The sequence below is a fragment of the Diadema antillarum genome, unplaced genomic scaffold (assembly GCF_040938485.1).
Source record: "Diadema antillarum isolate AM-2024a unplaced genomic scaffold, OU_Dant_1.0 scf00000191, whole genome shotgun sequence".
Lineage (NCBI taxonomy): Eukaryota > Metazoa > Echinodermata > Echinoidea > Diadematoida > Diadematidae > Diadema > Diadema antillarum.
Genome location: NW_027271080.1, coordinates 1,032,727 through 1,104,815, shown reverse-complemented (window position 1 = coordinate 1,104,815; position 72,089 = coordinate 1,032,727). Strand labels below are relative to the sequence as shown.

The window sequence follows — 72,089 nt, the reverse complement described above, 5'->3', positions numbered from 1 at the left end:
TGCTGGACTTCTGCCATTCCTTTAGATGAATTTTTGAGATGTCATCCCCCACGCGCCTGGCACGCAGGTCACACAGAATACCCGCAAGAAGATCATAAGTAGCACGCATCCAGCAAGTAAGACACATGCACAACTCGCCAAAATCCTTGTCCGCCCTAAGAAATTGTCCGGTATGCTTGAAAATCCTCACACGCAACAAGCCCGCGTAGCTGGTCCGGAAAGGTGTGACAAGGCCTTAAATTGATTACGGGTAAAAAGGATTTGCGTGCAGGTCATCTGCGGGGACTTCCGGGTGAGATACGTGCTAGGTACTGTTACGTGCAGGTCATCTGCGGGGACCTCCGGGTAGTAGAAATTGTTCTTTGCAAGTCGCACGCAAGGCTTGCCCGGAAAGACGTGACACGGCCTGTAAGTCCGTGTCACACCTTTCCGGGCAAGCTTTTTTACGCGGGCTTGTTGCGAATAGGGATTTTTCAGCACGCAGGAAAATTTTCTGCGGGCGGACAAGAATGTTTACGAGTTTCGCACTTGTGTCTTATTTGCTAGACGCGTGCTACTTACCTTCTACTTGCGTGTATTCCGCTTGACCTGCGTGAGAACTTTGAAACCGATCCGTTTTCTATTACGAGCGACTTACGGGTACTTGGAACTACCTGCGTTGGAGTTGTCTGCAAGGTGCTGCCGGTAAGGGTCTCCTACTGGTGTTCTGTGTGTACCCCCGCAACTCACTCAAAACATATTTTGAACATGCTCAAGGCCTTGTCATACCATATCTGGGGAAGTTTGACTTGCGGGGAAGCAAATTTGCTACCCGGAGCTCTCCGCAGTTGGTCCGCACCTGACAGTACCTAGCGCGTATCTCGCCTGTATTTGCCCGGAGGTGCGCACGCAGGTCCGATTTACCCGCAGCTAGATTTACAGCATGACCAAAACTTTTTCCGGGTAAGTCGTGGGAATTGCCCGCAGAGGTACACGCAGAACGCCAATAGGAGGCCCTTAGCGGCAGCACCTCGCAGGCAACTCCCACGCATGTATTTCGCAGCCCCCGTATGCGGCCAAATTAATGACATTCTGTGGTACTTCTGCCATTCCTTCAGAGGAATTCCTTCACTGAGTTGTCAGCCCCACGCACCTGGCACGCAGGTCACACAGCATACCCACACGAAAAGCAATCGCAATAGCTTACTCGAGCCTTCAGCTCGGGTGAGCTAAATAAGTGTCTTGCCTGTCTTTACTGCAGGACCATATCACCTGAACTCCTTGACCGTATTATAAATCTCAAGCCCATCCATGGGTTTTTAGTTCAGTTACCAAAATGTGCAGATTGTCCAAAATGTGCAGGCAAATCCACTTTTAACTGCACTTTTTGGTAACAGTTGATCCCGTCAGGTATAGGTGCACTATCGGCACATTTTGGTTAATTACCAAAATGTGCAGTTACCAAAATGTGCCGTGACATAGTGACGGCACATTTTGGTAATTTGCACATTTTGGTAATTTACCAAAATGTGCCGATTTACCAAAATGTGCCGTGACACATCCATGGGTTTTTAGTTCAGTTACCAAAATGTGCAGATTGTCCAAAATGTGCAGGCAAATCCACTTTTAACTGCACATTTTGGTAACAGTTGATCCCGTCAGGTATACGGGAATTACCAAAATGTGCAGTTACCAAAATGTGCCGTGACATAGTGACGGCACATTTTGGTAACTTGCACATTTTGGTTAATTACCAAAATGTGCAGTTACCAAAATGTGCCGTGACATAGTGACGGCACATTTTGGTAACTTGCACATTTTGGTAATTTACCAAAATGTGCCGATTTACCAAAATGTGCCGTGACACATCCATGGGTTTTTAGTTCAGTTACCAAAATGTGCAGATTGTCCAAAATGTGCAGGCAAATCCACTTTTAACTGCACATTTTGGTAACAGTTGATCCCGTCAGGTATAGGTGCACTATCGGCACATTTTGGTTAATTACCAAAATGTGCAGTTAAAAAAATGTGCCGTGACATAGTGACGGCACATTTTGGTAATTTGCACATTTTGGTAATTTACCAAAATGTGCCGATTTACCAAAATGTGCCGTGACACATCCATGGGTTTTTAGTTCAGTTACCAAAATGTGCAGATTGTCCAAAATGTGCAGGCAAATCCACTTTTAACTGCACATTTTGGTAACAGTTGATCCCGTCAGGTATAGGTGCACTATCGGCACATTTTGGAAAATTACCAAAATGTGCAGTTACCAAAATGTGCCGTGACATAGTGACGGCACATTTTGGTAATTTGCACATTTTGGTAATTTACCAAAATGTGCCGATTTACCAAAATGTGCCGTAACAGGTGAGTCATTTAGTACTGTGCGAAGAAGGATTGCCCCAACGTTGAGCTATTTTTTCCTTGCAACCTTGAAAATGATGAGGCCACGGGGCTTACTCTCATCGCAGATGAAAAGTCAGATATCTGAGATGTGTTGAGTTCACGATTCATACCATGAATCATTTGGAACTTTTATAGCAGCTGTCTGGATAGCATGTTCGAAATGTATATTAAATCGGTTGTTTTCGGTGGGATAGACAGCAAGGAATGTTTGCTTTCAAGAATAAATTGTCCTTGTATGGTCTTGTCTGCTTTCCATCATTATGTCAAGAATGTCAGTTTGCTTAGCACAAGTCATTTGTTCCAAAACACATCAACATATGATGGTTAAACCTATCGTTAACCTTATGGAATTTGTTTCGGGTGTCATTCTGCCCCTATTGATGGAAGCAGAGAAAAAATAATCACTCATGCACGTGACATAATAATTCTATAATGAGGAACGACGTTCGTTAGTTTACAAAATGATAAACGATAGAAAATTTTTCGAGACAGTGTACATTGATAGAAAAAGACCAATCACAAAATAGGAAATAAAAAGAAAAATGTTATGGTTATGAATTTGAAAACAGGCCTGATTTTCATTGTAAATCCCATAATGATAACATGTCGTAGGCCGAGTTTCAACCCCATATCATGTAGGACCAAAGTTGTTATATTTGATTTGAGCTGAAAATAAGCACAGTTTAAATGAAGGCACTTACGAATAAGAGACTGGTTAACAAACAGACTGCTTAACAGAACACTGTGGCCATCAGGGGGATACCCGCATCGCCAGTCACCGAATTCGCTGAAGTCAGAGCCGGTCCACGATGTCTGATTCGATGACCAGCAACATGTACAGTCCAGCCACATGAGTTTATGGGTAAGGCACCGGTCTTTCACCGCATTCACGATGTCGACGACATAAGACTCGTTGACAGGGAACGGCAGAGTTTTCCCAACTCCACCACACATCCCATGCGATAGTCTTTCCTTAAAGCAGCTAATGTCAATGTGGTCTTCAGTTAAATATGGAACAAAAACAAATGAAATTGCTAAAATTGAGAATTACGAAAAACAGTGGATATTTTCAAAAATTCAAGCCCCCTCTCTTGGAGCAAGTATAGACATCACCTGCGGTTAACCTCGTTTGCAATTGTGCATGTGCGTACTTCAGTGCCAATCTATCTTCAAATACGCACACGGTGTGCATGTCTGATAGAAATCATATGAAGAGTTCCTTTCCAAAAAGTGCAAAATCCACTTTAGTTGGTAAAACACACACACAAAAAAAACAAACAAACAAACCTGGATTCTCATTCACATGCCTAAGCTAATGTGCTAGTGTAACCCAATTATTTCATATGTTTCCTTGCCGGCACACACTGATGAATGTCATATTATTTTTACTTGTATTTTGATTTGTCTATTATACTTAATTTTGTTTTCATTTTTCCTCTCCTCTTTTCCTTTTGCGCTTAGAAACTTTGTATCAAGTGCATTTTTGCATGTAGAGATGTAGCCGCAGTGCGGTGTATAGCTCTAGCTGGCTCCGAGTGGAGGTATTACGGTGAATGGGGAAGTTGTAAAAAGTTTACTGAGTACATTGAATGATATATGTCACTGCTCAAGATACCTGAAATTGGTTATAATAATGATATGGACTGGTTGCTTTCGAGGGATACGACATTTATTGCCCTCACCAGATTGTATGGGTGCGCGTCACGAGACCGACACCTACGAGTCATACAGCACACGAGTTATACAGCACACGAGTCATACAGCCCATGAGTTATACAGCTCACGAGTCCTATAGCCCATGAATTCGACACTAAGCATGCTAAGCTAACAAGGCCCACGAGACCGACACATTAAGCCCCGTGTTGTATCTGTCGAACTCGTGGGCTGTTTTTACCTAGTGTCGAACTAATGGGCTGTATGACTCGTGAGCTGTATGACTCATGGACCTGTTTTCAATGTCGTAATCGTGGGCTGTATATGACTAGTGGGTGTCGGTCTTGTGGGATGACCCCGATTGCAATGCCCTCGTCTTCGACTCGGGCAATACAATTGTAGTTCAAGCAATAAATGTCGTATCCCCCTCTATGCCAGTCCATAATTATCATATTATATTATGATTCAATTTACTAAGACCCCTCCCCCTCCCCCTCCCCTTGCAGAATCTACACAGAATAATCCTGGCACATCAGTTCTCTCTCTAAAAAAAATCATAGTTTTGAGAGTGTCCATTACTCTAACCTGAGAAGTGAGATGTTCGTACTGAGGTACTTGAACTAGAGCTGCTGGAACTGGAGCTGCTGGAACTAGAACCGCTTGTACCGGCGGAACCTTTCCCATAAGTAGATGTCGTCATCTCGGAGCGATTAGTTGGCGTGCTCCCTTGTGGAGTGATTTTAGACAAGAGGGAGATGCAGGAGAGTTGAGCCACTTTTAGAAAATATTTCCTATTTGATCCTTGCCTATGACAAGTCTTTGTTACCAAATTGAAGTACAAATACAAAGCTTCCTTTTACCTACGAAAATTTGTTCTGGATCATTGCCTAATTCAAAAACTTTTCTGTGAAATAGTGTCAAGTTGCTCATCCCCTACAGTGTGAGAAGAGCTGAGCCATTCTTCAGGAGAGTTTAAGCCAGCTTTGGAAGAGATGTGCCGCTTTTTGGAGAGTTCAAGCCTGATGTGAACAGATACAGATGAGTGTCAAAACTGGACGTACAAGTGTTTGGTATCCAGAAATAAATCTCAGCTAACAAAATTGGTTTTTATCTTACATTCATATAATCAATATATGAACATCTGGAAATTTAAGAAGTTCAAACACTCATTATATGACATGAACTTTATCAACGTATTGCTTTTCTTATGGCAAGTCTTCTGCATCTCCCCTAGTCTTGTAGAGAACAAAAGATCAAAAAATGGAGAACCGATGTTTGTGTTGCAGAGGTCTGAGTTTTTAAAGAGAAGATGTGCTCCTCTCGTCAAGGGCCTCAGATATCTCTTGCTCTTGGAGGAATTATTCAAAATGCTACTGGAAACTAGGCATAGATGTTAGTTCATTTTTAACACATTCATAAATAGTTTCCTCTCAAATTTCAATCCGTAGGGTGGTCAATATAAGTGTATCTATTTTGTAAACTCCTTAAAATAAATTTTTGGTAACGATTGGGACACGTCGCCTTTATACGCATAATTGCACTTAAGTGTTAAAACGTTCTAGCGGATCCATGGCAGCTACCTCATTTTAAATGTTAATCAATTACACGCCAAAAGAATATGAACATTTGTTTAGCATTCCCTCAAGCGATCTACCATATTTCCTTGAAAAAAAAGTAGCTGTTACAATATCTCCGATTTGAAGTACACTCGCAAATAGAGCAATTGATCAGTTTAAGAAGAGAGAGAAAGGATTAGTTGCTTCTTACGAGAGTCACAAGAAATCCCGGTGAAACCTTCAGCACAGTGGCAGTGGAAGTTCGTCTTAGTTTCCTCACATATGCCATTCTTGCACGGGCCTCTCAAGCAGTCTGTTTGATAATATAACACATAAGTACAGATTAATGCACGAACAAAGATACCAAAAAAAAAATGCTTGCAACCTCGAGCTCATTATAACGAATTGAACAATGTTCTAATTCGATATACCTGCAAAGCAGTCTTGAAGTTCATCTTGTCACGTAAATGCTAATTCTAATGGAATCGGTAGGTTAAATGGCGCCGCGGACTGAACGAACGTCACGTAAGGTCCGGCGTTTTCACGTCTAAAATTTCACCTTTTGGAGCCAAGATCTGAGAGAATTTGATTATATTTTGATTGCTGGATTACTCAGGACTCCATGTGGATTATTACTGTACTTCCATGAAGGTGAATTGCCAACTTATAAATGAAGACGAGAGGACAGAAAAAGAGCACCACAGAAACTCAGAGGGAAAGCAGACCCTTGCCGGAGTCCAGCGGGGGGAGCCTGGCCGAGAAGCCCCAGGAATTTGCGATAGACTCTGACAGGGATATGGCTGCCCCGTCAAGCGAGCAAAAGGGGATCACGGGACCAGAAGTGGCGCCACAACATGCTATCCAAGAAGCTATTGTGAACGCTCTTTGTTCCGAAGACACCAAGAACAAGCTTGTGAATGACATTGTGGATGCCATGGTTGAGCAGGTCACCCAGTCTGTGTATGAAGCTATCAAGCTTGACCTTGACGAACACAAAAAGCAAATGCGTGCACTCAAGGACAAAATAAACAATCTCCAACTGCAAGTGAAGACCATGGAACAAAAATGTGAGGAACAAGAGCAATACTCGAGGAGGAACTGCTTACGTTTTCACGGCATTCCCGAGACGACGAACGAGAACACCGATGATCTTGTACGGAAAGTGGTAGCTGACAAATTGAGCATTCAACTGACGCCATCCAACATTGACCGAAGTCACCGCATCTCTCCACGATCCGGATCAGCTGACCGGAAGAAACCGAGACCCATCATCATCAAATTCACCAGCTACAATGTGCGCCAGGAAATCTACGACAGTCGATCAAAACTGAAAGGTACAAACATCTACGTTCACGAGGACCTGACCAAATCACGACAAGAACTTCTCAACAAGACACGACGATCAGCCCAAGTTCTCAAAGTCTGGACAAACGACGGCCGCATCACGGCTTTCCTGAAATCAAAGAAGAAGGTACACATTAACAGTGAAAGAGACATTGAAAAATTTGACTAAGAACTAAATAGCAGTAGTTTGATATGTTATACTGTTTCAATAATTATGAACTATAAATACCCATGCATATATTGTGCAAAATCTGTTAAGAGGAATCAAAAATCTATACTATGTACTAACTGTGATAAATGGGCGCATGTTAAATGTGGTGAAGTTTCTGATGATATCTTTTATTCAAACGTTAACTGGATTTGCTGGAAATGTATAATATCTGAACTACCATTTCACTCCGAAGAATGAGTAAATAATGATGAGTTTGATGACAATGTGTGCATAAGTTCACAAACTGAAATAGCCGAGGATAGATCAGCAACTGTTCACTTCCCTAAACAAAAGGGGTTAAAAATAGCCCATCTTAATGTACGTAGTATTCGTAACAAGTTTGACGAATTACGCATTTTCCTGAAAAACAATCCATATGATATATTCACGATGTCGGAGACATGGTTAAAAGTAGATTATCCCTCTGCTTCCCTTGTTGTTGACGGATACCATCTGGAAAGATATGACCGTGTAGAAAGAACAGGAGGCGGAGTTGGTGTTTTCATAAGTACCGCCATCACATATAAAAGAAGGACAGATTTGGAAAAAGATTCATTAGAACTAATGTGGTTGGAAATCAAAATACCAAACAGTAAGTCATATTTTGTGGGAATAGTATATCGCCCACCGAGCACGGATGTAACATTTTTTGAAAATCTTGAGGAAAATCTTGAAAATGTATGTAATTTCAGTGATAAGATCGTAGTGATTGGAGATATGAATTGTAATATGTTAACTGAAAATAATTTTTCACGTAAAATTGTGCAAATATGCAATACTCTCCATATGTCACAGATTGTATCCAAGCCAACGAGGATAACTCGATATAGTGAAACATTGATAGATTTGATTTTGGTATCTGAAACATTAGGTGATCTTTTTTCAGATGTATACTCCATGGCCATATCTGACCATTCTTTGATTTATGTGATATTGAAAGAGTGTACGCCTAAGTCAGTTCCGAAAATTTCATATATGAGGTCATTCCGTCTATATAAAGAGGAAGATTTCTTTACTGATATAGAAAGTGAACAATGGCACCTTTTGGAGTCTGAAACGGATATTGAAAGTTTATGGGGAAAGTTTAAAGAAATGTTTTTGTCTATTTGTGACAAACATGCACCTTATATAAGTGTAAGACAAAAATTAAACCCGGCTCCTTGGATAAATGATGAGTATTTATTGATTGCGCGTCAACGTGATTATGTTAAATCAAAATTTAATAAGATTAGATCAGAAATATTATGGAATGAATATAAACAGTTACGTAATAAAGTTAATAATTTGAATAAGAAATTAAAGAGAGAATATTATAGTAATGTTTTTCAAAAATTTGGAAGGAATGATTTTAAAGCCAAATGGAAAAAGGTGAAAGAGTTATTACCCCGTAAGAAAGAAAGTAATATACTGAAATTAGAAATTGATGGTGAAATGATAGAAGATAGATATGAAGTAAGCAATGTTTTTAACTCATATTTTAATTGTATTTGTGATAAACTGCGGGAAAAAGATAAGGTTGTGATGAATGATAGAATTGTGGTTCCGCTGGAAGTAACGAAACAGGTGTTTGAATTTAAAGAAATTGCTGAAAATTTTGTACAGAGGGAACTTGAATCACTGGAGCAAAATAAAAGCTATGGTATTGATGGAATGCACCCCAGACTACTCAAAGCAGCCGCTAAAGTGATTGCTAAACCTTTAGCTTTTATGTTTAACTACTCTTTGCAAATCGGAAAATTACCAGCTGATTTTAAAATAGCTAAGATTATCCCTGTACATAAAAACGGTACAAAAACAGATCCTGTTAATTATCGGCCCATTTCGGTCTTGTCTACTGTAAGCAAGGTATTTGAAAAAGGAATCCACAGCCAGCTTTATAATCATTTGAAAGAACACAATTTGCTAGCACAAAGTCAGTCAGGTTTTCGACCACTGCACTCTACGCACACAAGTCTTCTTGATGTTACCGAGTATTTACTGGCGAATATGAGTTCAGGTTACATGACAGGTGCCATATTTCTAGACCTTCGCAAGGCATTCGATGTTATTCCACATGATAAACTTTTGGAGAAACTTAAACGATTTGGCATAACCGGAAAAGAGTATTTGTGGTTTCACTCATATATAACAGAAAGAAAACAGTGTGTTTCAATAGACGGCAAAATTAGTGATTTCCTGACAATGAAGTCAGGTGTACCACAGGGATCTACCTTAGGACCTTTGTTGTTCACAATGTTCATCAATGATCTTTGTCATGTCCAATTTTCTTCATCCACCAAACTATCACTGTATGCTGATGACACGGTTATGTTCAACAGGGGAAAGTCATTACAAGAAATAGAATCTTCGTTACAAAGCCAATTTAATCGCATTGTTAACTGGATGTATGTTAATGATATGTTTATTAATGTTGGTAAAACAAAGGTTATGTTGTTTGGGGCGAGAAATAAAGTAAGAAATAAACAACTTAATATTATTTGTGAAAATGAGAGTCTGGAAAGAGTGGTAACGATGAAGTATTTAGGTGTAATTTTAGACCCTTATTTAAGTTGGTCTAGTCATGTGGATAACATTGTAAAAAAAGTATCTAAAACATATGCATGTCTCCTTAAAATTAAGCCCTATGTTAATCAGAAATTATTAATTGATTTGTATTTTTCTTTAGTTGTTCCTTATCTGGATTATTGCTGTACGGTCTGGGGCAACAAGACTAAAACATGTACGCAAAGATTGCAGAGATGCCAGAATAAGTTTGCTCGGCTGGCCTTAAATGCCGACAAATTTTCCTCTGCTTCTCCTCTGTTGAAAACGCTTCGGTGGCAATCAATCGAACAAAGACTTAAATACCAACAATGTATAATGGTTTACAAGATTTTAAATGACAGAGTGCCGGCTTATCTAAAACCACTCATTGCCATTAGACCAGTGTACTACCTCACAAGATACGCAGTCAACAGCCCCCTCTTTGTGCCTACACCACGGACAGAATACATGCGAACATCCTTTTCTTACCAGGGAAGTGCAATATTCAACACCTTACCAGTATTCTTACAAACTTGCCCCTTTTTTGAAAGATTTAGAAAATTATGTCGTCAATTGAGTTACACGTTTTAAATAAATATTGATTATGGTATAATGGTTATTTATTGAATGTTTTAACAATTTTGTATTTTTTTTTAAACTGTTTGTATTGGTTTTTTTTTAATGATTTTTCTTCTTTGGTTCCATTAACCCCTATTATGGTATTTTAAACTCAGTTCTATATTTTTGGTGTGTCATTACAGTAATTTCTATTACACAGGTTTTTCTTTGTTTGTTTTTTTTTTTAATAATACATTTTGTTTATGCCGAATTCAGAATACATTTTTAGTCAGTCTCCATGGTTTAAAGTATCTCTTAAAGCTTGTATTGTTTTGTGTATATGTGTTACTCTTGTATATGTTTTTTTTTTATGAAGTCTATTGTAATCCGATGTTTTTATCATGTATATGTACACAGGGCTCCCCTGGAAAGCAGTTGTGAAACTGAGGGGACTACCCTGTTTAAATATAACGGAATAAATAAATAAATAAATAAATAAATAAATATGAATTATACACCACGTATTATTTAAATGTCTTTTATTGAATTAATTTTTATTTTTAATGATGAAAACTTCATTTCATATTCCACCTACTAACAATATCTACACATATCAAAGTACAAAATAAGTACATAAATTGTGATGTCAAAATGTAAATACAAAAAGTGCGTTGAAATGTTCAAAATGGAAAAGAAGCTAAAAAGCTGAGCCTGAAATATCCTTTCTCGCCAAAAATATTCTATAGAGTACAGACAAACTTTTCCATGAACGTGCACTTAAACGTATCCAGATGAAAAGTAATTAATCCTAGCTCAAAACTTCGGAGGGGCATACATACGCTCACGGTTGGGTCATTTAAAGCAGAAATTTATAGAGAATCTAGAAATATGACAAGTTTGATATCTACGGAAAGCTAAGAAGCTAGTTAACAAAACTGGATATCTCTTAGACGATGTAACTCTACCCCCAAACTGTTTTTGAAATTGAAAAAAACACTCAATTTCCATGACCACGTAGATCCGTTCGCTACAAGAAACATCGGATTCGAGCGACGTCACCTAATGTGTATGAGCTGATTTGCCGTACGGCTATATGAGACCCGCTCTGGCAAAACCCTAAACTTCTCGGCAAATGTGATTTCGCGCTACAGCCCGAAAAGGTCAAAAAATGACCTACCTCAGGGACCAAATTGACATTTTGGTATCACGTTGTAGGGGAAATTTTCTAGTTTCTGATTGATATCAACAACATTTCGAAATACAACCTACAAAATGTGGAATTTTGAAGAGAAAAGTGGGATGTCAATCTCAAATGGTGGCCAAAATCTTACGTCTAAAGACCAAATCGCCTTCGCTTACGGCGAAAATGACTGTACTTTTGGCGATCGTGTCTTAGATATTCTGCGTTGAACCCTGACACATTTGGTACCTACAGAAAGCTCTACCTCTGCTTATTCCAAATATGGTCATGGCATGATGTCATGCTACTCACTTGCATTCATAAATTCGTCTGAAACATGCGTAAGTTTATGCAAATCGTCTCCCAGACGCGTAAACAGCCTTGTTGCCTACCAAGACACGTGATCGAAATACGTGTTCACGATTGGTCAACTGCGCCGAGGATCCCCTTGTTTACAAGCAACCTACGTGTTATGCTATGGGGATCGCTGCAGCAGCGGTGCATGCTTGCATGCAACACGTGTATCGTGACTGCTGCTTAGCACGGAAATGTTGCAGTTTCCCTTACAGTGTATAAGGAAAATAGTAAAATTTTAAAGTATTGTCCTTGACCTTTGACCCCTGACCTTTGACCCACAAACCCCAAATTCCCTAGATAACCACTGCCAGTCAGTACATGCATATATGTGACCCGCTACAACAAAATGATCCTAAAGTCGGGCGAAGTCGATTACTTAAAAATTGCATGACACAAATCCCTCATCTTTCTGCTTTAAATTGATATATAACACGCCTTATATAAATAATCGGCTGCAGAGATATCGATGTTTAAAACAGAGCATGTCAAGACGTCTGGGAAATCACTGTTTCGAGAAAAGTGCCCTAAAAGTTCTCCTTGCGACGCAATCACAATCAAGAGACACTCAAGTCAGTATTCACCTCCGGACAATAGAAGGTAAGCCCTAGCAACCCCCGAAATGCTCATTCAAACACAGCGTCGGCGGTCTTTTCATCGACCAATCAGTGACCAGGATGTCAGGAGAAGCGGCTAGGCATAGCGCAACCCGCCCGCACGCACCAGTCGACTGGGCAGTGTGCGAGCTTCACGCTTCGGTTAGCGGCAAGCAGCAAACTGACCAATGAGATCACTCTGGTCGTTGTTAGGGGCGGAGCCTATGTGTGGCGCTCAATCCAAATGTTCGAACCAGTTTCTGCTTTGTTGAAACGCCAAAAAAACATGGCCCAGAAAAACGCTATTTTTTGGTCTTTCCTTTCATCATTTTGCTTCAAAATTTCGACAGATGATAGAAGACATGTCAGACTCTAATAATATGTCAAATTCGGAAAATCATAAGTTTTGACCAATTTTGATGCTCTAACTTCAAACTTGATTTTCACGGCTTCGACCGTGCGCGACTTTAGGACCATTTTGTTGTAGCGGGTCACATATACTTTGTTCCATAAAGATACCTTGAACAATTTCCAAGATAGAGAGAAAAAAGTGAAATTTTAACATTTTACTTGACCTTTTGACCTTTGACCTTTTGACCTCATGACCCCAAACTTTTACCAGAGAATCTTAATTGAGTAATACATGTATACACTAAGTTTCAAGAAAATATCTTTAGGCACTGCATAGATATGGGGGAAATAGTGAAATTTTAAGCATTTGACCTTGACCTTTCGACCTTTGACCTTCAGCATGTGCACCCAAAAGTTGATAGGCACAACTTTACCCCCTAATACACATACATGCCAAGTTTCATTAGGATACCTCAAAAGGTTTTGATAGTTACCCTGTCCACAAAATTCATTACGGACGGACGGAAGGACGGACGGATGGAAGGACGGACGGACGGACGGACGGACAACCCGTAAACATAATGCCTCCGGCACCACTTCGTGGCGGAGGCACAAAAACAAGAGACCCGCGGGTCTAGCGCTCACCTGAGTATCGCAAGTTCACCTTCACGCAGTCACTAATCTAAATTACACGCAGCTCTACCATAACAGGCATTCTCAAGTAGAAGATGAAAATGTACAATTAGGGTCCAAATTCCTTAATTTGGGGGGATGCCCCCCCCCCCCCCCCCCCCCCCCCCGACGCACGACGCACGACGGACGACGCACGACGGACGAAGAACGATCGCAATAGCTCACTTGAGCCTTCGGCTCAGGTGAGCTAAAAAAAGACCTCTCTTCACTGTCCCCACAAGGTGGGACCTATTGTGAACACGAGGATTGATTCAAGAAATTTTCTTCTTAAAGTTTCCCAATTTTTACTAGAATCTGGGAACACATGCTGAACTTCGATCTTTGAACTCTTACAATGTACCTTTCACACAACCCCCTGGCTACCTCACGATCTTCTTAAACCTGTTGACATGTCTTACTATTCACTTGTATATGACTTGGTTAAATGAATACCTGGAGAATCTGGACCAGTCTGCTGACTGGGTGGAGTCCTGGGGCCCCAAAGTTGGGATCCTGTGGGGGAGTTTTCTGCAGGGACTTGGGCTTCTTCTTCTTGTTCTGGCCGGCCCACTGGGGGTGCATGCGGTGGCGCACTGGCACCTTGGTCGGCACCGCGGGGAGCGCCTTCAGCTTGGGTATCATGAGCTCGGCGGCCCGGCGCTTGGCCGCCTTCTTGGACGACCCCTCGGCCTCGGTGAGAAAGTCGCCGACGCAGCACTGGATTTTGAAGATCTTGAGGTGGGGCTGACCACTCTCCTCCAGCACCTGGAGGGCGGGGGAGGGTGAGGAAATGGGTGAGGAGGTGGGAGGAAAGGAAATGGGTTTGAGAGGGTAGGGGGATGATAAGAAATGGGTTGGGATGGGGAAAAGGGGAGGAAAAGAAATGGGTTTAGGAGGTATGGAGCATGTATAGACACAAAAGGTCAATTGGAGCAGATCATAATGTGACAATGCTTTACAAATCCCACTAACTTTCACAAAAGGCTGATTTAAAGTATGCCTGAGAACACACATGTTGGGGGAACTCTGTTGAATTTTGAATTTCTTGGGTTTGTCCAGACAGCAACAATATCAGAAATATTCAAAATATTTGGTGCATTCAGTAATTATTCCGTAGCTCAGATGCACTGTGTATCTCCATTTATGAAGCTACATCGCAAAGTCAATTTAACTTTTAGATGTAATCTTGTAGGGCATGTGCATCGGATATTTCTAATTTTGCTATACCTTGAAGACGACATTCAGGTCGTGGATATTGGCCGCTTCGTAGACCAGACTGATGTCTGACTTCACGTTGTTCTCGTCCCCGCTGGACGCGTCCCCATTGCCATCGATGGGGACGTTGGTCGTGGTGGCCTGGTCGATCTTGACCAACGAGGGCTCATTCTCGAGGGAGCCCAGCGCCTTGAAGGCGGCATTTTGGCGGGCCGCTTTCTGGGTCTTTCCTTCACCGACAAACTCACGGTCGCCAACAGTGACTTTGACAAAGTGGGTGAATGGCCGCGGGTATCTGTAACAGTAAATTGCATTATTTAATACAGCGTGCATGATACAATAAGAAACTATTCATGTTCTTTCTTTGAGTAGTTCAGTAATTCGGAATAAACTAGAGAAGCATTCTGAGAGCGCAGACCTCCGCTAAGCATGCAAATCATTTTCACCACTGATCTTGTTCTTCCACAGAGATATCAGTGATTTCCACCCATATGTACTTATAGCATTGTGTGCTGAAAGTTGCCTGATTTCCCATTATAGAAGCCTTTGTTACGTCATAAACCCTCAGCTGCACGGCGCACCTCACCCCAGCAGAAACTAGAGCAGGCACTTGAGTGTGCGCAGGCAAACCTCAAATACGCGCAGCCTGAACTCCCAAGTTCATTGACCCTACCTGCCAAAATATCAAAAATCCTTCATAAATTCCCCAAAAATTCTTGGATCACTACCAAAAGTTAATCGTTTGTTACTTGTGTCATTCTCAACCTTTCCTGCAAGTTTCATCCCAATCCGTTAACTACATTTTGAGTTATTTTGCACACAGACAAACTAACCTTAACTAACTAACAAACAAACAAACCAATGGTAACGAAAACATAACCTCGTCCCTTGGCGGAGGTAATAAACAGTAAGACAATTTGACAGTTGTTGCATCACCCTAAGATTCAGATTCAGTGGTTAAGCAGTAGCACTGCAATCATGAGGGGAACATTACATTTGCTGAACGTCATTCATAGGGATCTATTCAAGTGGGAGTGAACACTCGGACAAACAAATATTTTAAACAAAGGGAATTCACTGGAATGGAAGTCGCAGCTCGATGTCTGAAAACAAATGTCTTATGTGTTGCTTGAAATGTCTTCCTAACCATAAAGGAAGCTAACAATCACACAAAATGACAGGAATGTCTTCAGTTACTCCACTACCTATGGTATAACATTCATAAGGAGAAAAACAAATGTCAATAGGCCATCAAGACATGAAATGTCTGAAGACAAAAAAATTGACTCCAGTTAAAAAGTGGCCAACACTGGGCACAGCAGACTCCTATATCAGTCATATGGCCCCGAGATGGTGTTTTGTTACTAAAAGCTACTATCACTGATGAGCAGGTCATCACAGATCTTTATACAACACCTATTTAGAATGTAGCTATCTGATTGGTCGATTGCCCATCACGTGACATCTAGTGAAAAGTTCCACCGCACGTTCTGGCTGTCAGCCGTGCAATTTTGTTTGAGCAAAAATGGATAGCACATGGCTGACGTCACCCATTTCCATCGACTCCCATGTTAAACTCAAGATTGACTGGAAGTTTTTGTTCCATTGCATGGCTCTGATGTCACAATAAACAAACATTTGCCACGCGCACTCAACAATTACAAGCGCGCATAAAAGTGCGTACTTTTGTCACTCATTTTTGTAAACAACTTTGTTTCGCATACGTACACGGTGACTGCGACTGTGCGGCTACTCATTTGTCATTCACGGAAAATGGTTGCCATTTCTGTGCTAAATTCAAGAATCTGTGGGGACCAAATCTGTTGATGTTCGAGGTGTTGTATAAAACAAATAGTGTATGGTCTTTACTCGTGCAATGGAATAAGATTTCGCACTCGGTGAAAGATGAGGCACACTATTCAACTCGGCTTCACCTTGTTGAATAAAGCGCCTCTATCTTTCACCTCGTGCGAAATTTTGTACCATCACACTCGTGACCATTCACTATTTGTATACTAATGTCCATCTTCCACTGTAGCTCTTTGCTTGTTACACTACTTTCAGAAGACTGCCTCGCGTACCTGGGGAAGTAGGGCCGGTGGTGGTGGTTGGCGTAGGGGTGGCCACCTTGTTGGTGCTGGTGGTGGGGAGGGACTTGGTGGTGCTGCTGCTGCGATTGTTGTGGTTGCTGTGGCTGCTGCGGCAGTCCACTGGGGCTGGGTGGCTGGACAGGTGGGGCCCCGCCCTGCTGCTGCTGTTGTGGTGGTGGCTGTTGCGGAGGTTGTTGCGGGGCTTGTTGAGGAGTTGACTGTGGTGGCTGTGTCTGAACCTGCCCCTGTTCCTTCATTCCACCCTGCCCCTGGGCAGATAAGCCCCTAGGCTGTGTGGCATTAGCTGACCCCTGACCTATGTTTTAAACCAGTGACATAGATATCATTACAATTTTTTGCTTTCACACAAGAGGATCATTTTTTTGTTCATGACTGCCTATCATACTCAATCTAACGGGGAAAGTAACTCATAGCATTCAGATATTTTTCATATTTTCCCCTCTTCTAATGATACATATTCTTCAGGTTCGTTTCACTGTTTTCTTGTAAAATGATTCTCTGATTCTCTTACTGATCAATGAAGTTCAGAGTATCAAACTCGTATTTCAGCAGTTTAAGTGTAACCATAAATGAAAAATCAAATAAGAGAATGACATTTTGAATAGTTGGTTGGATGGATGGATGGATGGGTGACTGAATGAACATCCAAATAAATGACTGACAGATGAATGAACTTTTATTCTACCAGTTTGATTCTTAACATGACTAAACCAATGAATGAAAACGACGGAATGAATGGATAAATGGATGATAATGAATGAATGAATGAATGAATGAACGAATGAATGAATAAATGAATGAACGAATGAATGATTTAGTGATCTAATCTCTTACCATGCTGCTGTTGTGGCTGCTGCATGGGTGGTGGGGCCATGGCAGGTGGGCCCGGGGGATGGAACGATGGCCCTGGCTCCGGAAGGGGGTGGGGCCCTTGATTCTGCTGGGACGGAGGGAGTAACCCCGGCGCCATGCGGGGCATGCCTTGGTTTGGGTGTGGCATCCTGTGGTGCTGGTTGCGGGGCCCCCGGTAGCCACCATAGTAGGGATGAGGGGGCAAGGGGTTGAGGGGGATGTAGTGCACGTGTTTGCCCGTCTTCATGGCCAGGCTGTTGAGCTTAACGGTGGGAGTCATAGCGTCGGCATTGGGGCTCATGTTCCTTCTCTTGAATTTGGGGGGATTGTTCTGCTTGCAGATAAATAAAAGATGAGAGACAATGCAAGCATTTCTTTTTCCTTCAACTCTAATACTACTGTATACGCCATATATTTCGCGAGTCTATTAATTTTCGCAAATCGGGAACTCTCGACGATTTCGCGAGTTGTTAAATTCGCGATCGAGGAGTCCTGTACTGAACGGACAAATGTACGTGCGTACGTCACATTCACATCGGGATCAGAGTTAATATTTTCGCATGTCTTTAATTTCGCGAATAGCACCCGACTTGCGAAATTCACGAAAATAAAAACCTCGCGAAATATTCGGCGTATACAGTATCTCTCTCTATTTACTACCTATGATCTACTGCTGCAGCAGCAGGAAAAGCCTTTATGAGACAATGTGAGAAGTATTCTGGTCAAATATATCCCTAGATTGCATTTCATTTCCAAATCTAAAATATCAATATCAAAATAAGTCAAAGAAATTACAGTTCACCCATCAATGAACAAAACACATGGAACACATTCTACCTGTATTAAAAACGTGCTGTTTTTTTTGAACGGGAGATTCAAGTACGTTTACATGGTATTCAACAAGCAGGAAATTGTCAGCAGAGCTTGTCTACTGCATAAAACTTGTTATACTCAAGAGGGTGGAGTTTTTCTTTCAGATGTACTGCGGACTAGAATCTAGATTAACCCGTTGAAGACGAGTCCCGAGTATACTCGGGCAGGTGTCCATGGAAAATGTGTCTTGTAGCGAAATCAAACCGCCCTCAACGGGTTAAGCTACACTACAGTGGCAAATGCAAGAAAAGTCAACTGTGCCTGCATGTGTCATAACACTACCAGCACTAACCGTGGTACTTACGTGTTGAAAAGGCACACAGTTTTGCTGTAGATTGCTACTGAAAAAGTAGTAAGAAAGTCGTAGTTTTGCCGTGGTTCTTTGTGTTCGTGCCTTAGTGTTGAATGCGTCGTTGTTAAGAAGTGAAAGAGGCGTAGATAAATTGTTAAGTGGTTGTAGATCAGGGGTGGATTAGTGAGGATTTAGTCGTACGAAAGTCGTAGTTTTGCCACATCACAAAAGACGACTTCCGCATCTCCGCTCTCGCGACCGAGAACGCCGTCTTTTGTTATGCAGCGTGAAAATCGGACAATAGACCACTAGCTATTCACGGCGATAATCCGTCTTTTGATACCACTTCTATTTTCCTCAAGGGCAGTTCCCTCAAAACTACGACTTTTCTACGAACAGCCAACTACTATTTCATGACTTAATTATCGGCTTAAATGATTCTCTGGACTACTAGTATTGTTCTAGCCATCAATGCATCGGCAGGTAAAATCCATTCGCGCACACAATGTGGCTTCGTTATTGCGGCTAGCTAGTACAGGGGAATAGCTCTCAGCTTTTTACTGATCGTGGCCGCGCCTCAAACGAGTACGAAATGGGGCCAAGTTCGAGCAAATCTGACGGAGAAGAATAGATTTCTTTTTGCGGTCGTATACCTACAGTTCGAGCTCATCTGGTCAGCTAAACGAGCTGGTACAACTGTTAATTGTATTAGTATACCGCAACCGTGTACAGTCGATCGAAGTACAGACTGCATACATTCATAGCGCTGAAGCACCTGATAAATTACATGTACCGTAATCGATGGTCCGTCGTATACACACGGTGCGCACGTGTGACAGTCCATTTTTCCTCTTCGTGTGTCAAGGCAACAACGCTCGTTGTGCATCCATAAAACGGGGGTACTAGTAGTCACGTGAGAATTCAGCGTTGGTCGAATCTCACCCAGGGAAACATCAGACGGGCAAAACTTCGAGATCTTATAAAGATCGCGATGTTAAACTTCTCGATCTTTTGCCAGTCTGACCGTGCCTATTTTGTATACACTGCATTCCAGTTATAAATAATCGAAGTCCTAGGGATCGGCAATTTCATAGAAAAAGTATAACTACATTTCGTCTTATCGAACGAATACAGTTCTGAGTATGTTATGAAGAAAAAAAAAGACGGCAACGATACGTATGATGCGTAATTCAATGCTTAGTAATTTTTGGTCATATCAAATACGCTGCACTGGATGAAAAGGCAATTTGAAACAGATTTCAAACAGAGTATAGTTTGTACTTTCATGCTTAGTTTGAAAAAAAAATATAAAAAGGTGAAGTGATGGTTAGGAATGTCTTTATAGGCCTGATTCGTTATTCCAAAGTTCGTCGATTACGAACGTTTACGAACGTTCATTATTCCCGACTTATTTCGGAGGACCGTTCCGAAGATTCGATATTCCCAGGATTCGTAATTCAAAAGCTTGGTTAATCCGAAAATGAAATGAGGTTCTGCAAGGCGTAACTTTGCGAAACGAAGACAATGATTTAGATTTGTAATTCCCAAATTGTGTCTGTGTACTCCTTTCTTTTTTTTTTTTCACGTTTGGATTCACGAATCTTAATTCATATTCCTATCGGCGAATCTTTGGAATAACGAAGATTCTTATAATTTTCGGATTAAAAAACCTGATTTCATTTTCGCAGTGATGAACCGTATACGAACGACGAACCTTTGGACAAACGCCATAAGATAATGTTCGTGATAACGATCCCTAATATTCACTTTCGATTAATACAATGCAAGTTATCCACGGGGAAAAGTGAACGAATATAAATAACCAGCGTTCGCTCATGCAGTCTCCGTGAATTTCTTCTTGTAATGTAGGAAAGCGAGGAGTGGCATCTCATTGCAACGGAGCATGTTTCTTTTGTTCTTTGCCAATGACGCTCGGAAATGACTTTGTTTCAACAAGAATTTTGCTGTAACCGTGTTCTTACAAAAGTGTTCGTAATAATTTCACACAATTGTTTTTAATGTCGACAAATTTGGCAACTTTAATTATGACTTACTTAGTTATCGCAAAATATCGTTATATAACCCTCTCCGTTGCAACAGGAGTGAACGTCACACGCTTAAACATGAGCTCTTCAGAGAATTGTAATTCATGCACACCATAAAATTTTTTACACACACTACATTAATTATAGATTCAATCGAAATGTAAAAGCAGCCACCGATTGTCCCGCGGTTATTTCCACGTTTTCTTATACAATCCACGATTAGCAGAATGATTCCCCTGAGACATCTTTGACACTTACTTTCTCCCTTTTTTTCTCTTTTTTTTCTCGAGATCTTATATGCGACTTCTATACCTGATGCGGTTATCCCCTTATCAGTGACTAATGTCAACTACGCGAGTAAACTGTTTAATATACATCATTTTTTCTTCAGCTTTTTTTTAAAAACAGCTCCATGACTATAATGGACGAGTTTGGAATATGTCGACTATTTTAAGAGACACGCGTGCAAGATATGATTTCTACCAGTCGTATAGCGCGAGGGGCAAACAGTCTACGATTTTAATCATCAGTTCAAAAATGTGTATCTTGTCGGGCACAATCTATAAGGGTCCAGTGGAAAATGAATGAATGCGTTTTTAATTCATGTTTGCCTGCATACATTGTCATTTCATCTCTATATCCCCTTCAAGTTTAGATCCAACTGGATTTCGAGAACATTTTGCTGTCTCCTGTGTCATGAAGTCAGTTTTCAGAATATTATTCATCAAAGTATAATGTCAAATATTTTCATAAACAATTAATGTCGTCGATGAATCGATCATAGTCGGAAAAGCTTACATAAATTACTATCATAAAGGAGGGGTTCGTTATAATGGATTTTTTTTTCAAATTTTATAGGAAAACACTATCATCTCTGTGAGAAAATTTTAGAGCTGTGTGTCCTCTTTGGTCTGTGCAGCTGGGGGTGTAGACGGAGTGGCAACTCTTCGTAATTCGGACAAACACAATGCATATTCAATGCATTTTTATACCATATAAGATGTCCAACATTCATAGGCTACGTTCATGAAGTCATGCCCGACACCACTCTGTCAGACGAAAAACGCGCTTCGAATTTCATTGAATTACAAGCTATATTTTACCGGAAAATCTTAAATGAAATGCTCGATTTGGAATTCATAAACATGTATTTCTAGTTTCTTCGAAATGCCATTAAAACTAGATATTTTTAGACATTTATATTTATCCATGATGCAAACTTTTTGCTTACATGTAATTTTTGATTGTTTATCATATCTGTAATGTTGTGATTTTTCAAAGAAAGTGCTCCGCCGAAGCATGTTCTAGCGTGTTTTTTTAAACTCTTTGGCGTCAAAATCGACAGTTATACGGCATTTTGATTCTCTACTCCAATTCAAGACCTGCTTACCGCATGATGCACTCTCTCTTGTCAAAGCACATGGCTACACGAATTAGTGTTGAACGCGTAACGTTCTACGGTGTCGAGCATGACTTCAAAGGAGAGTTGTTTCTTCTTCTCGGGCCACCTTCCCTTGTCGGTGTAAGCCACACGGCTCTACCATGAAAGGAAACTGTTCTCCTTTTGTTCTCAGGGAAGATGTAGAGATGAACAAAGATTATACCTGTCGGCATGTGCATCGAAGCGTATGCACGGTGGTATATCATTCGTCGACATATTCTGCTGTTGTGAACTCATTAAACGGAGAATTGGTTAATGAGTTAATACTCACCTCATGCAGAGATGAGTGATAAAGCTCAGGGGCGGATCCAGGAATTCCGCAAAGAGGGACGCCTTTACAAAATTAGAATGTGTCGGGGGACGAACGCGCCAACTCCATTTTTCTTTTTTTAAACCAAAATAAGGGGGAGGGGGCACCCGGTGTGCCTCCGCCTGGATCCGCCACTGAAGCTGCACACATTTCCTTACGGGGATTATCGAATACACTTATCCAAGCTGGGCTAGTCTCAAGAGTCTCTCACTGAGCTGCGAACGTTTGCGAACATTGTGAATTTAAACTTTCGTCTGCAGGATTCGAAAACAGTTGCAATCAAATTCTAAGATATATGGCTTGCATTGTCGTGCATGTCGCCAAGAAATATTGTAGACCTATATGACCAAACGTCTTTGCAGCAAGACGAAAAGAAAACACTGTCTAAGACGATGAAAATCGTTTGCGTATATACAATTTCGAATTGCAACTGTTTACGAACCTTGACTAAACCTTAAATTAGTTATACGTTTGTAAACAGTCACCGCCAAGTGAGATACAGTGTACATTGTATACTAGAAGGCCTATATAGGCCTACTCCGTACGATGAAACATCTTTTTGCCATCCCTTGCTTCAAAAAGATGAGCTGTAGGCCTACATAATACAAGCCTACGGGAATGCGCGAACAGAAATCGGCCAAACTGACCTATTGTTGAAAAATGAATGAAAATCAAATCACTCGACTTTTGTTTTACAGTGTTTTTTTACAGTAATGATAATAATACTAATGATTAAAAAAAAATAATAGTGGCCTCTTACAATGCACTGAAGTCCATCAAGAATGATGCTCATGGCGCTGTTACATAACCAGCATGAACAGTATACCGTATAATACAACCATAAAATAATCAAATACGATAACTTATCAGAACAAATTAAATACAACAAAAAACAAAATGCTTATACATAACTAAATTGATCTAAAATATTGAGAAAACTGTATGAACAAACAACGGAGTATATATTGGTGAGACCGGGCATTTTCCTCTAGTGCTCCTCGCCTATGTGTGATATGGAACTCCCTCCCATCTTTTCTACGTGAAATTGACTAACTGGATCACCTCAAAGCCTCTGATTTTTTTTTTTTTTTTTTTTTAACCAGGCATTCAATTGCTAAGGAGTCTGCGCGTTTGAATGTTTCTATAAAAGATATATGGCGCCATACAAATGCTGTTGATCATCATCATCGTCATCATCATCATCATCATTGATTTCTTTCTTTATTGCGTTTAATCTTTTTCCTGTCCACTTCAAAGTAAAATCGTTGATACGAGTGTTCTGTGTTCATATTTGTAATTTTTTTCCATTTTGCTGCAGTAATTTCAAGAAAGTTGTACTCATTTCTATATGCCCTATTTGTAGGTCGATAATGCTAATCGTATTTTTGAAGGTTCGACAACTACCACCCCCCCTTTTTTTTTTTGTAAAGGCCCTTATACTGGTACAGACGAGGACGAAGCGCGCAAGAATAACACCGAGGTTCGATGTGAAGTACTCACAATTAATACATTCATTAGGCAAGCAGAGAAAAAAAAAAGATACAGGTGTACTGGACATTTCTTACGAACACGAGGGGGGGGGGGGGGCGTTCAAACAGAAGAACACGCGCGCATAATTATCATTCCTTGACAAAACAGCCTGGGAAACAGCAGAGGAATGAACAGTCTTCCCAGCTAGTCTCGAGTCAAAGGCCTCGGGCATTGCAATACGAAATTATTATATTCTCTTTTCTTTTACGTTTGTAACATAAACCAGCGAATACCGGTAGTCAATAATTCATCACACATAATCATATCAATCTACCCCTGCAAAAAGACTAGCATGCAACTACATTCCACATGACCAACGAACGTGGCCGTATGCTTCTAAGGCAAATGTAGCTTAGCGACGCTGCTGTTGTGCTAAATACACAAGGCATGGCGCGCAAGCAAACCAAATCGGATTCTCTGTGGAAACATGCTGAATGTTTCGGGTGGTAGGCAGCGGCTCTGCGGCAGATAGGTGAATTCTGCCAACTACTTTACACGGCATGATCGTGGCAATGCAACTCTCTTGTAATCTTATGCTCAGAAAAACAACAACAAAACAAAAACAAAATGTATATTACTTCTGAAAACTGAAAGAAATTCGAACTTGCAACCTTGCAGTATTAATCACAACACTATTCAAGTAGACCATCGCTATTTACGATTTCGGCAGAGGACTTGATTTCCTTCCTTGTCGAACGCATACGAAAAATGAAGTAGCGTCCGTCGCAATATTGGCAACGAAGCCAACACGTGGCGCGGTGAAAAGTGGAAGCACGTGTTTGCGAACATTTCACGCATATACGCAACAGCGCGATAACGGCTAGGCCCTATTTCCCCAGACAGATTTCAGTACGTAGGATAAAACGTCTCTGAAACAAACCAAAAAATAAATAAATAAAATGCTTTCTGTGAACAAAAATTAAAAGCTGAGTTTCTTTCCCCACGTGTAGTGTCACGATAGAGGAATGGTACAGCCATGTTTCACCTTATTATGATATGCTTATAATTTCAAGAGTTTGAAAACATGCAGATAAAGGAGAAGATGAGTAACCATCAAAGTTTAAATCTCCTTAGCATGAGTCACTAGCTTGGGCAATTGAACTAAACAAAAGAATTCAAACTTAAGAATGGCAAGAAAGAGCGGATGTATGCTACAGACATCGTAATTGCTTGCTGTCTTTATTATAATAGGGCCTATTAGGCCTACAGGCCTGGCTCGTGTTTGGCTCATCATCACCAAAGAAATCGGCACGAATTAAGGACAAAAGAATTTTTTCTCCTCTATGTGCGTATGAGCACCGGCAAGATTAGGGTTCAGGTCAGGACCGTTCGATGGGATGAAAGGTTTGACCGCTGAAAGAAAGATGACCTTTATACGGAGAGACAACACGTACGACAATGGGCCGCTTTCCAGTCTGTCCGACGCAACAACACTCAATTCGAACCACGGTGGCCATTGTCAGAAAAGTGCCACAAACAATGAGTGAATGAAGTCGTTGTTAGAAAGTTCAAAAATAGTTGATGATGGTATACTTAACAATATTATACCTATAGCTAGGAGGAAGGGCATCAGGAACAGATATCCAACCATTTGAAGTTCATGCAAGACGCAACGTATATGGCATAATGCCTGATGGCTGCGATAGCTTGTAAATCGTAAAGTAAAATCGTAAAGGTAAAAACGGACATCGGTGGCATGCGAACCTTTTTTTTTGTCACTTTTGAATCAAAAACATATGTAAGAGTGGTGGAAAGAGACATAAAAACGTTGTTTTTATTTCATAAAACTGTTTTCAATCTAGTAAAACGATTCAATAGTTTCAGTCACACGTTTTTGCAGAAAACTCAAACATCACATCTTTTTGTCAGTGTATATGTTCATATTTTGAATAGGCCGAACGGAGGGGGAAAAATGTAGGGCATCTTTTGTCTTTTGATATCCATTTTAGACGATTATGGTCAAAGTCTAGTAATGATGGCATTTTCTAATCTCATTCTAAACACGCATGCAGTGACAATTTCGTTATCCAACTTTCGTCACAAAAATCATTGATTTTTATCTTACGGGTGGCCCGAAAGAAAATTCTTGTGGCACGAAAAAAGAAAATAAATAAATAAAAAAACCGAAATCGGTCCCACTTAACACAGACAAATGCATATTAAGTATTACTGAAGTGATACAGGTACCCATGTCTAAAATAAATGAATAGAAAATTCAATCATCTTACCGATATTCTGAGTTGTAAGATTTAGCAAGTATAGGCTTATTGATCATTATAAAAATTGTGCCTATATTTAGGTGGTCAAAACTTACGTTTGAAATGAGAAAGTGGGAGCATTTGCAGACGTTTTTAAACATCAGACATTTGATTTAGCATTGTAAAGAGCCGAAAGTTACTGTTATTCATTTCTGATTGTAAAAGCAACCATCCAACATTTGTATTTTAACACCTAACGGAGCCGAATGTTACCGTTACTCATTTTCAAATGTATTAACCGACATTCATTTTAGCATCTTACGGAGCGGAATGCTATCCTTATTCATTTCCGAACGTGAAAGAAAACATCCGCTATTCATTTTAGCATTTAACTGAGCCGATTGATACCATCAATAATTTTCAAATGTAAAAACAACAATCTGTTATTTATGTTAGCATCGTACGGAGCAAAATATTACCGTTATTCATTTCCAAATTTAAAAGCAAATATCCGACATTTATTTTATTATCTCAAGGAGCCGAATGTTATTGCTGTCCACTTCCGAAAGTGAAATGAATAATCTGACAATTATTATCGTACAGAACCGAATGTTACTGTTTTTCATTTTGAACGTAAGGGCAGACATCAGACATTAACTTGGCCATAAAACGCAGCTGAATGTTACTGAATGTTACATTTCGAAATGTATATTATAAGAGCAAATATCTGACATTTTAGCATCATGAATATGGAGCAGAATGTTACTGCTGTTCACTTCCAAACGTAAAATCAATCATCTGACGTTTATTTTGGCATCTTCCGGAGCCGAATATTATTGCTATTTACTTGCGAAAGGATATTAAAAGAAAATATCCGATATTTATCTAATCATCGTACGGAGTTGAATATTATGGTTATTCATTTTGTTACGACCAAAATCACTCTGAGAATGATCGCACAAAAGAAACAATCAACTGATGTTCAGGCGGTTTATTAACAGTGATATTGTGGGTACAGACTGGTAATCGGCATCACATCAGCACAATAATGATCATGATAAACAAATATAAGTCAGTAATGGAATTACTTACATAGGCATTACACGCAATATCCCTGGAAATGTCCAAATATGATGTTCGATGCACAAATGAATGATCCGTGATACACCGATGAATGATTCCTTCGACGTAACTCCAGAGGCGCAGGTTACGATAGTCCACGGTATAGATCCGGGGTAAAATCCACGATATTATGTCCACAGCGAAACGTGCAGAGTCCAAACGTTTTGACAACCACGTCCAGTTGATGCGTTGAATAATGATTCACTTAATAATGTTCAGCTAAGAATCCAGCCCGTCACAGCTTTGCCGTAGCAATGTCCGTTGACATTAAAATATGGAGTCCGATGAAGGCACATTAATTCTCTGCAGGCAAAATGTCTCCCAGGCCAAGTATCTCCACAAACATAACAGGTCAGCAGGTAACACAGAACTGACTATAACAAGTCGCTTCAGAGCCAGAAGTGACGTAACTCTCAGAGCAGAGGTGTTGGGTACTCTGCCTACTGCAGAATTTCTCTAGCTTATATACTATCTATTCACTCCTTCTAGCACATTCTATAACTCTCTCCAACCTACTAGTCAGTCTAAGTTCCAGGAAACCTGGATGACTCACTGCCTAACTATGTACAAAACATCACTGCCAAGAATAACTACCAATCACATTGGGCTACAGGGACAGTGCCTCACTCAGCCAAATATGTTAGCACTTCCCAGAACTTTCTGGAATGGGTGAAATCATTCTAGATTGAGTGAGCTATAATGTATTTCCTGTTACATGCATGTACTGTATAGCTACATTGTATACCACCTAGAAAATTCTCCACTGATCTGGTCAGCTTGTATGTACTATATCTATACCATGTAGAATGTTCTCCATTAATCTGGTCCACCTGTGTACATACACATTAAAACAGCCAGGCATACAGTACATCATACATGTATGTGTACATAACTACTAGTGTGTACATTTGTGACACCATCCCCCATGGGAAAAAGAAAGCCTTGCTATAGCAAGGGTTTCTTTTACCTTCACAATTTCTCATTGTTATTTGCAACGAATGTGAGGTAAAGTCCAAGTCAAGCAACAATAATCACATACTATCACATGCCTTTTGGATAGCTATATTAATTCCATGTTCTCTTTTCATGGATACTATTTACAATGATATTGCTTGGATTCTCGGAGCTTATACAATCATATCAAACTGTTTTGCACACATTAATGAATATGCTTAAGACATACACTGGAAATGATATGCGGTGAAAACTTTTCACCTTTGATACTCTCTTCAAGTTACACTCTTGACAGAGCGTCGGCAATTACATTGTTTTTGCCTGCCACATGTTTGATTTTGAGTGCATATGGCTGCGTCATCATGCTCCATCTGAACAACCTGTTGTTCTTCATTTTGAACCGGTCTAAAAAGACCAAGGGGTTGTGGTCAGTATAGACCGTGATCTCCCCTTTGCTATTTGTCAAGTACACTTCGTATTGCTGGAGGGCAAGGATGAGACTGAGAGCCTCCTTCTCAATTGTGGAGTACTTCTTCTGGTATGTGTTCAATTTTTTGGAGAAGTAGCTAACTGGTCGTTCAGTGCCTTCTTCATCTTCTTGGAGCAAAACCGCTCCCACTCCTACATCGCTAGCATCTATTGCCACCTTGAATGGCTTTGCGAAGTCAGGAGCTGCCAAAACAGGCTCATTAGCAAGGACTGCCTTTAGTTTCTCGAAGGCTCTTTGACACTCATCAGTCCAGGTGTACTTTGCCTTGCCCTTCAGCAGGTTTGTTAGGGGGGTGACTACAGTGCTGAAATTCGGTACAAATTTCCTGTAGAAACCAGCCATGCCCAGAAATCTGAGCAGCTCCTTCTTGGATTCGGGGATGGGAAAGCCTAGTATAGCCTCTACCTTGGCTTCTCTTGGCAATACTTGTCCCTGACCGACTACATGCCCGAGGTACACCACTTTGGCCTTTGCAAATTCACTCTTTGCCAGATTAATCACCAATCCGGCCTCCCTGAGTCGATCAAAAAGTTGCCGCAAGTGTGTAATGTGCTCCTCCCACGTGTCACTGTACACTAGGATATCATCAATGTATACTACACAATTGTCAAGTCCGGCAATGATTTGGTTTGTCAGCCGTTGGAAGGTGGCTGGAGCATTTTTCATGCCGAATGGCATTACTTTGCATTGGAACAAGCCATCTGGTGTAGCAAAGGCAGAAATCTCTCTGGCTTTGTCAGTCAAGGGCACTTGCCAGTATCCCTTTAGAAGGTCTATTTTACTGACATATGCAGAATTTCCGACCCTGTCAATGCAGTCTTCTAGTCTGGGAATGGGGAAAGAGTCTGTTTTCGTCACGGCATTCACCTTTCTGTAATCTATACAGAATCTTTGAGACCCATCTGGTTTGGGCACCATGACGATTGGGGAGCTCCAACTGCTTTTACTCGGTTCTATTATGTCATTGTCTAGCATGTACTGAACCTCTTCCCTCACTTTTTGCAGTTTGCTCGGGTTTAGTCTGTAAGGGTTTTGCTTGATAGGGTCAGCATCTCCTACATCAACATCATGTACAGCCAGAGGGGTGCAACCTGGTTTGTCTTTACACAGTTCTTTGTACTCATGTAACAGACTAGTCACATCTTTCCTCTGATTTTCAGGTAGGTAGTTCAGTGCCTCATCTACTTTCCCTAACATCTCTGAGTTAGACAACCTGGCACTAGAGGGCTCACTTCTATTCTCATCTTGAGCTTGATCTCCCTCTTCATCTACTTCTTCTTCTACCACCTGAGTTACAACGCCTACCGCCTGACCAGCCTTTCTCTCATAGTACTCTTTCAGCATGTTTACATGACACACCCTCTGATCTTTGCGTCTGTCTGGAGTACTGATCACATAGTTCACATCATTGAGTTTCTTTTTGACATAGTATGGGCCACTGAACTTGGCTTTGAGTGGTTCACCTTGTATGGGCAGCAGTACAAGAACTTTGTCACCTGGGTTGAAAGTTCGGGCTTTGGCATTTTTGTCTGCCTTTCTCTTCATAGAGTCTTGTGACACTTTCAGGTGTTCCCTAGCTACCTCACAAGCCTTTGAAAGCCTTTCACGAAACTTTGACACATAGTCAAGCAGGTGGACCTCATCATCCTCAGTCATGAATTTCTCTTTGATGAGCTTCAGTGGGCCCCTAACTTCATGACCGTACACCAACTCAAATGGGCTGAAACCCGTTGACTCATTTGGGGAGTCCCTCGTTGCAAACAGCAGGAAAGGGATGCCCTTATCCCAATCCTCGGGATACTCCTCACAAAATGCCCTGATCATTGTCTTTAGGGTCTGGTGGTAGCGCTCCAACGCACCTTGGGATTGGGGATGATAAGCTGACGACTTCAGCTGCTTCACACCCAAACGATACATCACCTCTTGAAATATGCCTGACATGAAATTTGACCCTTGGTCAGATTGCACTTCCTTGGGCAACCCATACCTAGTGAAAAACTGCACTAGAGCATCTACCACAGTCTTGGCAGTGATATTTCGCAAGGGGATAGCCTCTGGAAACCGTGTAGACATATCCATAATTGTCAAGAGGTACTTGTGACCTGACCTTGTCCTAGGCAAAGGTCCAACACAGTCAACTAGAACTCGACTGAATGGTTCTTCAAACGCAGGTATCGGAATCAATGGCGCCGGTTTCACTGAATGCTGTGGTTTACCAGCCACCTGACATGTGTGACAAGTCTTACAAAACTCAGCCACATCCACATTCAACCCTGGCCAATAGAAATGCCTCATGATCCGATCCTTTGTCTTTCTGACGCCTAAATGGCCGCCAACTGGTAACTCGTGAGCAATCCTCAAGATCTCACCGCGGTAACTAGGAGGGACAACAACTTGACGGACCACCGTCCAATCCTCATCAGCTGGCCTATGGGGAGGTCTCCACTTCCTCATCAAAATGCCATCTTTGACATAATAGCACTCAGGGACCTTTTCAGCCTCAGCCTCAGAACACGCCGTCTGAGACAAGCCTTTCAACTCAGAGTCTGCCTGCTGTGCTTCAACCAAGGAAGACTTGCTAAACAGCCCATCACTGTTAGCCTCGGAGCCTAATACAGCAACCCCATCATTCAAATCCTTGAAAAAGGTTTCTGCCAACCAAACACCGGAATTCTCCTCCACATCAACAGAATCCGCATCATCTTGAACAGCTCTACGAGCCTGAGACCTAGTCACAACACAATCTGGGAAAATCCCAGGAAACTCCTCCTGCAACTGCTCAGTTTCAGCAACCACCACTGGTTTCTCCGAAACAACTGGAGACGCAACCACCTTGTCCCCAGCCAAGTCATTCCCCAACAGGAAGTCAATGCCTGCCATGGGCAACTCAGGAACAACTCCAACAGTCACAGGACCAGAAACGAGGTCACACTTCAAATCCACTCTATACAGTGGCACTGACATATAACTGCCATCAACAGTCTGAATCAAGACTTTTGCATTCACTGCACTATCTGGTGGAAAAGTCATACCACCATCCACCATCAATGACTGAGAGGCCCCCGTATCCCGCAGGATGACTACTGGCTTACCTGCCTCACCAGAAGTACATGGGGTCACCTCACCATCAAACAAAAAGCTACGATAGCTCTCATCCACCTGCTTCATCCTATCTTTGAATTTGGGAGATTGACTTTCAACGGCCTGTGTTTCACTGAACGGGACACTGTTTTCGGGTAGGACACTTTTTGACATGACAAATCCCAAGTCCTTCTTTGTTTTGTTTTGCAACTTCCAACACTGTGACTTTACATGCCCTGTCTTGTTACAGTGAAAACATTTGATGACATTTGCACTTGTACTGGACCCTTTGTCAAATTGAGGCTTTGGTGCCGATGAAGTTTCAGAACTCGTGCCTTTTTCAGGACCAGCATTCTTTGGATTGCTCGACTGATTTTTGTCTCTCTTGATTCTAGAGAAATTCCTGAAAGGTGGTCTGTTGTCATTTCTGTGGGTCAGCTCATACTCATCAGCCATCAAGGCTGCTTTATGCAAACTTGTCACTTTGTGATCATCCAAATGTGACCTCACACTGAAAGCAACACTCTTTTTGAATTCTTCCAAGAGAACAACCTCACATAGGTTATCAAAGTCCTGATCCACTTTCAGGGACCTGTACCACCTATCAAACATCATTTCTTTTTCACGAGCAAACTCAACATGTGTCTGGCCTGGTTTGCGGTACGAATTTCTGAACTTATGTCTGTACGCCTCTGGCACCAACTCATAAGCATTCAACACTGCTTTCTTGACTGTAGCATAGTCACGTGATTGCTCTTTTGAGAGAGATGAGTACACGTCGGCTGCTTTGCCGACAAACACACTTTGAAGAAGCATGGGCCAAAATTCCTGTGGCCAGTTCAAACTGTCAGCCACCTTCTCAAATGACACAAAGTATGCATCAACTCTGTTTTCTTCAAATTTTGGCACCAATCGAATGTTCTTGGCCAAATCAAATTCAAAGGGAGCCCTTTCATGAGTTCTTACAGTCTGTGCATGAGCCAATTCCATCTCACGCAATTTCAGTTGTTGCTCAAGTTTCTTCATTTCAATTTCTTTCTCCACTTCTCTTCGTTCTCTATCCCTCTCTCTTTCCATTTCTAATCTCATCTTTTCTTTCTCTAGTTCCAATCGAGCAAGCTCAAGCCGTGTCTGATCAGAAATTTGAGCTCGATCTGGAGTGTCAATTTTGTCTTTGAGCTCCATGTGACCAGCTACTAAGTCAAGAATCTCTGCCTTTCTTGCACCTTGTGGAACATCAACATTTAAATGCTGTGCAATAGCAGTCAAATCACATTTGCGTAACCTTTGCAAATCTTTGAGGGACAAATCTGTCCTCTGAACAAATGCCTGAACATCCATTGTACTGATTGACATCGTCACAATGTATTACACACAATATACAATTGAACAATCAACTCAACCGGTATTATATCTGTACCAATATTCTCGGTTCTGGAACGTTCCAAATTCTAACTTTTGGCTTTAAATTCACTTCTCGGACACAAGCCCCCAATTTTGTTACGACCAAAATCACTCTGAGAATGATCGCACAAAAGAAACAATCAACTGATGTTCAGGCGGTTTATTAACAGTGATATTGTGGGTACAGACTGGTAATCGGCATCACATCAGCACAATAATGATCATGATAAACAAATATAAGTCAGTAATGGAATTACTTACATAGGCATTACACGCAATATCCCTGGAAATGTCCAAATATGATGTTCGATGCACAAATGAATGATCCGTGATACACCGATGAATGATTCCTTCGACGTAACTCCAGAGGCGCAGGTTACGATAGTCCACGGTATAGATCCGGGGTAAAATCCACGATATTATGTCCACAGCGAAACGTGCAGAGTCCAAACGTTTTGACAACCACGTCCAGTTGATGCGTTGAATAATGATTCACTTAATAATGTTCAGCTAAGAATCCAGCCCGTCACAGCTTTGCCGTAGCAATGTCCGTTGACATTAAAATATGGAGTCCGATGAAGGCACATTAATTCTCTGCAGGCAAAATGTCTCCCAGGCCAAGTATCTCCACAAACATAACAGGTCAGCAGGTAACACAGAACTGACTATAACAAGTCGCTTCAGAGCCAGAAGTGACGTAACTCTCAGAGCAGAGGTGTTGGGTACTCTGCCTACTGCAGAATTTCTCTAGCTTATATACTATCTATTCACTCCTTCTAGCACATTCTATAACTCTCTCCAACCTACTAGTCAGTCTAAGTTCCAGGAAACCTGGATGACTCACTGCCTAACTATGTACAAAACATCACTGCCAAGAATAACTACCAATCACATTGGGCTACAGGGACAGTGCCTCACTCAGCCAAATATGTTAGCACTTCCCAGAACTTTCTGGAATGGGTGAAATCATTCTAGATTGAGTGAGCTATAATGTATTTCCTGTTACATGCATGTACTGTATAGCTACATTGTATACCACCTAGAAAATTCTCCACTGATCTGGTCAGCTTGTATGTACTATATCTATACCATGTAGAATGTTCTCCATTAATCTGGTCCACCTGTGTACATACACATTAAAACAGCCAGGCATACAGTACATCATACATGTATGTGTACATAACTACTAGTGTGTACATTTGTGACAATTTCCGAACGTCATAGGAATTATTCGACATTAATTTTTGCATCTTCCGAAGCTGAATGTTATTGCTATTTACTTTCGAACGTAAAAACAAACATCTGGCATTTATTTTATCATCGTACGGAGTTGAATACTATTGTTATTCATTTCCGAACGTCAAAGCAAACATCAAACATTAATTTTACCATCGAACGCAGGTAAATGTTACTGTTATTCATTTCAAAATGTAAAAGCAAACGTCCAACAGTTATTTCAGCCTCGTATGGAGCAGAATATTACTGCTATTCACTTCCGAACGTATAGCAATCAACTGACATTTATTTTAGCATCTTCCGGAGTCGAATGTTATTGCTATTTACTTTCGAAAGTAAAAGCGCATCCGATATGTTTTATTAAATCATCGTACGGAGTTGAATATTATTTTATTCATTCCCGAACGTCAAAGGGATCATGCGACATTTTTTTTTTTATCATCTTCCGGAGCTGTATGTTACTGCTATCTATACTTTCGAACGTAAAAGCAAACATCCGGCATTTATTTTATCATCGTACGGAGTTGAATATTACTACTATTCTTTTCCGAACGTCAAAGCAAACATTCGACGTTTATTTCAGCATCGTCTGGAACCGAATGTTATCCTTATTCATTTCCGAACGCAAAATCAAGTCTGACATTAATTTTAGCACCGTACGGAGCTGCATGAATCTTGACCGTTATTCGTTTCCAAAGGTATAAGCAAACATCTGACATCTATTTTAGTATCATATGGAGTCGCATATTACCGTTGTTCATTTCCAAAATTAAAAGCAAACATCTGACATTTATTTCAGCATCTTACGGAGCCGATAGTTACCGCTGTTCATTTCCAAAAGTAAAGGCAAACATCCGACTTTTTTTTGGTGGCCGATTTTCCCGCAAAGAAAATATATCTTACTACAAAATCGGGATATTCCTCAACCTATTTCTGATGCAAACATATCTAAGTTTTGAAAGGAAGCTGTAACTGCCCACCTGTCATCACATACGACGCCTTATCGACTTTATTTTCTTGACGTTAACAGACATTAATTATGTTCTACCAGCATTCGAAAGACACGAGATTTTCGCGCTGTTCAACAAACCCGCCGATCGGCGACCGCGAAGCATGGCTCCACAAAATTGGTGACACCGATAGTGAATCCTATTCCCATCATCTTTAGAAATTTACGCACACGTCGATGCACCAAGACAAAAGGTAATTAGGACACCAGAGTCTGCCCCTCTGCTGGAAATCGCCTATAGTTCCTATTGTTTGAATTTGTATGGAGCGAGCACAAGGGGAAGGATTACAGTAACAAAAGGTCTTGCTCATTATCGTCTACTATCAATCAACGGCAAAACTACGACTTTTTTACAACCTTTTCAGTACCAACCTACAGCAAAACTGTATGCTTTTTCAACACGTAAGTACCACGGTTAGTGCTGGTAGTGTAATGTGGTAAGAAGAGTGTATGTCCGTTGGTGTTGGTCGGTGTATCACTGCATGCAATGGGAATCGCACGCTCGGCAAAAGACTGAAAGGGTAACTGCTGCGGGTTTGCCAGAAGTTTGCTTGTGAATAAGACGTACTTGGTAAGTTTTTTTTTTTGACAAGTGCCCTCTTAACTTCATCAAGGGTACAAATTACCATGAAAAAATGCAGTGGCTAAGTAATACAGGTCATTGTCTTAGAACCAGTAACAGAACTCACTCTGGGGATGGGATGGGGCAAGCCACATTTTTCCAGAGCCTGGGCCGCAGCGGCGTGCTGGGCCTTCTTGATGCTCGGGCCTGAGGCTTCGTAGGTCTGGGTGCCCAGGGTCAGGCAGACGGTGAAGATCTTCTCGTGGGGCGGCCCCCGCTCGTTGGTCAGCTCGTACTTGGGCTGCAGCTTGTTGAAGCGTGCCAGCTCGTTCAGCAGGCACATCGGAGTCTTCTCTTTGGTATTTGCCATGTTGCAAGAGGGATCCTGCAGGGGAAAATTTGGGGAGGGGAGACAGGTTATGACTCTTCACTCAAAACTAGCATTTAGACACATAGTGATCTATTAAACTTCAGGCACAACTAATTCAGATTACAAAGTGGCAGGGCTTTGCAAACATACTTCCCACTTGCCCAAATGGGTACTATACCGGGTGTCCCAAAAAAAGCGGAACGGTGGATTTTCAGTACTTTGCGTTCTAAAAGTGATATATTTTTTGACACCATTAGGAAGAGCATCTTCCGCAGAAGACTATGATACCAAAATCATTAGATTTGGTTCAGTACTCTTTATTCTATGCTTATTTCTGTAAATGCAGTCATTTCCAATTTTTTGCGACCCATGAGATAATAATTTGGGTGCAACACGCGTTCCATACGGTGAATTGTGTAAGCTCGTTGATGCATGTCAACAAAAGATAACGCTTTCATATTGGGCGCGCACACACAGAGATACAGACACACTGTTTTTTCCTGGCCCGCGCCCAATGTGAAATCTGTATCTTTTGTTGACATGCATCACCGAACTTACACAATAATCACCGTATGGATCGCGTGTTGCACTCAAATTATTATCTCAAAAGTCACAAAAACTTGGAAACCATGCATTTACAGAAATTAGCGTAGAATAAAAAGTACTGAACCAAATTTAATGATTTTGGAATCATTGTCTTCTGCGGAGGATGTTCTTTCTAATGATGTCAAAAAATATATCATTTTTAGAACGCAACGTACTGAAAATCCACCGTTCCGCTTTTTTTGGGACACCCGGTATAAATGCTATCACATTTACCAAGCAAATAAGTTTGCAATAACTACCATTACATCTCCGTATGGTTCCCAGATATCCTTTATGAATTATGATAATGTAATTATTAGTCCTTTAATATAATAATTTTATTACGTTGTATGATCTTCAGTTAAGAATTAGATTGTGTTACTTTCTTATTAATCTATTTTTGTTTTGTTTTTATTATATCATACTGTTATGCGCAGTTGAGTATATATGCATCATAGAAACTGCACAATATAAATTCACAATTATTATTGTAACAAAATTAAAGTAACAAGCTTTTTAATGATTCCAGGTTTAAGCTGTATGGCATTTACAGTTCACGGTGCACGTATCTCATATTCTTTTACCCAATATTGACAGCATGAGTCATTTTATGAGTGCAGGCAATATTTGAGTGGATGATTCACCTGCTGTGTGGGCCCCTCAGCGGCATTGTCTCCACCACCAGAGGTCGGCACGGCACCACGGCTGGGGGCGGTGTCCTGCCGAGCCAGGCCCGAGGGGGCCCCGTTGGAGGCTGCCAGCATCTGGGCTGAGACGGGGAGGATGCCCGCCTGCCGGCCTGATGGGTGGGCCTCCAGGGAGACGGAGGAGGACGCAGCAGCAGACTGGTTTGCAGAGAGAGACAGCGACGTCGCCATGGTTGCAAGCTTTGAAGCCTTCCTGTATCAGCCTCTTTTGAATGGGGGGGGGGGGGGAGGGGGAGGGAAGGAAAAAGGAAGCAACAATGAGCGAACTATAAAATACATGAGAGGGCGCCAGTCACTCATCACGATACAGAGCGGAAAATCAGAATCATGCAATATGTGAGTACCAAAGCAACAAAAGATCTTGTATTGGCACCTGCACCAGGGGCCGCGGAACCGGGGGGGCTGCAGCCCCCCCACACTTTTGGATCGTGAAAAAAAAAGAAAAAAAAAAAAAAAAGAAAGAAAGGGGAAAAATGGGGGAAAAATCACAGTATCCGAATTTCTCACAAAAAGTGTTCTTCAGATCGCTTTATCTTGATTTTAAAAACGCAAAAGCTCCGTCGAGTGGGAGGGGGCCACGCGGAATAAGAGCTAAATGCCGTGATTTTGCTATTAACACTTTCCTGAAAAAAAGTCCAAATTATTTCCAGAAATGTTTTTTTTTGGGGGGGGGGGTGGGGGAGCTAGAAAAAAATCCAAGTATTGCACCAAAAGTTTGCACCAGATCACTGAATTTCAGGTCTGAAAATGTAAAATCACCTTCGTGTGGGAGGAGAAATATCCCTTTTGTATATACACCCTCGTGAGCATGCCTTTTCTGTTTGATTGCTTAACAGACAACATTCATGAAATTAATTGTAACAATAGATTAATACAAAAAGTTTATTTGAATGCTACCACTTCATAGACAAATTGTTCCAATGATAATCCACATCAAAATATCCTGCTACCTTTAAGAAGTGGGGCCGTTTCAAGTCGACAAAAGACGGAAAAACATGCATCACATTGCACCATTTACAAAATAAAAATGCAAAAAGTTCTCACCGTGGGAGGGGGAACACCCCCCTCCCCGTTCCCTCCGCTCGCTCAGGCTCGGTCGCTTCGCTCCCTCGCATAGTAACCACCGCCCTCCCAATATCACAAGATCATTATCCAGGCTACGCCGGTGCGTCTAAGCGGGGGGTTTCAAGTCGATAAAAGATGCAAAAAGATGCATCAAAATGCACCATTTATAACATCAAAATGCAAAAAGTTCTCCCCGTGGGAGGGGGAACATCCCCCTCCCACATCCTCCCCCCCCCCCTTTCCCTCCGCTCCCTCGGGTTTGGTCGCTTGGCTTCCTCGCATAACAGTAACCGCCACCCTTCAAAGATCACAAGATCATTATCCAGGCTACGCCGGTGCGTCTAAGCGGGGGGTTGACCTTGATCCCCCCCCCCGGCTGTGCAGCCCCCCCCCCCCCCCAAACTGAAAAACGTTCCACTGCCCCTGTGCATCAAGGTTCAACCTCCTGTGCCAAGGTTTGACCGTGAGCAAAAATACATAGGTTTCTATATGTAAGCAGGTGGTCGAATTTTGGACAGCACTGTGGTAAAATCACGGGCAGCTTGTGTTACTGCAAAATGTCCATTTTTTCTGTAACCAATTGACATCAAAGTTAAAAATCCACAAAGCTGATGTTTCAATTAACATGTTCTTGCTCTCTATCTCTATCCAGCCAAACTGCATACCCCAATGGTGACATAATTCATCACAATTGCTGGCTATTTTCAGCAGAACATGCACCTCTGCCAAGCATACACGCGTACACAATCTCCATGCACTCGGAAATGGTTATCGATTATTGCAATAATTTCCTTATTTATGGACAAACTCGCATTGAAATGATATCTAAGAGAAGTTGAAACTAGTGAAAATATAACGCTGCTGCCAAATTTCTAATTCTTGACTACTAGAGTAAAACCATCAGTTTTCGTAGATATTTCAGGGTGGTCCACGAGGGGTTTTAGCATGTCGCTGCAACATGCTAAAATTCTTGTGCAACATCCTCAAAAGCCAGCAACATGCTATGCAACATCCTCAAGAATTTGCAACAAGCTCAAGGTAAAAGTATTCAAAAATGTGCAAAACATGTGCATAACATAAGAAACATCAAACTACCTGATACTTAGATATTTGTGTGCAAAACATGAGAGAGAACATTGAATGTAAAGGCCGTGTCACACCAGCCTTGCGTGCGACTTGCAAAGAACAATTTTGACTACCCGGAGGTCCCCGTAGATATCCGCACATGACAGTACCTAGCATTATCTCAAAAGTAGTCGCCCGGAGGTGCGCACGCATATTTTTTTACCCGCAACCGTGTTTAGGCCCTGTCACACCTTTCCGGGCAAGCTACTCGGGCTTGTTACGTGTAGGGATTTTCTAGCATACCGGACATTCCTGAGGGCGGAAAAGGATTTGTGCGAGTCAGCGCATGTGTCTTACTTGCTGGACGCGTTATACTTGCGAGTATACTGTGTGATCTTTGTACCAGTCGCGTGAAGCTGACAACTTAGTGAAGGAATTCCTCTAATGGAATGGCTGAAATCTCACAGAATTTCATTATCTTGGCTGCATACGGGACTGCCAAGTACCTGCGTGGGAATTGCCTGGGAAGTACTGCCGCTAAGGGTCTCCTACTGGCGTTCTGCGTGGACCTCTGCGGGCATTCCCGCGACTCACCCGGAAAAAGTTTTGGTCATGCTCAAAACTTGGCTGCAGTTAAATCGGATTTGCGTGAGCACCTCTGGGCAACTAAGCGCTAGATACTGTCAGGTGCGGACCAACTGCGGAGAGCTCCTTGGAGTAAATTTGTTTCCCCGCAAGTCAAGCCGCAGAAGTTCCCCCGTACGGTATGACAAGGCATGAATGAAAATTGCAAACATTCTTGTTCGCCCGCTGAAAATCTTCTACGTGCTGGAAACTACCTCCTCGCCACAAGCCCGCGTTATGGTGTGACACGGCCTTAAGCAGCACAAAGAGAGATAAGCAGCAAAATACTGCGTACTACGTACTCATTGTGTGCCCTCCGCACATATTCAATTTCTGCAATATTCTCAGATTCTGAGCTTGCAACATGCTCAAATTTCAAGTTGTGGACCACCCTGTATTTGTTCAACTCAAATAATACGTGGTCTACAAAATTATATCTAGATTACAATCCGATGTATGTTAAATATATCAAACTAATTACTTTTTCTCAATATTGATTTTGATGAATATATCATAAAACTTCACAAAATCCCTAAATATTGTCCCATTGATAATCCCCCAGAATTCGGACGGCCTCTCCAGAATTCGGACATGCGCTATGCGCGTTCAATGTCAATACGCATACGAGGCTGCTGAAAAATGAGCGCGCACCATACCTTGCTGGTGCAAAGTTGCATCAGGGATGTTACGGCGCCTGTTCGTGTCCGAGTTGTAGTGACTCGGCACTTGCATTCAGCCCCTGTACATTTATTCACTGTATTAGTCATACAGACATTTTGTTTTTCTTTTGAGTTTTTGAGGATACCATCACACTGAGCTTGTGATAAGCGAAAAATCTCGCAACATAACAGCGTAATTTTTCAATTTTTAGCGCTTTCTTGGCAGCCCTGATTTTTAACACAGGACCTAATTCGCGTGCGCTTTGGAAAAGATGCGCCGATTCAGCATTTTTGATGGCAAAATAGAAATAGGTTCTAGGGTAACATCCCCAGTATTCGGTCACTTAAGCTTTTTTGCAATATTTTTCAAACTAAAATAATACGTACATACATCATATCTACAGCAATGTATGTGAAATATATCAAATTTCTTTAATCTCAATTTTTATTTTGTTAAATATTACACAGAATTTCACAAAATCGCAAAATATATCACCTTGAAAATTCCCCAGTATACGGTCACCGGCTCCAGTATTCGGTCACGCGATATGTGCGTTCAAAGTCAATGCGTGTTCAAGGCAGCTGAAAAACGCGCGCGCGCTACCTTGTTGGCGCAAAATTGCATCGGCGACGTTGCGGCGCCCGTTGGTGACCGAATACTGGGGACTCGGCACTTGCATTCAACCCTTGTGTATTGAGACACTGTATCGGCACGTACGGAAATTTTGTTTTTGCTTTGCGTTTTTGAGGATACCATCACACTCCAAGCTTGCGATAAACAAAAAATCCCGCGAGAGAACGGCCTATTTCTCGATTTTTAGCGCTTTTTCGGCGACCCGTATTCTTAAGACTGGGCCTTATCCGTGCGCGCTTTTGGAAAGTTGCGCCGATTCTGCACTTTTGACGGTAAAATCTGGGATTTTGGATGGATTTTTAGAGGGGGCTAAGGGAGTTTCCTGTTGTGAATGAGTGTGCAAGTATGTGAATTAGTGTGATTTGCGTGTGTTGTGACAGTTGAACTTACTGGCTGGTGACTAGTAATAGGTGACCGAATACCGGGGGCTGACCGAATACTGGTGCCCTTACCCTAGGGGCAAGTCCAAGATAACACGCATGTTACGTATGGGACATTCAGAGACTTTTATGACCTGAAAAATAGTATTAATGGCCTTTGATCATATTGAACTTCATCATGGTGATTGATATCTAGGAGAAGTATAATCATGTAAAAAATTGAGAAAAATGACCTTGACAATTATATTCTAGAAGAGAAAATATGTGCCATTACGTATGGGACCAGAAAAATTTTGTTTTTTTGAACCTTTTTTTCAACCTCAAAACTCTCTGAAAGTATATCATTCTACAACTTGTAACTCACTGTGATGAAAGTCACAACACTCAAGATTATCGGGGGTAAGTTTCATGTCATTAGGCAAAAAGCTCTAATTACAGGTTCTAATTAAAGACAGACATGACGTGTTACGTATGGGACAGTTACGTATGGGACAGTTTGTCCCCCATTCATTTAGTGTGTGAAGAACCATGTTTATGGGTATTTTGCATGATTATTGAAGTGAAATCAGTTGAAACTACTCAAATACTGATCCAGATTGTCAAGGAAACAATATTTCCTAAATATTCACCATCATAATCATATTCAATCATATTTTTATATTTTTATGACCAACCTAGGTATGCATGCCCTTTGTCCCCCATTCGTTTAGTGTGTGGAGAACCATGTTTACGGGTATTTTGCAAAATAATTTTTCAAAATACCCATAAACAAATTTTTGCATAATTATTGAGGTGGAATCACTTGCAATTACTCAAATACTGATCCAGATTGACAAGGGAACAATATTCCCAAGATATTTACCATCATAATCACATTCAATCATATTCTATATTTTTTATGACCAACCTGAGTATGTATGCCCTATTTTTATCAGGATAGTTACTACTGAAAAATTGAATAGTTTTAAAGTGTTTATTTCCATTGATGAAGGACAGTTTGCCATTTAGTTTCAATAAAAAACAACTTGACACAAGAAATATTAAGTTTGCTAAATAAGCAAAACCTGCTGCGCGGAACCCCAGCGATTGAGTAGATATATGATGTCTGTCTAGCAGTCAGGTCATTGATTCGAGTCACACCTCAGTATGTATACCCATCGATGAATTTTGTTGTGGCTACTACTGAAAACTGAATAAGGACAATTTGTGTATCACTTGCAATAAAAAAATATTTACTTTTTTTTTTCTAAATATATCAAAACCATTTCAAATTGGATCTCCATCACATAAACTTTGAATTCCTCTAGTGGGCAAGTCCAAGATAATGTCCCCTCAGATGCTCAAAATTCATCTTGATCTAATCAAAAAGTTATTGATATCATGTTGTAGCCAAAGAGTTAAATCATATATTTCCAGCAAAGAAAATATTGAATTATGCAAATTTATGCAAGAAATATGGCCTTAATTTGCATAAATTAAAAACAAACCTTACGTATGGGACAAATTAAAAATATTCATCTAAAATCAGTTGAATTTGTCCTTGACCTAGTTCCTTTATGGACATGACCCCTGTATGAGCTAGTATAATTTCCAATTGGTAAGACAAGGTCAGCACATTAATTATGCAAATTATGCACTTTCCCAGAACGAAGTGTCCCATACGTAAGGATTTGAGTATGTTTTTTTAAGTTTTTTCTAAAGATTTCTAACATTGACCAATCAAACTTTAGGAAGTTCTAATTTATTAATTTTAACTCCAGATTAGCAAAACTAAATGTCAAAATTTAATTAGTCCTTCATCTTATAACTAATTAAAGTGTGCTTACGTATGGGACAAATGCCTTACGTATGGGACATTACATGCAAAGTGAATGGGAAAACCGCCTTTTGACATGGAAGCTATATGTCCTTACATTTGTTTGGTTAATGGTTATCTTTGCACCTAATCTGAAGGATATGTCTATATATCTGCCTCTCCTGCTCAGTTGACCTCAGGGAGAGTGTAAGAACAGCATTATTGAGTCATTCTCTGATTAAGAAAGGAAAATAAAGAATATTCATTTATACATGTATTTTATTATTTTCATTGCAGGCTGTGCAGCTGGCCTTCAATTAACATTCCTCCTTTTAACATATTGATATTGGACATTTTCTTAATTCAGTTATCATTTTCAACTTTACCTCTCTACAAAATGACTTGGTCCAAGAGAATGGGATTCTCTGAGTGTCATTTTTATAGGTGCAATACACTGTTCAGGTTGTACTACAGGCTGTACAGCCTCAAAAAGGAAATCAAAAAAATTGTGCTTGTGGTGCTCATCAATGACAACATTACCGATCTTACTGAAAAGAAAAATTAATTGAGGTGACAGCAGGTAGCTTTGTCATTACTAGAGTTGATAGCAAAGGAAAAACCCTACGAGAATACTTTTTATTTTGATATGATGTTTAATATTTCAACTGCACACCCTCAGAATATGCCATGACTTATCAAGGTCATGAACATGATTTCTGAAAATCCTGTAAAATGAAGACTTTTGTAGTTTACATTGCCATGAACCACAATATCAATACTGGTTCTGTGGTTGGAGTGCTAAAAACACAAATTACACAAACAAATAGGGAATTCAATTTTCTTTTTTATTTTGTGTTTGAAGAGACAGATGTGCTCTGAGACACCTTCATCAACTCATACTTACTTTGTAGACGGTCCCCACATCTACACAATTATCAACATGCATTCCAATCTGGTAGTGTATGATCAAATGAGGTTACTAGAATTTATCAAAATGTAGGTTTCAGATCAGTGAGTTACTTAAGTGTTTCAAATCTAGAATTACATTTTGAATGGACAATTAATGATAATCTTTCCTGTATCACTACACAAGCATGTACAAAGTAAACACAAATTTTGTCATCTTTGCTTTCATAGACATGAAGCCAAGCAATTTGAAAAAAAAAAGCCAGCATTGGTACATACATTCTTCTATCTCTTTGTTCTACCACAGCTTTTAAAATCTAAAAGTTTCATTAAAATTTGATTGATTTTGCAGAAGCTAAAATTCACATGGCAAAACATGATGATTACAGAGCAAAATGAGTTTAATACTCTTGTTGTTGTGTTTTGTGCTGCATTTCAAACAATTATAAAGCTCTATAAAAACTTAGACAACTTGCAAGGTAAGCCTAGAACTACTGAAAGTACCCACTTCAAACTGTATTTGCAAATTACACTGTACATGACATTTGATTTTACAGTTGAAATTATCAAGATTACAAATTAGTCATGGTACATGTGCACGTATGCTACATCAAGGTCGCAAGCTGGAATTCGCACATTTTTTTTTTTCATTTGATAAAAAAAAAATAGTGACCAGAGTATTACAAATGGGCTAGAAATAGAGTGTCAGTATATACTGTAACTGTATACCAGACATCATGAGGACAGTGTTAATGCATGACGGAATCCATTTTGAACTAAAACATTTAATTGTAAATTGGTAATTACTTTTATTTGTCTTATTTTAGCTCTTGTTAGGCACCTGAACCGGGAAAGTACCCACTTAGAAGTCTATTTCATTTGTTACATGTTGTAGTATGATTTGTGGAACTGAATATGACACTATGGGGAAATTTAAAGTCATTCCCATGAATACACTTGTGCACTAAAGACAAATGTCCCATACGTAAGTTGAGCCATGTCCCATACGTAAGGTGTACTTTCGTTAATTAAACCAACTTCATGAAAATATGCTTTATTCTTTTGCAGTGAAACTTTACTGAAAGATACTTCAGTATTGTACCTTTCTTCCCTTCTAAACAGAACTTAATCAGTAAGGTACTTTCAGAGAATTTTCAATTCAAACTTTATTTTGAAAAATCCAGTTTTTCTCTGGTCCCATACGTAAGTTGCCATATTTTTCTTAATAAAATAATTAACCCAAGGTCAAATGACATCAAACTTAAACACAATATTCTTCTCAGGGCTACCAGTCCTCCTGATGATAAACAGTAAAATCCAAGTGCTCCTTCATTATTTTTCAGAGGTTTGAAATCTCTGAATGTCCCATACGTAAGGTGCGCGATATCTTGGACTTGCCCTAGTCTGAGGATTTTATGCTCTTAAGTAATTCATATAATGGTTTCCAATCATCTCTTTAAATGTTGAAAACTGAATCCCCATTTCTACAAAAAACTATACCATCCCTTTAATGCTGATTTTTCATTGTGTATTTTGCCATTTTCCCCTCCCCCTTTCTGAACATTGTTCAGTCAAGTTCATGTATTGTTTCAAGTGTCTATAACTCAAAAAGTAGCTACAATGTTGGGATGCTTTCTTCAGGATGATTGACCATTTATGTACTGAGAGACTTTCCCAGCTAGCTACATGCATTCACATGCAATATATATGAGGATGTCCCATAGGTAACGCATTTGTCCCATACGTATCATTATTTCAATGCCTAATAAAAAATATTTCTTTTACTTTTTTTTCCTTTTTTCTCTGGTATTTAATTTCTCTAAACAATAAATTAGAACTTTCCAAAAGGGCATTAAAATAACCTTAGCAATATCAGAAAAAACCTAAAAAAATGACCTCATTTTGTTACGTATGGGACATCTCATGATAGGACACAAGCTAATTTGCATAATCATTTGCATAATCCCTAAATTTTCATACCAAGTTAAACTATGTGATGAACTTCTTATGTCCACATATTAATCAAATATCATTTGCTTTCCTTTGAATTAATATGAATTTTTATAAATGTCCCATACGTAACGCTGTGTTTCACATTTATGCAAATGAAGCCCTTGAAATTTGCATAAATTTACATAATATCATTTTTTCCTCCACAGAAATCAAAACTTCAACTCATAAGCTTCAAAATGATACCAAACATGTCAATATTGAGCAAAGATGAAATTTTGCCTTCTGAGGGGACCTTATCTTGGACTTGCCCCTATGGGATTTTAAGATGGATTTTTTGGAGGCGACTCAGGCACATTCCTGTGGTGAACGAGTGTGCCAGTAGACCCTATGTGAAACGATGTGATATGCGTGTGTTGTGACAGTAAAATTTGCCGGCTTGTGATGAGTAATACGTGTCCAGATTCTGGGGGCCAGCCGAAAACTGGGGGCTTATCTCTAACGCAACGTTAGAGCCAATTTATTAAGGTCAAAACAGTGTGTGTGGGACCCCTAAATTATAAATATTGCTTAATGTTGTTAATCCCAGGATTGATTGGTGAACGTTACGAACAAAAAAAAAATATGTAGACCATATGGCCTGGTACAAACATACAAACAAAATACAGTCACCCATCAATCACTTTACATGCTGCTGAGTGATGTATTATTTACACAAGTACAAGGAATACAGATCCAGATCCAGATCCAGATCCAGACAGACGGCGGTCGACTGCGCCGTCCGAACCGTCGCGTACCGCACGCACGCCGTTCTACCCTAACTTCTAACGTTAGACAGTAAAAGACTGCACTGCAGTAAAAATACTGGTAAAATGCCAACCCACGAAATGACCATGTGCGTGGGTCCATATCATTCATCATGCACACATTCAACCACACCTGCACACCGTGCACCGAGGCCTATGCATGCTGCGAGGGTCCGTCAAAAACCACATGCACGCATGAGTGAACGTTCTCAGGAACCTGCTGGTAAGCTGGTCCAACCGGAAATGTGCTGCGAGCAAAAATACTCACTCTGGCCACCAAAACTTGTAACCACTGTATCTGCAAATCTGTCCTCTGTCCTGGAGAGGGCTTTACAACCAAAACATCGGCAAACGCTAAAGAAAATTGGCCGCTTTCACACTACTTCTCCTTCCCAAAATGTGACAAGAATAAGCAGTATAAAATATCTGTGCCCTCGATAGGCTCGAACATCCATTCTCTTCTTCATTGTAACTATTGATTTGAAATAATCATCATCAACAAAATAAGATAATATTAACATATTGAAAAATATATAATGAGATTTATTGGATTATATTGCTCTACGATATTATTTATTTCTTGTAAATAATCCTTTAAGTGTAAAGTTTGCGTACTGGTTTTTGTGAAAACTGAAGAAAGCGATAGAAAATTTGATACAGTTGGTACTGTGCAGGCCTATACGTCCATAGAGGTAGCGATAAATGATACCCCTCTTCGCTTCAGAGACTGTGTATGGAATATGCGCGAAAGCAGAGCATAAAGGTAGTGCCTAAAGAGGGAGGGGTGCCGGGGCCGGGGGAGAGAGAACGAGACTCATGAGGCGTTTTCACATCAGCCCGATAAAAATCCAAGCTCGAGATATTTTTTCACAGAAAATAGTCGGCAAAATAGCGCGCTATTTCGAAACATCGGGCTGATGTGAAAACGCCTCAGAAAGCCCAGGGGGAGAAAGACGTGTTTTTATCAAGCAAGAAAATTGAGATGATTCAAAACCTATTCACAAATGTTCACGAAATAGTGAAATTTCATTGGGAAACAATAGGCCTAGTTCACAAGCATAGATGACATCACTGCTGATAACACTTGTGGATCTGCACTTGATTTCGAGACATTTCTTAATTATTTGAAATCGACATCAAGGCATTTCATATTACAGATATTTCATATGATATTTCTGTCACATGATCACATATCAGGGTTCGCCACAAACTTATTTTTTCTCTCTCTCTAGTGTCCTGTTAAGGCCAGTGGCGTATCGGGTGGGGGGGGGGGGGGCAAGGGGGGCACGTGCCCCGGGCGCCACTCCTTGGAGCGCCAAAGACGAAAAAACGAAAAAAAAAAAAACAAACAAACAAACTGAAGAAGAAGAAAAAAAAAAACGAAGAAGAAGAAGAAGAAGAATAAAAAAAAAAAACTCGCCCGGACAGGGGGGGGGGGGGGGGGGGGGGAGGGCAGAAAACCAAATCAAACAAGATTCTTGAACAAAGTGATGATGATGACAATGTTTATTGTGTTCACACAAGAATTCCATGGTTTGTAACTGAAATACAAAAATTTTCGGGTCGCTTTCTGCGCTCGCTCGCCAAAATTTATCCCCCAAAAAAGAAAAAAAAAGAAAAACAAAACGTGATGATGACGCGGAAATATACAAATTTCGGCTCACTCGCTCGTACTAATTTCGAGTATTTTTTCAAGTCCTCAGTTTGTTGGTATAAATCGTTATCTAAGGCCGTCACTATATCTTGATTAGAATAATTGTAAGATTTAATAAGCAAAAAATTACAAGAATTCCATGTTTTGTAAGCTGAAATAAAAAAAATAAAAAAATCGGCTCGCTCCCTGCGCTCGCTCGCCAAAATTTATCCCCCCAAAAAGATAAGAACAAAACGTGATGAAGACGCGGAAATATACAAATTTCGGCTCACTCGCGCGTATAATTTAATGTATTTTTTCAAGTCCCCAGTTTGTTGGTGTAAATCGTTATCTATAAGGCCGTCACTATATCTTGATTAAAATTTTAAGATTTAATAAGCAAAAAATGACAAGAATTCCATGTTTTGAAAGCTGAAATACAAAGATTCTCGGCTAGCTCGCTACGCTCACTCGCCAAAATTTATCCCAAAAAAAAAGGAAGAAAAAGATAAGAAGAAAACGTGATGATGACGCGGAAATATACAAATTTCGGCTCACTCGTGCGTACTATTTTAAAGTATTTTTTCAAGTCCCCAGTTTGTTGGTGTAAATCGTTATCTATAAGGCCGTCACTATATCTTGATTAAAATTTTAAGATTTAATAAGCAAAAAATGACAAGAATTCCATGTTTTGTAAGGTGAAATACAAAAATTTTCGGCTCGCTCGCTACGCTCGCTCGCCAAAATTTATCCAAAAAAAAAGAAGAAAAAGATAAGAAGAAAACGTGATGATGACGCGGAAATATACAAATTTCGGCTCACTCGTGCGTACTAATTTAAAGTATTTTTTTCAAGTTCTCAGTTTGTTGGTATAAATCGTTATCTATAAGGCCGTCACTATATCTTGATTAGAATTTTAAGATATGATAACCAAACAATGACAAGAATGCCATGTTTTGTAAGCTGAAATATAAAAAAAAAAGATTTGGCTCACTCGTTGCGCTCTCTCGCCAAAATTTATCAAAATTTATTACATTTAAATCACCTTCAAAAGACCCCTTTAAGTGCTTGAAAAAGCATATCATGTGTAAAGTCCCTTTCACCGGGATGGGGTTGGGATTGAACACTTTTTCAGAAATTAGGGGCGCAATTTTCGCGCTTGCCCCGGGCGCCGTTTTAGATACGCCGCTACCGAAGGCTAGTGGAAATCTTACAATTTTGATGACCCGAACAACTAAAATAACATTATCACTTTTAGCTGCCCGGTTGGGCTACCATAAGATAATATTTTCTGGAAGTTTGGTGACGTGGCCCAACCGTGGCCCCGGGCCACCGGACAATGGCCAATATCGAGCAATCAAAATGTATTATGCCGGTAGTAATACTCTCCGGAAACTCTTAGTGCTGTGCAGCACCAATCTATTTTGTATTCACACGCCGATAGGGCATCTTGCCCTTAAAGGGGAAATCCAGTCCAAATATAAGTTAGTCAGAAAAGAAAGAGTAAAATATTACGAGTTCAACGGTATGATTTTGATCGAAATCGGGTGAAAAATAAGGAATAGAATTTAACATTTTTCAGGAAACAGTTCTTGAACGGTCAATAAAACTATATGCAAATGGCAAAGTGAGCATCCCCTCACAACTTGCCATATATAGTTTGTACATAAAATTTTGAAATTTCCAGTTTTTCATTCAAACGCAATACCCGAGGCTCAAATCCTGATTTACATACGTGTTCCTACCTGGTCACTATTCTGAAGTTATTCAACCAGGAATAACATCATGTTTCAGATTTCAATGACAGAAACTTTGAATTTTCGTCATTTTTTTTTTTTTTTTTTGTACACGATAAATGGAAAATCTTTGTGAGGGTATGACGATGGTCAGCTCACTCATTTGCATATTCATATCCACTCTTATACAAGAACTGTCTCGCAAAGATTAGCAAAACTTCAAAAATTCCATAACTTCCTTGTTTTTCATCCGATTTTAGTTAACCTTTTACCATTGAATTCGTGAGATTTTACTCTTTTTTTATCAGACTAACTTATTTTTGGACTGGATTTCCCCTTTAAGTGAAAAGAGTTATACAACAGAACAACAGCAATAACAGTATGCACCTGTATAGCCGCCTATCAGCAACGCGATTGAAAATATCCGGCATTATTGTGATGAATATAATATTTCAGGCCTAATATAGATGCAGACAGAACGTTCTGATGCATATGATCATCCCTGTGCGTTGCAGTGAAATTAAGTTTCATGCAATATTCACTCGTCGAAAGTTTACCATCAGTCAATAAAATCTCCCGAGAGTCATGCACTATACATATCCCCAGCAAACACATAACGTTTTCGGAACGTTGTTTTTTTTTTTTCTGTACGTCCCGAGAGTCATGCACTATACATATCCCCAGCAAACATAAAAACGTTTTCGGAACGGTTTTTTTTTTTTAATTCTGTACGTCTTCGTCTAAAACGGACGTTTTTAAAGCGTGTATACATGATGTCAAAGTTTGGACTTATAGAATTTACTGCAAAGCACAGCTTTTTGGAAATACTGAGTATACGTTTTTAAAATGTCAATGGACGTTAAAAATGAAACGTTTGTAAATGTTACAAATTAAATGACCGCTACCTAACGTACATTGTATATCATGAATAATCATGCGTGAAACTTGAAAAGTATAGAAATAGATAAAAGGCACTGAAATCTAACGTTTTATGCTGAGTTCAAACTTTTTAACTGCATGAAAACTGTACTAACGTTATTGTTCAATAATTATTCACAAATATCTCATTGTATTATAAAGAAGTGTTTTCATATTTTAATAGGCCTAATAGTATGTGTGATTTAGTTTTACTTCACGCATTATACAACATTTTTGCCGATATGAATGTAATACAGATATATTAGCTATATAGGAAAAGGAGGTATAGGTAGGCTACAGGGCCGGCGAAGCGTCTCAAAAGTGTGGGGACCCACTTCCGGGTTTCATGAGCTAACAAGCAAAAAAAAAAAAAAAAAAAAAAAAAAAAAGCCCTCACCTCGTCTCTCCCCTTCCATTTCCGGGTTTCTTCAGCAGACAAGCAAAAGAAAAAAAATTAATAAAAACATAACCTTATACCGCGGCGCTCACACTTCAAGATATTTGTAAAATCTATTTGTATTTAGTGCCACTTACCCACTTACGTACTTCCGGGTAAAAAAAAAAAAAAGTGTGCGGGTCCAAAGTAATGACACCTTATGTATTCCTTTGTATGGTCTACAAAAAGTGTGGGGGCCCACGGTTCCGCCGGCCATTGGCTAGATGGTAGGAAATTGTAGGAACATGTTGGGATAGGGAAAACTATAATCCCAGATTGTGTCTTTATACATGTATAATGTCATAACTGAATAGTTATTCAATTTAATCCTTATTTTTACCCATTGCATTACGTTTTTAAGGGTTTTAAAGGTTTTGGAAACGTTTTTTGAACGTTCATAAAACGTTTATAAACATTCCTGAAAAGTTCTAAAACTTTTTTTTTTTTGCAAGTTTTCAAAAAACGTTCTTAAAACGTTTGCTATACACGTTGACGTTCTTATCTTGACGTTCTGTAGATGGATATGAAAGGTTCACAAAAAAATTCTGGAAAGGGTCATATCAAAACTTTTTAAAACGGTGCTTGAACGTTCTAGACGGTTTTTGAAGGTTTTCTGACGTCTGCAGATAACGTTCCGATGGTATTCAGCAGGTCTTTAACATCTTTGAAAGGTTTATTTTTTTATTGTTTTTTTACCATTTTTCCGTCCATTCGAAACCTTTTATACGTCGAAAACCTTCCACGAAAAGACATTAAGGATTATGATAATTTCATGAATACATGAGGTGTCATGTATCATTAATTTTATGTGCTTTTATTCATTTAATTTTCGGGTCACCAAATTTCATTGTCGGGCCACCAATCACGGATTTTTCTGTCACAGTAATAGTCCAAAGAGGCCACAAAAGAAAGAAAAATTAGTCAGTATCAAGGTTTAGGGTTCATTGGGCAATATTCTCTAATACATTGCATTTTACAGAACAAGAAATAGTTATTGTCCGTTTCATAGTGGCACACACTTCGCGAGGATAGGCCCTATACACTGCAGGGGCGGATCCAGGAATTCTGTAAAGGGGGGGGGGGGGGGTGCAACTAATACTTCTTGTGCCACTTCCGGGTTTCATTTCATTTTTTTTCTTTTTTTCTTTTGTTTTTAACGATAAATAAAGGGAGCGTGCGCCTCCTGCGCCCCCCTCTGGATCCGCCACTGCACTAGAGATGGTGATAGGGGCCTCATAGGCCCTAAAAATAAATGCGTCGTAACAGCATCAGAATTGCCCTGGGAAGCTTTCACCCTGGCATCTTTTACACACCCATGCTATCAGAAGTTTGTTGCAGAAAACGTCAATGTGTTTATTTCGGTAGAGATCATATATATCATCATAACAGAGATGCCAAGTTCAAAAAACTTTTATGAGTGAGATTTTTATGACTCGGCATCTCGGCGCTCGCGCGCATGCGCACGCGAACGAGGAGGGTGTCCCCCTCCCATGGTAGGGAGCTTTTTAAAATTATTAGCTCTTAATGATGCGATCTGGTGCATACTTTAGTGACTATTTTTCACTAATTTTGAAAGGCAAAAGGGAAATATACCTTCAATTGCAACTATCACTTTAATCCTTTGAGCTATGCTCCTTATTTTTGGCCCAAATTGCAGACTTCACCAGATGCGTGAGAAAAATGGGGTGCCATGCGTGAGATCGTGAGACAGACCCTAAATGCTTGAGTCTCACGCAGAATGCGTGAGACTTGGTAGCTCTGTCATAATCTATTTAGACCTCTGTATCGTCTGTTCTATACACAACTCTAATTGTTACACATACATAAATTTCAAGTGTCCTTTCACACTGAATAGCTTCTATTCAATTTGAAGAGCAACATGATATTTTTATCAAGGCTCTGAGTTGTTATTTCTCACACTCAGTCTTCTCCTCGCATGGAACATTACATAGGATATATTATGCATTTGGAATAACTGGTTGCACGAAAATACACGCCGTTTATAAGGGTCAATGCATAACCAAAATGACGACATAATGATCTTCATTTTGGTTATGTTTAACGATACCATAGAATGAAATCGGAAAATTCAGTTTGAGCTGCCGAAATAAGTTAACGGGCTTCGTTAGAAACGGAACTGTGATCGAGGAGACGTGCATCTATTTTGAAAACCAACATCTAACTTATTGAAATGGCATGGTCAGCAGAGCAAAAAAGAATAGAAAATAAAAAGAAAAACATCGATTCGCGTATAAAGTTCAGTTCATGGACTCCTATGAATCATGCACCAACCAAGGATAAGGTATGTTACGGTCGCGGTTCGTTCGTTTGTGTTATGAGTGTATTGTGTAGTCCCACATCTTAAAATGCATGTGAGCACTTCTAGTAATGTAATCACTGCCACACTACTGGATAGTGCAGCACTGTGCTCGTGCTGCTGTAACCGCAGCAGCGACCCCATACGGACAAATACGTACCGTAAAGGGGTCGCACAGCAAGGCCTATCCTGTCACGGAAGCACCTGATATGGCTTAGCATTTACGTGACCAGAGACCAAAATACAGGGTTTTATACTGAAATTAGTAGCCTTACTCTTAGATAAGATACTTACAATCACAGCAGGCGAAGTCGATTTACAATATGATCTGTTTTGAGAGCCCTGTGAAAGAGTTTATCCGAGGGTTTTAAAGTCCTACCGCATTTCGTATTGTGGTACGACTTACACAGCGCATGCGCGAATATGGATAAAACGTAGCACATACTATAATACGCAATGTATGCGTGTGGAAAATAACCCGGACGGCTCGCTGAGATCTGAAATGAATATTCATGAGATGTAACAAAAAAGAACGCATGCTGGGCGCTGATTTACTATCGGGCCTACCGGCACTTATTAATTTCGTTTTTAAAGCACATTTTGAATGTGTGGTTCATTATTTATTTGCAATAAAGGAAGTGCACACATAATGAACATCTGGAGATATGACGGATTAAGAAAATAACAGGTGATTTTCATGATAGAGGGTATGTTTGTTTCTTTGTTTGTTTCTTTATTTGTTTGTTTTTTAACAGTCTGCAGGGGCAATGTCCCAGATGTCTCATCTATAAATCAAGTTTCCTTTCACACTGTAAAATGTTGTACATTCACAATGGGCTCCACTCACAAGCTCTGCTTCTTGGGGACTCATATTCATTTTTGCTTCATGTTTATTATCTGCTGTGATTTGATTTGAATACACTTCTGTTACATACATGTCTTGTCTATTTTCAATGTTTCAGGATTGTTTGATTATTTATTAAAGAGACCTTTCTTTTTTCAAAGAATTCCACCGTATGGGAATCCTTTCCTGTCTTTTTCTTTCGGGCATGTCACTTGCTGTTTGATTGTGTGTGTGTGTCTGCACGCATGTGTGTTTAATGATTATTTGTGTGTAACAAGTTGGATGAACTGGAAGCTAAATTTCTATGTACTGTGATATACAGATCAATAAAGTTGACTCTGAGTAGTCCTTCATTTTCTTCATTCATTCATTCATTCATTCATTCATAGCAATGGGACAAGAAGTGTCTTCCGAAATTTTTATATCAGAATGTCATTATTTCCTTTTTTTTTAAATCTGATTTTATCATTTTTGCAGTGTTCTCCTGGATTTTTTTTTTCATTCTCATGAAATATAGATAAAGTTTTAGACTGGCTTTCATCTTAAAGGTATGATGGATTGGTTAATGAAAAACTAGAAAGTAACCCTTTCAGATCCATCCATATGGTCATGGGGATTGTATTCCACTGCTCCCTATGTCATTTTCAAAACATTTAGTGTCTTTTTTTTTGCACTATTATCGACACTATATCTAATAACACTATACACTCAATTATAGCTTCATATTGATATTGTTATTTATACATACGAGTGTGTGATACACCTTTTATGTATTGGTGATGGTAATGTACAAGCATATTCATACACTTATTCTCTTCCTTCTCATTCGCATTAGGAATAAAATAAGCACTAAATTATTATGTCATGTCCCTAGTACTCATTCTCATGATCGTGATACTATATACCTGGGGAGGGAAGGTGACAATAATGCAAGCCTTTCTATTCGTGTTCAATCAATAATCATTTTTCCTTATCTCATAACCATGCTTGCTTTAATTGATCGATATTTTAATATTATTAATATGTCATCAGAACCTGCCTTGCTTGATAAATTATATAAGATTATGATAGTGATATAATGATTATCATTATCATGATTTGAAATATCTAATCATAACTAGTACCCTGTATGGCTTCAGTTTGCTACTTTCACTGTACTTATTGATGCCATTGCATACTCACTTTATCCAAGATTTGGTGATGGAAACCAAAACAAACGCTCTTGCCAAACCCAGTTGGCAATATCATTAAGGTGTCCTTCTGTTTCACTGTGCTTTCCATTATTTCTACCTGCTCCTCTTTAAACTTAATTCCAGCCTCCTCCTCTAATTCCTTGATAGCATCTTTGAACTCCATGATGATGATACTGATAGCTATGAATGGTCCGAGAACTACGAGCAACATTGTACATATGTACATATATGGCAGATGACGTAAACATGAATATTCATTTGCGCATGCCCAGATCAATTTACTTACGTGATATTTTCAAAATGGCGAGCGGCAGTGTCGATAGTGTCGAGTGGGGTTCCAGCAAAGATGATGGCGATTTCTCTTGTTTTCGGAGGTAATGGTGAGTAATACATAGTCGGCTAAAATATTCAACATTATGGTATTACAACATGTGGCTTTTTGTTGCGAATCCATGTGTCGTTTTGAACGGTGAGTTTGTGACAGAATTGTACGCGTCGCAGTACTTCCTAAAAATCGCATGGGATGCTTCGGGGCGCTGTTACTGTGTTACAGCGCCCCGCGACGGGGTTAGTGCTGCTGCTGCTGCATGCATGCTGTGCACTACTTACTGTCTGTTCATATTGTACCCCGTGGCCTCATGAACAGGCTGGAGGGGCACAATCCTGCCCCTGCTGCTTGTAACTCCTGCGTGTGTTCTAAAGTGGGACTAAGCACACACGATGTTCTCAGGCCTATCTAAATCAGGGATTGTTCAGGTGTTAAATTTATGAATGAATTTGTCCCTGCCATATCCTTCCTAGCTCTCTAGGGACATTGCCTCGGGCTCAACAAAGCAGTGAAACACTAAACAGTGAAAAATTAAACAAGTAGTGAAACAGGACTAGATCTAAGTTAAAGTTTTGTTTCTAGAGATTTTTATTATGTTTTTAGGCCGTAGAACATCTATCTAAGTTTACTCTATTTTTTTTTTCTCTTTGCTGCAGCTTACATGTAGCTATGTAGATTAAATTTTGCTCTCCATACTTGGCAAATTCAGCCATGCAAAAAGCAAGTAAATCAAAAAAAAAAAACCCTCCACCAGGGCAGCTCTGCTCTGGCAGGGGCAGGGTTCGACCTTGACCGAAAGATCGGTCTGTATCTGTCCGTCGGGGAATGTTCCGCGGAGACTGCGTCTGGCTTCACGGATCCCCTCCGTATACAGACCGAAGTCAATGATTGCGGCTCCTGTGTGGAGCAGTCGCGCACAGATCAAACGTTACGATAAACCAAATTTCAGACAGCTTTTTTACATTCAAACAAGTTTGACATGACATGACACATTACGCAGCAATATTTGGGATAAATTTCTCACATTGCGCAATCGAAATACTCCCATAAACTTGGTTATAACGCAGAAATTTTATCGATATCGCAACATCGCCGTTCGCAAGCTGTAAGTCGCCATTTCGAATCTGTAAGCCAATCACATGCGAGGTACGTGTTTTAGTAAAACAAACACGTAGAAACTACCTCACATGTGATTGGCTAATAGATTCATAGTGTATGTTTCTGCAGTTTGAACGTGACGACGCGACAGGCTGTGTTTTACGTTGAAAATTCTACTAAAATGTTGGATTATTCATTAATCTGGTGAGTGAAATGTATTCTTAAAAAGCTAATTTCACTATACAAGCTTAAATTTGCCGACCTAGGGCTGTGAATTAGACTCCAATCGAGAAGGGTGAGGTACCTCACTCAATTTTCCATAGAGACAGTGGTTAAGAACATCCACACAGCAATGGGTACTGCAACCTTCCGTCTGTCTACGGCGTTAATGGCAAAATATAAAAAGAGTCCTCCGGACAGACGGATCTTTCTGTCTAGGTTCGACCGGGTGCTGAAGCGTACCTACCTAATCAGCTGTCTTAATTTGGCTGGCATTATGGTTGAATTATGGATGGTGTGATTTATGATTGTATTCTCTGTCCCTGATTCATGAAATGTTGTTAAAGAGGTCCTCCTTTTTCCTTTTCCTCTTTCTTTTTTTTTTTCTTTTCTCGGCAGGTGTTTGAAGAAAGGAGGGAAATAATTCAGAAATGGGTAAGTGAATTTGATAGCTTACACAAATAATTCAGCACGCTATATCTTGGAGTACTGTCGTAACCCGGGGTATGGCATTGTGTAGCGCCATCTCGTGTCCATTATCATACAATTTTGCAATGTTGTCATGGCAACTATTTTCTCATCATCAGTGCCGGCATAAATCGGCGTAGCGATAATGATCCCAATGTTGATTTCCTTCCATGTCAACTAGTGTAATCTAATCGCAATGATAATATAAATGTCACTAAGTAACTATTCAAGAATTTATTATTTTAATTATTATTTCTAAAATTCCATTTGTTACACAATCATGAAGAAAATTGTACTGATAATTATGGAGAGCTTTTTATAGTCTGTGTCCAGTATTCTGGCATTACTGCTACTGAAATTGTTGAGAAAATTGTGTCTTGCCAAAGGATTTATGTGAATATGAAAGTGAAGGATGGCTGATAATTGGGGTCTGTCTTAATATGTACATGTAGAGATATTCTGTCAGCTTTGGAGAAATTTAGCCCATAATATCAAATATTCATATTCAGTAAGAGGATTATGTTTCTTTTATGTATGTAATATACTGTATGCTATCAGTAAACACACACTTTATCATTCATTTACTCAATGCAAGAACATCAATGAAAGAAATTGACACTGTCTCGGATAATAAACAAAATTTAATTTCAATCTCATTCAAAGTCCAAATAATAAAATCAGTACTTACAATAATATGTACAATGATATTAAACAGTGAAGATTACAACAGAGCATGTAAATGAGAAAAAAACAGTTATTATTTGCATGCATTAATTGTTGCATAGTCACAAACAAGAAAATATTTTGATGATAATAATACAAAAAATTGTTAGAATAACAGCTTTGGTATTCTTCTCATAACTGGATCTATCCTTTCTTTGAAATAAATATGATTAAGGGCTAAAAACTTTTGATTGCATTGTACCTTTATAGAATGATCCACACCACACTTGATTCTAGAACCCTTTGTGTAGTGCATATTTTTATAAAATACATGTATCTTTTATCAAATATGTCTTTATATGCAACCTATAAATGTATTATATATCAAATGGAAACATTTATGGTATAAGATGAAAAACAGCGCCCGCAGTGTAGTCAGCTGGAGATTATACCGCTGGTTCCAGTTGTGTTCAGAAGTATTTTTATGCACCGTGGAGATCACAGTAAAAAAAAAGAAAAAAGAATAAAAAAAGACTGGAAAGACAATGATTGACACCTTTTGAGGATGTTCAGTTGTCAGTCTGCAGTTCTTGTCAGAGAAAATGGTGGGAGGTGCAAATACCTATGTATGGACAGGTATTAAAACAAAAAACAATGAAGATGTGACATTACACAAGACAAATGCACCATCTAATAATGACTGTACCCTTCCTTTCCTCAATGTCATCAGTTTGATAAGTGGACAGACGCCCAGAAGCGCAGCGTCATCTCCGACATCATGGAGAGGTGCACGCTGGCCCAGCTCCAGTACACCAAGGGCTTCGTGGTGGCCAAGCTTCCCGTCGAATGCCAAGACTTCACGAGGGTTTTGCCCCGCGCTATCAACCTCTACATCTTCTCCTTTCTGGACCCACGCAGTCTCTGCAGGTGTGCCCAGGTCAGTGCTTTGACATCACCTTTTTTTTTTTGGGGGGGGGGAGGGTCAAGTTTACTTCTGTGTGAAGATGTTGAGTAGTACCGGTACACAAATGATGCACAGGGAAAGTAGATGCCGCGCAATTGAAGGTATTTACGATGGTGCAACATGCATGACACTGAAAACCTAAGAGTGCATGACATTGAGAGTGTGCTGTATCTCCACTGACATCACTTACTTTAAATCTGTGCCTTATTTGTTGTATAGATCGAGTCCATGAACTATGTTGGTAAAACTTTGTATCTTCATACATTGGGGCCACTCTATGATCAGCTGTGCAAATGAGGCCAAGTGAATCAAAGCGATTGTTTGGATTTGCGTCACACACACAAAGCTACAGAACAATCAGTAATCTGCCATTGCATAACAGGCTTTGCAGTTGGGCAAGTCCAAGATAACGCGCACGTTACGTATGGGACATTCAGAGACTTTTATGACATGAAAAATAGTGTTAATGGCCTTTGATCATATTGAACTTCATCATGGTGATTGATATCTAGAAGAAGTATAATCATGTAAAAAATTGAGAAAAATGACCCTGACAATTATATTCTAGAAGAGAAAATATGTGCCGTTACGTATGGGACCAGAAAAATTTTGTTTTTTGGAACATTTTTTTCAACCTCAAAACTCTCTGAAAGTATATCATTCTACAACTTGTAACTCACTGTGATGAAAGTCACAACACTCAAGATTATCACAGGTAAGTTCCATGTCATTAGGCAAAAGGCTCTAATTACAGGTTCTAATTAAAGACAGACATGACGTGTTACATATGGGACAGTTACGTATGGGACAGTTTGTCCCCCATTCATTTAGTGTGTGAAGCACCATGTTTATGGGTATTTTGCATGATTATTGAAGTAAAATCAGTTGAAACTACTCAAATACTGATCCAGATTGTCAAAAAAACAATATTCCCCAAGTATTCACCATCATAATCACATTCAATCATATTTTTATATTTTTATGACCAACCTGGGTATGCATGCCCTTTGTCCCCCATTCGTTTAGTGTGTGGAGAACCATGTTTATGGGTATTTTGCAAAATAATTTAGCAAAATACCAATAAACAAATTTTTGCATAATTATTGAAGTGGAATCAGTTGAAATTACTCAAATGCTGATCCAGATTGACAAGGGAACAATATTCCCCAGATATTTACCATCATAATCACATTCAATCATATTCTATATTTTTTATGACCAACCTGAGTATGTATGCCCTATTTTTATCAGGATAGTTACTACTGAAAAATTGAATGGTTTAAAGTGTTTACTTCCATTGATGAAGGGCAGTTTGCCATTTAGTTTCAATAACAAACAACTTGAAAAAAGAAATATTAAGTTTAATAAATAAGCAATACCTGCTGCGTGGAACCCCAGTGATCGAGTAGATTGTATGTGATGTCTGTCTAGCTGTCAGGTCATTGATTCGAGTCACACCTCAGTATGTATACCCATGAATTTTGTTGTAGCTACTACTGAAAACTGAATAAGGACAATTTGTGTATCACTTGCAATTAAAAAAAAAAATCATTTTACTTTTTTTTTTCTATATATATCACAACCATTTCAAATTGGATCTCCATCACATAAACTTTGAATTCCTCTAGTCTTAGGATTTTATGCTCTTACATTGTAAAGTAATTCATATAATTGGTTTCCAATCATCTCTTTAAATGTTGAGAACTGAATCCCCATTTCTACAAAAAAACTATACCATTCCTTTAATGCTGATTTTTCATTGTGTATTTTGCCATTTTCCCTTCCCCCTTTCTGAAAATTGTTCAGTCAAGTTCATGTATTGTTTCAAGTGTCTATAACTCAAAAAGTAGCTACAATGTTGGGATGCTTTCTCCAGGATGATTGACCATTTGTGTACTGAGTGACCTTCCCAGCTAGCTACATGCATTCACATGCAATATGTATGAGGATGTCCCATACGTAACACATTTGTCCCATACGTAACATTATTTCAATGCCTGATAAAAGGTATTTCTTTTCCTTTTTTTTTTTCTTTTTTCTCTGGTATTTAATTTCTCTAAACAATAAATTAGAACTTTCCAAAAGGGCATTAAAATAACCTTAGCAATATCAGAAAAAACCTAAAAAAATGACCTCATTTTGTTACGTATGGGACATCTCATGATAGGACACGAGCTAATTTGCATAATCATTTGCATAATCCCTAAATTTTCATACCAAGTTAAACTATGTGATGAACTTCTTATGTCCACATATTAATCAAATATCATTTGCTTTCCTTTGAATTAATATGAATTTTTATAAATGTCCCATACGTAACGCCGTGTTTCACATTTATGCAAATGAAGCCCTTGAAATTTGCATAAATTTACATAATATAATTTTTTCCTCCACGGAAATCAAAACTTCAACTCATAAGCTTCAAAATGATACCAAACATGTCAATATTGAGCAAAGATGAAATTTTGCCTTCTGAGGGGACCTTATCTTGGACTTGCCCAGTTATGCTTTTTTGGTGCAAACTTTTTGCACTCACGTGCATTAGCGCAAAAATGAATAAATAAATAAATAAAGAGAGCGTATGTGAGTCATTTCAGCGCTTCTGATTGGCTACATTCTTATACCCACTCTATAAACAGATGTAATGTACGAAGTTATTTTTATTTCCTTGAGGACATAAAAGAATTTTTTTTCGATGGAATCCAAACATGTGCATGTTGTATGTGGGTTATTGCTGAAGAATATTTGATCTACCTGTCTCATTCTTGCTGATGAAAAAAAACAACAACAACAAAGCAAAACATCAGCCAGTTGCTTATGAGCTGGTAGATGGTTGAAAACCACATTACAAGGCAACATCGTGTCAGCATGTGTCCATCATACAGTGCTGGATGTCTGCACATTCTGTCCAAAATTCTAGTGTCAAGCTATGATTGCCTGTGGTGAAATCCAGATGTGATTATTTGTCATCTATAAAAAAAAAGCTGTGCTCTGAGCCCTTTGTTGCAATATATCTGTGTTGTTTCATTTTGTTTCACTTTGTTTTCTTTTCTTTTAAGGTGGCATACACCCAATGCTGGCCCAATTCTTGGGCAAACATTTTCCTGTCTTCAGCTTTCACCATCAAGCATTTGATTTTGTTCTCACCCACTTTCAGGTCTGCTGGTACTGGCATTTCCTGACAGAGCTGGATCAGCTGTGGATGCCCAAAGCCCTGAAGCTAGGATGGTACCTCACCTTCACCCCCAGCATCTACGAGACGGGGGTCTGGAAACGCCACTACTTGGAGAATGTCCGTAGCCTGCACTACCTCCCGCCTAAGGTAAGCAGGGATGTGCTTTATCAACCTGCAGAATCAAGCAAGTGATTTGTGTGTATACGGACTGTTGAAAATTCATCTCTTTGCATGTGTTGTGTCTCTCTTTGAGTCTTTACAAAGATGTTTCTGGTTATGGCTATTAATGGAAATTTGCTACATTTTAACTGAATGGAAAAAAAAAAATTAGATCATGCAAAAGTTATTTTCTGGGCATCACATCAAGTCCCTCATATCAAGGGAGAACCCCATGAAAAAAGGTGACCTAAACAGAAAAGTTACATGTATGAAAATGTTATGATGAATAGCAGTGATAGTGCCTTTACATTAGATGCAGGTGATAACATTGATGGGAATGACGGTGATGATAATGATAATGATAATGATGAAGATAATGATAATGAGAAAGATAATGATAATGATGATGACTATTATAATGATTAGTAGTAGGAATAGTGAGTAGTACTGCTACTACTTATAACAATAATTATGGAGAAAATGATATAATGATAACAACAATAATCATCAGTTCCCCGTCATAATGCACTGTATCTCTGATCATTGTTAAGATCTAGATCTTGTTGTTTGTAAAAAAAACCCAAAAAAACCCCCACTTTTTCTGCTATTTTCATCTTCACATGTCTATTTTGAATTATTTTCTTTCATCTTGTGCTGAATATGGACTGCATGTACATTACTCTTGAAGGATGCTCCCAAGGAAAAGAAGAAGCAAGCCACAATGAATGGTCACAACGCAGAGAATGACATCAGCAAATCAAACACGCCCCCAAAGAAGACAGCCTGGGCCTCGTACTCCACAAAGAGCAAGCCGCCCAAACCACTCCAACACAAGCCCTGGAAGGCCAACGCACCCGTCGCACGGGATACATTCCGCAATAACTACCTGGATAATGAAGACGAGATTCTGAAAGCAAGGTTGGTTGGGAGAGTTTCATCAGAGTTTGTAGAACAATCATCCTGTTCAATTTGATGGCTTCCTTCAGTTTACATGTCATGAGAGAGTATTGTGTAGATTAAAACATATTTATCTGTTTATATCCAACCTGGCTCCTTCGGGAAGCTCAAAAGGGAAAGCCTGACACTTTGTTTTCTTTTGTTTTGTTTGTTTATTCTGTTTCTCTGTTATCACTTGTATTGTTTTGCAAATGCCGAATAAGTAATAATAATAATATGCTAATATTCAACATTTCTTGTCTGCTATGTTTAGTAAATTTTTGTCTAGGGAGAAAGGGGGATAGCGGAGAAAGAAAGGGATTAAAACAAAGCAGGCATTGTTTTCCCTTTGACCTGTATACCTGTGGTATTGTGGTCAAATGTTCAAGCAGTTCTAGATTATTGGATCTTTAAATATGGCTTTTATACTTGTTTTCTAAAGGCAGTGATTACTTGTTGCAACGACATCTGCTGTAAGATAATTGCAGTAATTATGCCATTGACATACAATTTTTATTTCGAATGTACCATGAAACTTTTTCATGCAGTCTTTTGTACTTTATGATGACATATCGTCAGCGGTCATCTGAACCATAGTAATCTTGATTTTCGGTAAAATTTTTGATTTTGAGATTTTCAGTCATTTCAATAGTGGACATTCCGTTATACATTATTATGAAATTTTCAGTTTCTAACTTGATGTAATTTTTCTGTAATTATCACTTTTATAGAGTCATATTATTTCATTTTGTTAATTTCCCCATAGGGGGGCATGTTAAAACACAGCGATACGCCCTCCTCTCGTATATATGACAGTTCCGATGACTGTAAACACAGTGCACGCTGTCAACAAATTGTCGCATATAGGGTGCATTGACCGTGCGCGTAATCGTAGTGATATACGATGGTTCATTGACTGCAAGTACAGTGCACGCAGTCAACAAAACTTTTGTATACATGGTACATGACAACGGTCTTTGCAAACCGAAAAAACATACGTGTAGATCTCTTCCAATTTCTCACGTAATTCCTAACAATGCAATTCGGCGAATACATTGCACTCTTTAAACGTCATTCTTGCACGAAAATTGCATTGATGGTTCGGATGACCACAGACGATATATAGCATTTAAGTTTAATATGAGAGATGCCATTTCTTCTTTCTGTTAAATATTTTGCTTGTAGTAATTGAAGGTCTGTGTGAAAGTAATGGGCGACTCCTAAGACAGTGACATCATCATCACATTGAATATTACCAGTATCACACTTTTGCATGAAACCTCAGGGACTAATTTTCATATTTGTCATGTTTTTGTTAAACTCGCACTCAAACTCAGCTTGGAGATGGAATGAAGGTTCATTTTGAGATTCCATCACTTTGTACATTTTTTATTTTATTTTGATAACATTCATTGGTATCTCCTTGTATGATTTTTCTCAATTAGCAAAATTTGATTTCAATATGTAGTTGAATTTTCCTTTTTCTTCTTTGCTGCTCAACACAAATGCAGACAAAAGCGAATGGAGAAAATGGAGGGCAGCAGAACCCGAATGCAAGGCGCAGTGACCCCAGATAGGACGGGCAGCTCCCCGGGGACCAAAGGTAGCAATAGTGGATCCAGGACTCTCCCATCAACACAGTTCAATGCTAAGCTTAAGAGGGCTAGGTCTGCATCGGTAAGAATCAAGCTGCCAAACTCTCAGTCTCCCTCAGCAAATGAACTTCCTCAGACTTTGCCATTCTTGTTTTATGCGAAATTTTGTCTGACCTATTGCATTTCTCTTTTTGCAGCATGTCAGGTCAAATATTTCTCTATGGGAAAAACTTTTATGAACTGTCTCAGTGATCCTTTCCTTTTGTCATTATTCTCTGTTCCCTCAGAACCTGTCAAATGATCCTCCGGCGGGCAGACCCGACTGGGCCCAGCCAGCAGCTGGGGGAGACGCCTCCAGGGTAACGGCCAATCAGATTGGTGGAATGGATGCAACGGTGCGCCCTGCGCCTGTCCTCAAGCCGGCAAGATCGTCGGGGGCCCTGAATCGCACGGAGCGAGATCCACCAAGTACGTCCTCTCAAGATTAAATTATTTCTTGGATAATGATGAAATATCTTTCTTGCGTTGTCTTTTAAAGGACAAGTTCACCTTCATAAACATAAGGATTGAGAAAATGTAACAATATTAGTAGAACACATCAGTGAAAGTTAGAGGAAAATCGGACAATCGATACAAAAGTTATGAATTTTTTTAATTTTTGTGTTGGAACCGCTGGATGAGGAGACTACTACAGCTTGTGAGTCATATGCGTACAACAGTATAAAGAAAATGTAAAAGAAAATTCAACAAATTTTCACTTTTTTCGCATAATAAAAGAGCACTTGACTTGCCTCTTTCTAAAGGTAGGGGGAATAATATTACCCATAACATTTGTCGGTAAGGAGTCAGGGGAATGTGTACTTTTTTCAAAAGATGGAATTTTGTGAAATTCTCTTTATATTTTCCTTATATTGTTGTACGCATGTGACATCTAAGTTATTCATGCACTGCAGTAGTCTTCTCATCCAGCGGGTACTGCACAAAAACTTCAAAAATTCATAACTTTTGAACCGATGGTCTGATTTTCCTCAAACTTTCAATGTGTTCTACTAATTTTGCTACATTCTTTTAATCCTTATGTTTATAAAGGTGAACTTGTCCTTTAAGTAAACTGGAAAGAATAATCAGGTCAAAAGACAGTTGGAGTGTTGCATAAGGTACACTGGCAATTATAATCCACTAGTTGATCCTTTCTGTGCCATTAAGTCAAATGTGCACAAACTTCACAACCAAACATAATGAACAGGATATTAATGTGGCACACAGTAGGTTTAAGTTGCACTAAGCCAGCAAGATCATCAGGGACACTGAATCGCACTGAGCAAGATCCACAGAGTATGTCCCCTCAGGTTTGATTTTTTTCTTGGATAGTGAAGAAATTAAATCTCCTTGCTTTCTCTGTTGAATATACTCGAAAGGATAATCAGGCCAAAAGCAGAGGGGATGTCACATTAACTGTGCATTGCGTACCCTGGCGATTAGAGTCAACTCTTTAAAATTGCAGTCTTGAGATCAGTGCAATACTAATACATGTAAATTTTGTTAAATGCTGAATTCAAGCTGAGATTCTCTCTCTCTCTCTCTCTATCCATCTATCCATCTGTCCATCTATCTTTCCTCTCTTTCTGTGTGCCTTTCTCTGTATTTGTCTTGTTCTTTTCTCTCATTATTTGTCTATTGTCTCCACTCCCCTATATCTCCTATTTCTCTCTCTCCATCTGCCAGGTGGTTTCCCTCAGCCAGGCAAAGGCTGGAGGACGGTGGAGTACTCGGACGATGAGAGCATCAGCTGAGGTCGTGCACCGCTCTACCAGTGCATTGTGGGTAAAATGTGTACGTGCTGTGAACAGCCACTTAGATCAACCACTCACTTTGAGCAGACCGCAAGGCTGCGTCTCAAGTGGATTGTCCGAGAGCAGCAGGATATGTATATTTCTCCGCGTACATCTGCCATGTGTATAGTTTGCGACATCGTGAAATGAATGCAAGATCATAAATTTCTTGACTTCACCATAGCAGCTTCTTTGTGGCATTCCAGGTGTAGAAATGTGCGCCAGCTTTCAACAGGGGAGCTAAGCCTTGTGCAGCCAATTTCTCCTTCTCCTTTTAATATTTCTGGAGTTGTATAGTGTCTTTTGTTTTTATCTTTGTTTTGTTTTCCATCACGCTGAAAAGCTTTAATTTCTCTGAAGAATAATGCACAAAATCCTGCATATGTGCAGGCCATTATATTGCAGGCTTTCCTTTGCCGTAATTAAAGGTAAGCGAGGTGAGGTGAGGGGAGGTGAAATGTCTCTCCAAAAGACAATTGTTAGGAAGGTTATGTATGTACTAAACTGAACAGGGCCACATTTCATAAAACTTGACTATCTGTGACAATTGCCACTTTTCTATGACAAATTTGCTCTCATCCAATCAGATGCAAGGATTTCAGTAGCTTGTAACAACTATCACAACTTGTCACTGATAATAAGTATTATGAAATGGGGCCCAGGGTACAATTGATAAACAGAAGCAAAGTCTTCGAGGGGCAATATTTAGAATTTGTGTCAAGATACATGTAGACTTGACCAGTAGCCCGTTTCATAAAACTTGTTATCTGTGACAACTGCCACATTTCTATGAAAAATTTGCTCTCAGCCAATCAGATGCAAGGATTTCAATAGCTTGAAACAAGTATCACAACTTGTCACATATAACAAGTTTTATGAAGTGGGGCCCAGGGTGAATATTGTGAACAAATAGTCCAATATTCTTGGTATCAACATTATTTTACAATCTTGCCAGAATCCCTCTGCAAGTTAATTGATTTCCTTACATCATTTGTTGGTTGCACATTTTTCTTCTGTTACCCACCTAGGACAACTCCCCACATTGACAATATGATGATTTCACAAGCTATATGATCTCTCCAAAGGGGAATAAGCATTTTGCATGCATTCACAAACAGGCCTGTGTGAGAGGTTGGAGGGAATTTAGTTTGAACTTCATCCACGGATTATACACATTTTGATAACGTAAATCTGCATGATATATGGCATTTGCTAGCAGACATCCAGTCACGGACATGTGCTGAAACGTTTGTGAAGGATGACGATTCCACACCATTTTTAGTCCGCAGGCTGTATTCAAATAATGGATTTGTGACTCTGGGCTGTAGTGTGTATCTCAGCAAACATATTTTTCTTGAGACATCAGCAGTCCCTGGTCCAGTGAGCATAATAGAACTAGTCCACATTTTATATGCAAACATCAAATTCTTTCCCCCTCTCTCATAGTTTTCAACATGATAAGCATATCCTCTTGTTTGATAATGCTGTTTCAAGAGTTAGGTGAAATAAATATGAACTGCTTTCAATTCAGATCAGTTTGCTGATGTATTCAAAGTTATTGATTATTTTTCCTCTGATTTTCTGGCAACAAGCTGTTCCATTCACCTTCACAAACTCGATATATAATACAGAGACTCTGACCCCAATTATCTCTTAACCCTAACTAGGCTGGGGGGGCCTCAATGTTCCGCGCGATGTATCGCTAACGCGAAAAGCTATCGCCACGACGTTTCCTGACTTTTTTCTTTCAAGTCTCACGCATCTTTTGACACCAAATTTGCGATGCCCGGGTGCCCGGTTCCGAAGTTGCGCATAAATATGTATGTTCATGTCAGACCAAAAATTGCTCAAAAACGTGAATTTGTGTACAATTTCAATGCAAACTGTGCTTACAAGCAAATTTCATAAAAGCATGATTATTTGGGGGTTTTATTGATTAAAATCAATTATTGACATATTTTCTTGTTCGGAACAATGTCGCGGACAAATTTGATTGAAAAAACAACGAAAAAACATAAAGTCGAAAAAACAAAGAAATACATAAGAAATTAAAAAAACAATAAAATAGTTAAGAAATTTTTTCTGATGGCACAATTTTTTTCTCTTATATTTGCTCATGATACTAAAGAATATTTACACAAAAAATGTGCCCATTTTGAGCTTTATTTAGTGATTTATACCAAATTGTCTGCTTTCATGCATCATTATGCATAAATTACCATAATTTAGCATAAATGATTATTTTTTAAAAATTTAACTTTGTGGTACTTTAGATTACATCAAAGGCAATGTGTGTGCCAATATTCGTCGCGATTGCGCGGTCGACGGCGGAGATCTGGAGGGGGGGCCTGGGAGGCCCCCCCGGCTCTATGATCTACCTAAATAGCCTGGCCTAGTTAGGGTTAAAAGGAAGATTCTCCCAGCAGGACCCGCTAGCAAACTGAAGACTAATTTCACACGCAGCACAAATGCATTATAAGAACAAAGCGCGGCGTCCCTTACAACCATAGCTCTAGGGTTGTAGATGCTCAGTGGTGCCTTCTTAGCCTTGCCTTTGAAAATGTATGATGAAACTAAATTTCAGCGGGAGAAAGCTGAATTTACTGTAAGCGGGAGAACATACATATTAAGTGAGACACATACAGAGCGAGAGAAATAAACTCGAGCTGGAGAATGGGAGATTTTGACGTAGTGACCTCAAAGAGGGAGACGTCGTGCTGAAAACAGATTTTGAATCTCTGAATTCAGTTCTTGGAATCCAGTTTGCTTGCTTTAGTTTTTGCTATGATGGGCAAGTTTTCTGGATGTCAAGAACAGCTTTTGTTACAAAGGTATGCATATACTGTAGTTTGAAAGTGAGAGTAAATTGGCCTATTAAGGCGCGGTCAGACTGGCAAAAGATCAAGAAGTTTAAGATTGCAATCTTTAATATCTCGAAGTTTTGCCAGTGTGACCGCAAACTTTCCGTGAAACTTCTCGATCTGTTTGCGGGCGGTGTCTCCAAAGCGTGAGGCCATTGTCATGTACAGATGTGCATTGTTACGTCACAACCACTAGCCATCGGACGGCGCACTCTTTCTTGCGCATGTACCAATGGCCCAAACTTCGCGATTTTAAACTTCTCAATCTTTTGCCAGTCTTACTGCGCCTTCATTGTACTTTTATGCTCCCCACTCCCCAGGGAGTGAAGAGTGAGCACGGCCAGTGCTGGTTGGAAATAATGTATCCAGTGACTGGGGTAATAACGGTATATATTCACCTTGAGCGCTTTACAAAGTGGATTTGGCGCAATCTAAATTCATATTATTTGTAATATTATTATTATGATATATGCAGACTAGCAGAGACCTTATACAGTCTTGGGTAATGCATGGTTATTTCTGTCCGTCCATTTATCAGATCTCAGATAGGCTCGGGTCAAAGAGTCTTCTCTTTATTAAATACGGATACCCAGAAATGAAAATTCTACAAATTGTTACCATGTTTTAATCATGTATTTCTTTCCTGCAAAGCTCCTACATGTATTTCATTCTCTTTCTCAGAGTTCCTGTTTGATTGTATATTTGAGTTTTGCGTCGAGTGGAATTATCTCTCTGTTACAAAAGTTTGCTCAGGCCATGCCTTATATGTAAAGATTTGCTGACTGTTGAATGCAGTAAACGTAGTAATATGCTCCAAACTTGAAATGTTTGAGGATCCACAAGTCCATCACCACTACAAGTTGATAAGAGCATTTCATTGTAATTTGTTTTTGTTACATTTCTTTACCAGTTTTCTAACTGAATAGTGAATGATACTATTTCAACAAGGCAGAATTTGATTTATCTTTGAAAAAGAAAGGCCAGTAAAATGATGAGGTACTACATTGTATTCGTTTCCTGAGGATAAGGAAGCATAAGTGTATTCCATTGTGATAT

The 72,089-nt window shown here is 39.7% G+C and overlaps 2 protein-coding genes across 2 annotated transcripts; one reads left to right on the top strand and one right to left on the bottom strand.

The window, feature by feature from the left end:
• Positions 1-13,828: 13,828 nt before the first annotated feature.
• On the bottom strand, positions 13,829-37,945 carry LOC139723441 (double-stranded RNA-binding protein Staufen homolog 2-like). Its single transcript, XM_071634685.1, has 6 exons — positions 37,712-37,945; positions 36,240-36,497; positions 17,548-17,896; positions 16,684-17,008; positions 14,615-14,897; positions 13,829-14,152 (listed from the first exon to the last, which is right to left on the bottom strand). Exons 1-6 carry the CDS (start codon positions 37,943-37,945, stop codon positions 13,829-13,831), a joined length of 1,773 nt encoding a protein of 590 aa, XP_071490786.1.
• A 16,587-nt stretch (positions 37,946-54,532) lies between these two features.
• Positions 54,533-68,534, top strand: LOC139723452 (F-box only protein 16-like). The gene is made up of 8 exons (XM_071634695.1): positions 54,533-54,683; positions 58,780-58,815; positions 60,242-60,448; positions 63,633-63,797; positions 64,498-64,727; positions 66,257-66,422; positions 66,628-66,808; positions 68,066-68,534. Exons 1-8 carry the CDS (start codon positions 54,573-54,575, stop codon positions 68,131-68,133), a joined length of 1,164 nt encoding a protein of 387 aa, XP_071490796.1. The 5' UTR covers positions 54,533-54,572; the 3' UTR covers positions 68,134-68,534.
• Positions 68,535-72,089: the final 3,555 nt, after the last annotated feature.

Coding starts and splice junctions, on each gene's coding strand:
- LOC139723452 (XM_071634695.1), top strand. CDS start 54,573: ATGGCATGGTCAGCAGAGCAAAAAAGAATAGAAAATAAAAAGAAAAAC. Junction 58,816..60,241: donor GGGAAATAATTCAGAAATGG/GTAAGTGAATTT, acceptor CAATGTCATCAG/TTTGATAAGTGGACAGACGC. Junction 66,809..68,065: donor CACGGAGCGAGATCCACCAA/GTACGTCCTCTC, acceptor TCCATCTGCCAG/GTGGTTTCCCTCAGCCAGGC.
- LOC139723441 (XM_071634685.1), bottom strand. CDS start 37,945: ATGGCGACGTCGCTGTCTCTCTCTGCAAACCAGTCTGCTGCTGCGTCC. Junction 36,498..37,711: donor CTGAGGGGCCCACACAGCAG/GTGAATCATCCA, acceptor TTTCCCCTGCAG/GATCCCTCTTGCAACATGGC. Junction 17,897..36,239: donor TGCCCCATCCCATCCCCAGA/GTGAGTTCTGTT, acceptor ATCTGCAAGCAG/AACAATCCCCCCAAATTCAA.